This window comes from Podarcis pityusensis (genome assembly GCF_964106645.2).
Source record: "Podarcis pityusensis genome assembly, chromosome: 14".
NCBI classification, from domain to species: Eukaryota; Metazoa; Chordata; class Lepidosauria; order Squamata; family Lacertidae; genus Podarcis; species Podarcis pityusensis.
In genome coordinates, this window is record NC_138039.1 from 12777781 (window position 1) to 12849869 (window position 72089).

Genomic DNA, 72089 nt, shown 5'->3' on the forward strand with positions numbered 1-72089 from the left:
CTAAAAAACAACAACTGTGACTTTCAAACTTCTTCCCCTCAGGAAGGTCTGTTGACCTGTCTTGTTGAGGGAACTCTGGGCATCAGCCACAAAATTCTTGCATGTTGCTGAGGATTCTGGGTACAGTGGACGCTTGGGTTGCAAACGTGATCCGTGTGGGAAGCACGTCCGCAACCCGCAGCGTCCGCATCCCGCAGCGCCGCATCTGCGCATGTGTGGGTCGTGATTTGGTGCTTCTGCGCATGCGCCGAAACCCGGAAGGAACCCGTTCTGGTACTTCCGGGTTCGGCGCTGTGCGCAACCTGAAATCGCGTTACCCGAAGTGTCTGTAACCCAAGGTATGACTGTATATTCTTGGGCATCCTTTGACACACACAAGGGCCAATACTATTGGGCCTTGCCGTTGCCTCATGTTAACGAAAATGCATCCAAGAATCCACCCCACCTCCACCTGATCTCTGCTCTGTGGCCGTACATGGCAGAGGAAAATCAGGAGCACCAAACCTTCCATCATTACAATCCTTTTCGCCGACAAAAAGCAAACAAACCCTGGCAACATTTCTGAAAAGCCACTGTTTTAAATAACGTGTGCGGGAATGGAGGAGGTTGGGGGTGGGGGCGGGGAGGAGAGGGGAAATGGGACATAAACCAAGAAACATTTAGAAAATTATGCATAGGTATACCATTTTTATTTTAATACATCTCATTAGTTTGCATCCCACTAGGAGAAATTCCATACTTGTCTGTGTGTCCCGTTTCGCCATCGCTACAGCAGTCTTCTATATGGGTTATTGGTAAATGTAGTCCAAAAAAGGATAATAAAAAGCTAGGCAAAGAGTAAAAAGAAAGCTTAATAATAACTTTATGGTGTAAAAAACAAAAAAAACCAAAACATCCACTTAAGGCGCCCCAGAAGGATTTTTTTTTTTTTTGTATAGACGTTAAAATACCGTCAAGCAAAATCGCACTGCTTCTATTAAGTGTCTGCTGTGGCATTTGATACATTCCTGCTCTTTTTTTTTCTTTTTCTTTTTTTTGTATGTGTGCCTAAACTCCATCAGTGTCCATCCATCTTCATCAAGAATGCAGGCACATTTCTTGACAGAAACAAACAGAAAAGAAAGCACCATTGACTGCTCTTCTCAGAGGAAATCTGTTCTTCACTTAATTTAGCATTGTCTTTTGTTGTGTTGCCAGGGTACTTTTGGTATTCCTCTACCAATGCCATTTTGTTTTTCTTGAGTTGTCTTCTTGGGTTGTTGTTGTTTTGGACAGGGAAACTTCGTATTGTTTCATAGAGTGCTACAATACTTGCTTTGATGTCGTATTAAACAAATGTACATTGTCTCTTTGTTCTTGTGAAGTCTCTCTCTCTCTCTTTCTCTCTCTTTCTTTAAGACAATTTCCCCCCCAACGTAGGAGAATGAATGAAGTATACAGTCATTAAAGCACCATACACAGTAGGTTCAGGAATGTAACAAACAATGTACATCCATGTCCCAGAGAGAAATGTTTTCTAGCTTATTTTCACCTTACATCTGCAAAAGAGAAAGAGAAAAGGGATGGGGAGCACAAGGCAATTGTACGGTTAGAAGATCAAACTTCCTTCTTAAGATCATTTTGGGGGGGACCCCCTCCTCATTCCTGAGTGAAAAGTTACTTATGTGGCCTTTATATGACATAACAGGGGTATTGGGAGTGGCTTTCTCACACTTTAATTCAGGGGTTGCTAACTTGTGGCCTTACGGAGGTGGTCAGCCTCCAACCGCAAGCCAGAATGGCCAAAAGTCAGGGATGGTATGAGATGGAGGCAAAATGGGGGGAGCAAGGGGCAGGAGGAGGCAGCTTACCACCCTTGCTTTTAAAAAATTAGGCATTAAAGTGCTAGCACCACAGGAGTTTGCCACACTCCATTCCCTGGATGGATATGGGAAGGACCCATGGGATTGGCTCCATCAGAAATGGAGCTGAACCTTTCAACATCTTGGCAGTGCCATGAGATGAATCATATTTATGTAGAATCACAGAGTCCTGTAACCTTGTATCAGCACCACACTTTAACCAACTAAGCTGTCCAGTGGTCACAGAGAAGTGGTGCCCATGCCCCTTCTGGATGATGATGATGATGATGATCATCATCATCATCATCATCAGGTTTATATACTGCCCTTCATCCGAGGATCTCAGGGCTGTTCACAACATAAAAATACAAAATGTGCAGGGTTCCTAACGCCAGCCAAGAAACTACTTGTTGTTGTTATCTTTTGACCGTGTTGCATGCTTAGATTTAACCTGCCCAAACCTTTGCTTATATAATACAGTTCCCACAAGTTCTGGGCTCACCTGGAAGACAGGACTTGCAACAGACCAGAGTACTACCCTTAACAGTTCTCTCTCCCCCCCACCCAGTAGTTCATAAAGACTATCCAGTTGACACAGAATACATTCGGTTCCTTTACACATATCATTTGCACAGTGCGTTAAATAATTCAGCTTTTTCAGTGAAACACCCAGGAACTTTTGCCTTCATCTCTACTACGCTAAGTGAGATTTATTGTATGGGGCATGCCTGGTGATGTAGATCTTCTTACAGCAAAACTCTACACCCTTGGTTCCTAATATATCCCTGAAGACTAGGGCCATGTTCAAATCTGGTACAAGCCTGCTGGAATAAGAATAGGAGTGGCAGGCCATATTTTATTGATGGTGCGTGTTTGAGGGCCAGAATGTCTGAGGGCCAGTTTGGTGTAGTGATTAGAGTGCCAGACTTAAACCTGGGAGACCAGGGTTCAAATCCCCTCTTGGCCACAAAGGGTGACCTTGGGCCATTTGTTGCCTCTCAGCTTAACCTACCTCACAGGGTTGTTGTGGGAATTAAGTGAGGAGAGGGAAAACTGTGTCCCCACCCCCAACAAATATCAAGCAAATAAGGATCCTTCTTCAATAGCATTTCGGTATTATGACAGAACACCTGAACCACCCTTGGAAATCAACGGCAATTCAAAAATAGCAGGGAGCTGCAGATTGCAAGCGTTTAATATTAATCCCTCCAAAATTAAATTATGGAAAGGAAAGGAAAGGAAAGGATGTGAGGTGCTTGCAGCAACAAGCATAGCTGTCAAGGGGAAAGAAACTCGTGAAAAGAATTATCTGAGCCAATCATTTCTGATTTCTTGGCTGCTCCAAAACAGCCACGTGTAAAGATTTTTGAACAGTGATTAGGTGGGAGAGTGAGAATAGCTGATTATATTTTCAGTTGCTTGTGGTATTAAGGGTAGTTTCAGCAGACAGGTCCTACCTGGTCAGCGGCAGTATTTTTTTATGAGGGTTTTAACTTTTTTCTTTTCCGTTTTTTACCTTTCCCCCCAGGCCTTCCTGTTGACACAAGGGCAGGGATGGCGTAAAAAGAAGAAGCAGCAAACACCCAAAGGCAATGCATTTATTGATTTTAAAAAATTCAATCGTTTCCATTATCCCTTCTCCAAAAAAATAAAAGAACGGTAATTTGTTCCACCTGCTTAAAGTGTTTAGTTTTATCTCTCCAAGGTATTATGTGCTGGGTGCAGAAATTGCATTGCATTTGGGACAGGACCATTCAGATATCACATGAAACTGATGTCAAAAGATGAGTGGGATCAAGACCACTCGTATCTCTTGCCCCCATACCATTTATGTACGAACCTGTGCACTCCCAACTCCATCAATCCCAGCCAGCATGTCTGGTTGGGGGAGAAGGCACCATAACTGGACACAACATTGGTTAACCCTGGGTACAGGCTCTGTAACCGCAACTGGGTATCTTGGGGTACGGTTTCTTTCAAGCTCTATGCTTATATTGCACGTGAGAGTAAGGCAAGTACCACAGCCCCACTCCCTCCTGTCTAAGTGTGTTCAGAAAGATAACTGAACAGCCAAAGGAACACTGGAAGCGGTCTTAAATTGTATGAGTCAGGCTACTGGGTCTGTTTAGTTCAATAGTTGTCTACATTGACAGGTAGATGCTCTTCATGTTATCTGGCAGGGGGTGATTCTCAAAACTGCCTGGAGATGCCGGGAATGGAATGAAAAGACTCCATGACTGAACAAATGGCCCTTTCCCAGTAATCCTTACCATTACTCAAATTTGCCAGCAAAACAACAGCAACACGCGTGAGCCAAATCTAAAACAGTGCTTGATTTTTAGAGATTTCTTTCGTAATCTGCCTGTTTGTTGCCCTTTCACCTCTGCTTATGCTACACAGGCATACCTCGGAAGTCCGCTCAACTTCCAAAATGTTCGGAAACCAAGGCGCAGCTTCCGATTGGCTGCAGGAAGCTCCTGCAGCCAATCGGAAGCCCTGTCGGACATTCGGGTTCCAAAGAACGTTCACAAACCGGAACAACCACTTCCGGGTTTGTGGCATTCAGTAGCCAAAACGTTTGTCTCTCAAGGTGTTCGACTTCCAAGGTACGACAGTACTCTGTTTTGCCCTTTATACAACTCACCTAGTGATTGATCCCTTCCCTTAAAAAATATGTATTAAAAATTCTACAAGGGAGCTATTTAAAAATTAGATGGTGGTTGGCCGATGTCAACAAGTTTGTTACCTGTAATAGGGTAGCTTTGCATGTGCTGGCAGTGAGAAATCTACAGATTGCCCTTTTGATCTGAAACAGCACTGAATGCCAAGGGAATTTTTAATTTGTTCAATTGATAAGAGGAAGTTGACAAGGTAAAAAAACAATAACAAAAAAAACCCAACAACCCACATTTCTGAACATTTGTGTGTTACCTTCCTCCGGGTGTTTTGTGAGCTATATTGAAGTGGCCATTAGCTATAATCAATGCAAATCTGACTGACTGCACCTCCTGATATAAAGCCCGCAAGACATGGATTCCTGGACACTACACCTGGCTGAGTTGCCTAGAGGAAGGGGAGGACTTCAAAGTTAACTAAGGAGACTCGCCACACTCCCTCTCTGAAGGCCTTTCGTCACTTTACGAAGAGCTTAGGCATTTGGTCTGCCCAGATGATAATTTTAGCACTCCTAGCATATGAATCCTCAGTTTTAAGTTACGGCGTTGTAGCCAGCTAAGTAACACACACACAGCAGCCAATCAAGATAAATTTAAATCCATTGATTTCAGTGGGTCTACTCTAAGTAAGATTTACTTGGCCACAACCCACGATCTGCCACCTATTGCTGCTTTTCATCGCCAAATTTGTGTTTTATTGTATTGTTTTCCAATACTGCGCTGCCAAGTCGCCTTGAACGTTTTATCAGAAACGAGTGATATAAGAATATTTAAGTAAACGAGTAAAGCACAGTTCCAAATGCTGTGGTTGGAACTTCTGACCACCACCTGTTCTCCTCTCCTGGTTTTAAGTGCTTGAGACCCCGCCCCGCTCCCCAGAGAACTTCAACAGCCACATTGTACCCAGACGTTCCAGCTTAAATTAAAGCCCATCCCCACCCAAATGTCAACATACCCGTTTCTTCTTCTCGAAAATCTGAATTAGAATTTGACGACGTACAGGTGCATTCCATATGCTCTTCTAGCTTCACCAGGACTTCTTTTAATTTTGGCTTTTTTCTAACATATTCCACTTTTGCCACCTGCATTAGAAACATATGGGCGTTAAAGGCTTGTTAATGCATTAGGTCAGCAAAGAACAAAGTTTCAAGTGTCCAGTTACGCAAGACCATCCCAATCCTGCTAGAAGAGGAGGTCATTTGCATGCACACACACACAGAAGCAAGTGTCCTAGATAGGCATCCTTTTAGCTGGATGAGGAACAGCACAAACTTCACCAGCAGTGACTCCTCTGCTCAAGTTGAGAGCTATTGCAGAGCTTCCAGGGTATGGTTTTAAAAAGCAGAGACGAGCAAAATGCGAATCAGGGTATATTGGTTTGCTAGAGGGTTTGTAGAAGACCACTAAGGGTTTCCGGCTGCTAATTTTTAAACAATTATCGGCAATGAAAAGACCTCTCCACACACACACAAAGAAAAATATTGGGCTGTTAGAATCTCTGTTCTGCAGCATCTCAGATGTAGATTTGCACAGGCAAGAAAGTTCTGTGCCTGACACCCGGGGTTGGGAGATGCAACTGGCTCTGTCCCATAAGCCAGCATGTTGGGTCTGGCTCCTTGAACCACTGTTTTGCCGCTGGCTCCTGCTGGTGAGCCTTGGGTGTTCTAGCGCAAACCCATGAAGATCTTGCAAGTCTGACATCTGCCCACACCTGGCTTCAAGGCACATGGCTCAGCAACCTTCCTGAAGCGAAGGAAATCCGGATGCTGTCGTTGCCTGCTAAAGCGACCACCTGGGAACCCTACAAATACTGCCTTGGGCTCAAATTATAGAAGGCAGGCCGGATGTAAATTTAATAAATAAAATTGGCAACGGTACAGGGGAGCTGTTCAGGAACCGGATTTGGGCCTCATCGTCACTCGGCTCTCCCTGCCAAATTGGCACTGCGGCCGATTTTCTGACAGGGTGTGTACGCAGCTGGACTGAGGCTTGTGGGTGTTTTTGTGTATCCCGTTCTGCAGCAGAAAAGCATTGTTACTTCCAAGCGGGGAGAAGTTCGAGGTGTAGTGCTGCCGAATGGGTTTCACTTCCTTTGAAAAGGGGTCAAAAGGGGTCTTTGTAATAGCTGCTCTCTTTACAAATATATACAAGCCAAGCATGAGTACACACAGACAGACTTTCCTACTGCAAGGAGCGTAAGGGCCCCAAGAGGTTACTGGACACCTCTTGCTAACAACTCCAGCTGGAAATCTTACTTTTGTCTCATAAAAGCTATTGTTCCTCAAATCCAAACCTGTGCCATTCCTACAGGTGAACTGTCCATTCAAACAGTCCCAGCATCATCTTCAGGAAGATTGTGGGGTGGCTACAGCGTTTGGGGCAGCAGAGAGAGGTGATGGGTTGGGATGCTGCGTTTTGTGCCATGTGGGACCTATCCTGCACCCTGTGCCCTAGTTTAGTGTCCTCAGGTACAGTGGAGGCTTCTGCCCTGTAGCCAGGCATAAAGTAAGGTTTGACTTCCAGGCCAGTTAACTTCTGTACAGTGATACCTTGGTTCTCCAGCGCCTTGGTACTCAAACAACTTGGAACCCAAACACTGCAAACCCAGAAGTAAGTGTTCCAGTTTGCAAACCCTTTTCGGAAGCCGAACGTGCTCCGTTTTGAGTGTTACGCTTCTGATTTGAGTGCTACACTTCCGTTTTGAGTGTTATGCTGAGGTCTGTTTTTGCTATTTATTTTGTGTTTATGTTTTTGTGGCTCTTTTTGTTTTTGTGACTGTGTGGAAGCCAGTTCAGCTACTGATTGATTGAATGATTGAATGACTGCAGTACATTGTTTATCGCTTTCATTTTATGGATCAATAGTCTCGTTAGGTAGTAAAATTCATGTTAAATTGCTGTTTTAGGGTTTGTTTTTAAAAGTCTGCACCAGATTAATCCATTTTGCATTACTTTCTATGGGAAAGTGCGCCTTGGTTTTGGAACGGACTTCTGGAACGGATTAAGTTTGAGAACCAAGGTACCACTGTACATGGAATTGGGGGTGCCCATCTCTGGCCCCATCTACACTATCAAAACACTATGATACCACTTTTAGCAGACATGGCTTCCCACGAAGAATCTTGGGAAATGGAGTTCGTTAAGGGTGCTGACAGTTGCTAGGAGACCCCCTGTTTCCCTCACAGAGGTACAGTTCCCAGAATTCCATGGGAAGAGGAGTTAATTGTTACACAGCTCTGAAAATTTTGAGGGGAATAGTGGTATCCTAGCAACTCTCAGCATCCTTAACAAACTCCATTTCCCAGGATTCTTTGGGGGAAACCATTGCTCTTTAAAGTGGCACCACAGTGCTTTTAATGCATAGTGCAGATGGGTCCTTTCTCTCAGGCAGCAAAAGGCCTCAAGATGGCTCCGCAGTTAGGAAACATCCACAAATATTGAATAATATTTAAGGAGTGGGTGTCCCCTCCCCAACATCCCACACTTTAGTGTATTCATTCATTGATTAATTTTGCACGTTTAGACCATCTTTCATCCTGAAGGTCTCAGAGCACTGAACAGTTCAGATGAAACCATGGCAATAGTCTCATTCACAGTAATCAGATCGTAAACACCCAACGGTATTTACATTCCTATTTTATTGCTTAAGGTAAAAAGAAAGAAAGAAAGAATTGCTAAAGGTCTTATTCTCTGGGCCTCAGTGGTTTACATTTCTGCTGTCTTTCCAAGAGGTAAGAATAAAATATTGTTGGCTTCCCATCTACCAAGCTTCAAGCGAATCTACATTTTGGGACCTTCCGTTATAAGGACCGGTGGTGCCTTCTTCGTTTGTTTCCAAAAAAAAAGTATAAAACACACTCAAACAGGCACGCCTGCCAAAATACCCCAGATGCAAAAGCAGGACATTTTAAAACAAGCAAGCCCACAAGGGAAGTCATGCTATGCTGGGAACCCAGGTCTGAGTAGTATTTGGCCAGGAGCCACTCATATTATAAATGCTTGTCCAACTATCTTGGATAACTTCCGGCTGATGAAAGATGCTGCCTTTCTTTTCGAGAAGAATTTCACCTACTCCCTTGGCAGGAGGGAAGCTGGAGTCTATTGCTCTCACGCAGGCAGGGGCTCCTCCTCTAGCTATTAGAGCTCGGGAGACCTTCCCCTCTGGCTTGTTCCTCTTCCTTTGCCAACAAAAGCCCTGCTGGTATGCAAACCCCCTTTGATCATTTCTGCCAGCCCGTATTACAAAGCAGCAAAACGTCAACAAACGTCTCCCAAACCCCTGTTTTGGTTTGAAGGATCTCTGTCTCGGGCAGCTATTATTATTACGTTGTCATCATCGACTGCAGCTACTACCACAACTATTAATATTTAACACTGATAAAGCACCTGGTTTATTTTTATTTTTTAAGCATTGTGGTATTAAAAGACAAGACAGCCCACAGGATCACTAAACAGAGGCAATGAAAAAGGAATGAGGGTAGGGGGAGAGGAGAGCCAACATTAGCACAGCTGCTCCTTCATGGCCAAGTTGGTCTCCCCTTTCCCATGATATTTTGCTCTGGGGTGCAGTCTTGGCACCCTGGCTGATGGCAGAGGCCAGTGTGTGTCTCCCTGTAGTCCTGCCACCCTCTGATAACTGGCAGAGAGGGGGTTAATTTTAAAAATGTTGCCTCTACACCTCTGGATCCAAATTCTCTCCACTTAGCAGAAGAAGAAGAATAGTTTGGATTTGATATCCCGCTTTATCACTACCCGAAGGAGTCTCAAAGCAGCTAACATTCTCCTTTTACCTTCCTCCCCCACAACAAACACTCTGTGAGGTGAGTGGGGCTGAGAGACTTCAGAGAAGTGTGACTAGCCCAAGGTCACCCAGCAGCTGCATGTGGAGGAGTGGAGACGCGAACCCGGTTCCCCAGATTACTAATCTACCGCTCCTAACCACTACACCACACTGGCACCAGCACTGAACTATCTAATCCTAGGCTTGCTGTGACATCAGAGCAGGCAAGCCAATGGCACAGAGAGGCATTGCTTTTGCCTGCAAAGCCTCACTGTGGCCTCAGAGTATCCAGCAGCACCCAAAGAAGTGGGGCGAAGAGAAACCAGCAAAGAACATTTTATGAAAGGACAAAAATACAGCCCGTCATGTTAACAGGGCTTCCCCACAAGAGCTGGAAGGATCTTAAAGGCCATCTCGCCCAAACCTCCTACCCAAAAGACGAGACTCACAGATCAACCAATCTGGCATATCCAGGAAGTCCATTTCCAACTGAACTTGGAGAAGGGGTGTATGTGGAGAATGGAAGACAACAAAGTCCCAGGGTGAGTTGTGAGCCTATCAAGCTAATTCCTGGCATCTGTGGACTACAAGGCACTAAAAATAAGAACAGGAGTCCTGCTAGATCAGACCAAAGGTTTATCTAGTCCAACATCCTGTTTCCCACAGTGGATAATCAGATACCTCTGGGAAGCCCAAGACCAGGACTCCTCTGTTGTTGTTCCCCAGAGACTGCTACTCAGAGGCACGCTGCCATCCATTGTAGCCATCAAGATTTGCAATCAGACAAAGTCACAAGACAATTTGTAGGTCTTTCAGGCACTCTCATTTTGCCCCAGGGACTGAGGGGACTGAGGACAATGTCAACCCAAATCTAGTCCTTTGGCTGTCAAGAGACTTCGGTAACATGGATTGACTGTGCAACCTTACAATCAGCAGTTTTTTGAAGTTCATTTGTTCCATATTTTAAAGCGAACAACAGGTAAATAAGCAGGTTGTGGAAGTGATTTATGTCCTGCATATTTTAGATTTTCTGTTTATATTTTTTGCACTGACACGGCAAAAAACTCTTCCAAGGAACAAAAAACAGGACTGTCCTGTAAGAAGAGAGTTGTCAGAGCACCCAGGGGAGCAGGGTCTGACGAAGTATACAGCTGCACACATGCTCAACAGCTAGAACATGCTATTCATCCGAGTTGAGAAGCACATTGCATTATTGCTTTGAGAGCACATGATGAGTCCAGCTTCCTATAGCCCAGTTTTCCATCTAGCCACCACCCCTCGGTATTGTCTGCATTGCCTCGCACCAGATGTCCAAGGTCTCAGGTGAAGTCTTTTCCAGCCTGGCTACCAGAAATCATTTGGTGCTCTCCAACTATTGGTAATGGTGGCTGAGTCTAATTGGTGTTGAAGCCCAACAGCATCTGGAAAGCCATAAATCCCATATCCCTGTTCTACATGCAAGGGATGGGCCCTGCTGAGCCCTTCTACTTCCTGTACCAAAGCATGATATTTCCACTAATCCAAAATCTCTATGGAATTAATTCATAGTACCCAAAATATTTTTTTTTCATTAGTACATAAGAGTTACCATGTCAAGGCATCTGAAGGACAGGGGGGAAAGCTCCCTAAATTTATTTCTTAGAGGTTCAAGCAAGTTGAAATACTTTATTGTCACTTGTACAACTTTGTATACAGTGAGATGACACAATTTATCACAGATAAATAAGATAAATAATTAGAAGTTATCGCAGATGCTTTGGGAGGTGAAGATCTTTCTAGGGTTAGCACTGGCCACCGTTTTTTTGTCCACAGACGTCATGTCTGAAACGTTCGCATTTGCAACATTTTCCAAGGCTGACAGTTTTCCACCAAGATAGATTTACAGCAGGCTACGACTCGTAAGAATGCTTTGCTCGAAAGGTCACCCATGGGTTGAAGCAATACGCTCCGAGCCTCCTCTGGCATGGTCTAAATTCTAACCAAGTGCAAAGTTTGAAGGAAAACGTATGGCAAATCTGAGTCACCCGGCATCAAAGGATGACTAAGCCGGTCGCATTCACAACAACAAAACACAGATTAAGACCTTTGTAATCAAAGATACAGACAAGAACGCCAGCAATAATGGAACAACTTTCATATTGGCTGCACTTATTTCAGACATTGGAATGAATCAGCAATGGGGAAAATTACATGTGTCAGAAATAAACTGTAATCAAAAAAAAAAATTCCCCAGCACAGATAAACTATAAACCAAGAGCACACATACTCCTCAAGCTAAGCATACTATACACGTATGATAACAAAGTGTTTGGGGATTCCGTAATGATAGTACTGAGTCAATTAGCAGGTACAGTCAACTCTATAAATGTTTGACCCAAGTAATGTCTCACAGCAAATGTAACTGATCTGTAGAAAACACAACCTGAAAAAAGAGACAATGAACGTGCTTTTGTAAACTAAGAAAACCTTTAATAAAAATTATTTTAAAAGCAAACAAACAAGGGGCACAGGAACACAGCTGTCTTACATGTAGTCAGTCCATTGTTCCACCTAGCTCAGTACAGTACTGTCTACACTGGCTGGCAGCAGCTTTCCAGGATTTCATGCACAGTATCTCTCCCAGCCCCACCTGGAGATGACAGGGGTTGAACCCGGGGAACTTCTGCATGCAAAGCAAATACTCTGACACTGAGCTACACAGACATGCTCAGCTTTCAGGTATTCCACTTCAGGTGGCTGATCGATGGTCACCTCGGCATCAAATGATTGCCCTGTCCTCCAAAAAAATCAGCATAGTAAACCACCCAACATTGTGCCAATATGGTGGCATCTAGTGTTGATCTCGATTCTTTCATGCTCCAAGACACCAAAAGCCAAAACTTGTCCTCTCTTTGCTCGGCCACTGCCCATCCTAGTTCTTGCCATTGGCTTCTCACAAAGATTGCCTTTTTGTTCTCAAGAATTTTCTTGTATGCTGCTCTGCTCCTTCCCATGTTTTCCTTGTTGATTTCAGAAGGTTTTCCCCGATAGATTCTAATAGCCCTTAGCAGATCTCTCTCTGCATCCTTGCATTGCCCATCAAGTCTGCCTCTTTGATTTCTCTGTGTGCTGTTTGTAGCATTGGGCTTGGCTAAATAAGGTCTGGAGAGCGTGCTGATTTGTAGGAAATCCGAAACTGGGTTTGCTGAGATGTTTATGAGGCAATATGTAGGTGTATATATAAGTATATATAAGTCAGATATATAAGCTAGGTGGCCAAATGGCTCCTTCAACTGGTGTTACAGTCGCCAAAACAAAACACCCAGTAGCCATTTGGGGGCCAAGCAGCTTGAAAGTTGTGTTTTTCAATATGACTTTTTGGTTCCTGAAATTCGTTCTAGTTGCGGAGATAAAAAAAAATCATGGATACATTTCTACAGGGTTCGTTGCTAATGCATAAAAACAGTCAAGATCCACGGATCCCCAGGCACGCACCTCCGGATGGTGGAGACATCAGACGCCATCCTGGCACCTGGGCATATTCCTTTGGTCATAAGCGACCAATAAAAGGTAAAGGGACCCCTGACCATTAGGTCCAGTCGTGACCACCTCTGGGGTTGCGGCGCTCATCTCGCTTTACTGGCTGAGGGAGCCGGCGTACAACTTCCGGGTCATGTGGCCAGCATGACTAAGCCACTTCTGGCGAACCAGAGCAGCACACGAAAACGCCGTTTACCTTCCCGCCGGAGCGGTACCTATTTATCTACTTGCACTTTGACGTGCTTTCGAACTGCTAGGTTGGCAGGAGCAGGGACCGAGCAATGGGAGCTCACCCCGTTGTGGGGATTCGAACCGCCAACCTTCTGATCAGCAAGCCCTAGGCTCTGTGGTTTAACCCACAGCGCCACCCGCGACCAATAGCCAGGTTCATAATGCACCTGGCAAATTTCAAATGCTGCTGATCCCCTATTATTATTTTCTGCACAAAAACCTTTCTCTTTATCTCTAGATAGATTTTTAAAAATATTTCAAATCCGTCAAAAAGAATCCATGTTATATATTGGCAGATCTTGTTTAATAATGTAAAAATTAATTGCGGGGAGAACTTTCTGCATAAACTTTTCACTAGTCATTAAAAAGAAAAAAGAAAAAAATTATTGAAGAGCTCCCGCATGATGGAATGCCTTTTGGAACGGGAGTCACGTTTCTCAAAGGACATTTATTTGCCGCAGCTCTCAAGTGGATTAGCAACAGTGCGATGGAATGACGGCCGATGGAAGTGGTCCATATCCCCAAAGGGCCGCAAGGGTCAGGCTAGAGCGCTGGGATACAGGTCTGGCATTCTGTTGGGGTTTAAATAGACAACACAAAAGCCAGCAGGACAGAAAAGTGACAGCTGAGAGACCAAGAATGTTTGCACAAAGTGGCTCAAGAAGCGATAGCTGGATTATGCTTCAGGGGGAAAGGAATTAATGGATGGGGCTTTTTGGAAGGCAAAGTTGATTTACAACATTCATCTATCCTACTGGAAACGCCAAACAGAAGACAGCATCTTCTTAACTACATGACAAGGGAGAAAGGCTGTCCGGGTGGACAGAGAAGATATGTGGAGATCAAATTACAAAAGGGCAATTTGGTAAATGGAAGGCATTCATTTGTTTAGTCACCAGCAGCCTAATGCCAAGATGGGTTCAATACTACTGCACTTCACACAAGGCACAGCAACGTCTACACCATGCACTTAATTCAGTAGAAGTTAACATTTAAAGGCTACTGGACTCCGTACGAATACGGGAGGGAAGGGGAAGATTGCTGGAATGTGTGAATAAAGGTGCAGATTGATAGTACATGATTTAGATGTTTCAGTTTGGCGATTCTTTGGTGTGGCAGAAGTCCAGGAAGCAAACTGAATGTTGCTGGTGTGTAACCAAATCTCTTTTTTTGTTCAGAGACATGCTCAAACTTACTTATTGTAAGTTTAAGTTAGGTCTGCTGCAACTGGATTTCTTATGGACAGTGCCAATCCTGACTGTATGGGATTTGTGACCATTTGCCTTCAGTAGCAGTAAGGCTCTGCTGGATGAAACACAATTGCCTCTGGTCCATTTTGGGGGAATCCTGCAACGTGTTTAAGTTTTTATTCTGCTAACTATACACTGGAGTTCTCCTCTGGATCAATGTTGAGTAGAATTCCATGACATTGGAATTATTCTGAAATATGGGAAGTCAAGGTGGGAATCAACATGACTGACTTTTTAGGATTAGGCTAAAATCCTTTAAAATATTTCTTTTTAAAAAATGCAACGGCATGAAACCAGATTAATACTCCAGAAAAGGTAACACTCCAGAACAGCAGTCAACCAGGCAGACTATATAAGGAACCAGGAAATCAAGATACGATTTGGCTAAAGCTAATTGCGCTTCCTGATGTGGTGTGATGAACCTTAAGAATAGTTGATTAAAAAAGAAATGTTTAATTATTACCACTCACTCTATCGGCTGTGCTGTGAGAGCATCAGACTGCCTCAGTGGGAGAGATAGGAAGCAGCTTTTACCAGCTTTGCTGGGAGCCCAGCTCCATCAGGCCCCATCTGCCCCTGAATGTGTGCCAGCTGGTCTTTATAGAAGCAACTGTTTAGAAAGCAGAGCCTGAGCTTGATTTTCATCTTCCTCTTCCCTCCCTGTCCCTCTTCCCTTGCGTGCCATGCTTTCCTTTTTCTTCTTCTGAAGACTGTAAGCCTGTAGGCAGTGGGTGTCTTGTGAAAAGCAGGGTACAGTTGCTCTTAAAAAAATAATTTTGTTGGATGCTAACATTGGGAAAGGACTGGAACAGAGCAAGGTATGGAATGGACAGCTGCGATTTTGACTGCTACACAGAAAAGGCCAATCAGAACATCACCACCAGCGGAATGGCGTGACATCAACATGGAGCCACCATGACAGCAATAATAATAATAATAATAATAATAATAATAATAATAATAATAATTTTAAAGCATTCACAAATGGGGCATTAAATAAGGAATGCAAAGAACTATTCTCCCTCCTCCACTAGTTCCAGCTGTGTGACCTGGCCCATTCACCATGCATGTACCATCTGAGATGACTATTATGATACTGGAGCAATACAATCCAGCTTTCTAGGGCAGTTGATCCTGCTCATTTGGCAGCATTCTCCAGCAACCAGCCTACGGAGGAGAGGCTAGCACCATGGCACCATGTCCCTGGCTCAAGACAGGGAGTGCACTTGACTTCCCGATGCTCTCGTCAGTCTCTTGGCCTCTGCTGTCCTTGCATCCTACACAGTGACCTTTCCACTAACTGGATAAACTTGCAGTCAGAGGGGGCTTATTAGGGAAGGCGCGATGATCTCACCATCTTGTCAATAAAGCACGGGTGAGAAATGGAGGTCTTTTTCAGTGTCAACCCCAAAAGGGGGCCTTTTACATAAGCTTGACATCATGGAAGCAGAACAAGGGAGCCTCTCAACTCCGTTCTGGGAATAAGCAAAACAGATCCCATCCTCCAGCCCTCGCCACCTTCCGTGTGACCCCCAAAGAGGATCTTCTGGATTATGATACACTCAAGCCATTCATCTCCGCAACATGGGAATTCCCAAGAGCTTGAGAAACAATTAATTATATCAAAGAGAGAAAGAGAGTACATCTGACGCAGGAGGAAATAAATATGGATTTTCTTGTTTGGAGACTACTGGTGTGGTGTGGTGGGGGTCAGGCAGCCCTCCTCTACAAAGAACACACTGCTCCAAAGTGACTCCTCGTTTTTAATTAACGTTTTGAAGGGGGAGGATTTTCTCAAGACCTCTGGAGCACAACGTTTCAAAAACAGTGGGCATGGGTCACAACGTGATGTCACTTGTTAATCTAAGCGGCTAACACCAGCAGATAAGAATTATCCAGTTTCTCAAGAGCAGCGATGATTCAAATCCAAAGAACTGTACAAATAAAAGGGGGGCTTTAAAAGATTTTACAGGCAACTCCCCGTGCGGTGTGTTCGAGTCATGGGCGACCACGCACATGCGCACTGCCACAAAATAAATCAAACCCCAAAGTGGCCCTCAAACAGTGTGAAAACAGCTTCAAGCAATCCCTTGAGCCTTTTCCATTGCAATCCCACGAGCCTTTGCACCAACCTTTGAGGTCTGTGGAGGGTTGGAGTTTGGAGGAAGTCTAGTAAGTGCTGATGGTTTTTGAAAGGGTTTTTCCAAGGTGTGTTTCCAGAGCTGGACATCAGTGTCCAGACTGAACGATGTGGGTTCCAGACACTCCTTCAGGTACAAAGGGCTGAAGCCATTTAGGGTTTTAAAGGACAGCAACAACACTTTAAATTGTGCTCGGAAACATATCAAGAGCCAATGTAGATCTTTTAGGACCATCTTTTTGCATGTTCCTCTGCCCTTTTTCTACTGTTGGGGAAATTCATGCTGTGCCATCATGACCCAGAGCAAGTTGTGTATTAATGCTGACCCATGCGTCAGGTAACAAATGCTCACCTATGACTAACCGGGAAGATGCTTCGAAGCAAAGCTGCTATTGCTTCCCAGAACCACATGATTACCCAGGAAATTCTTGGCTATAGCACTCGAGTGATCTGGTTCCAAGCGCCTGCGTTTCCGTTCTCAAGCCCAGAGGACACCAACCTTTTTGGCCCAATGGGCCCATTTCAATTTTTGAGAGCGTGCTGCGGGTGCCAGTCAAAAATTAGCTGCAAAATAATTGATGGGTGTGGCAGAACACAAACCTTACCATGGGAAGTGAGCTTTGCCCTGCTGGTCCTGATTGTGGAGACCACACTTTATTGACTACACACACACACACACCAGGGCCGGATTTCGGTTTGATGAGGCCCTAAGCTACTGAAGGTGACAGGGCCCTTTATATGTCCAGCTGTCCTTTGTCAACAACAAATTGTTGCTGTTTTTTGTGTTGAATATATGCTATATGGTAATTTATGGACCTAATTACATCATAGGAGCCTACATAACACAAAATACTGTTGCTGTGTGTAGGTTTTATTTTATTTGTTTTTTATTTTATATTTTGGAAATGTACATCCAATTTTTTTCCTTTAAATGTTTTTGCAGCCCCCAAGAGAGTGGGGCCCTAAGCTACAGCTTGTTTAGCTTTTATGTAAATTTGGCACTGACACACACACACACACACACACAGAGAGAGAGAGAGAGAGAGAGAGAGAGAGAGACATGGATGCTGTTTAATAGCAACAGGGAGCATTCCTCAGTACCTGGAAAAATATACAAGATGGCTGCAACACACTCTCCTTTCACAGAAATTGCTTTGAAGGCACCGGCACAATTCACCCCATAACTTTCTTTCTAGGACAGCTAGAGACTTACTTTTTAGAAAAGAAAGAAAACTCAAGAGTCCAGGGCACCAGTGAAACTTTCCCAAGCATCATGGCACCCACTGGCTCCTAGCTGGCGACCCCTGCTCTAAGCATTTTCGTGGCACACTGCAACTTCAGCAAGCACCTCCTGCCTCCCCCACCCCAAGCAACTGCCCCCAAATGCCTCAAGGAGGCCCAAGTTAAATGATGCTCAGAGCTAACCAGTCAACTCTGGCAAGTCAAAACCGCTTCCAGGCTTATCTGCAGTGCAGAGTTACCTTTGAGGACCCCAATCATCTCTCCGCATCAGAAGGAGCAACGCAATCTCCATCCACCATAAATACTGCAGCAGCAGGCAGCTCGTGTTTGCTAAACAGCTGTGTTTGTTCTTGAGGCTGCAGGTTAATTAGATTTGTCTCCGATCCTCCTTTGCTTTTAAAATTAATGTTTGCCAAGCGTATTGAGGAGCTATATATATGTATTTAAGGACTCACTTGAAAATAGAATTGGTTCCGGGAAGCCTGATGAAGGTTGCGTGCGGCAACAACATCTGAATATCAAAACTGCACTGCGCCCTTTCCCAAAGTGGTTTGTTTTCAATTTAAGATTAACACAAGTGGGTGAGAGAGAATTGCTGAGTTGGAAGATGCATTTGGATCGATGTGGTGCTGTGCTACCTTAGTTGCAAAGTAGCGTTGCTTTCTCCCAGACACACCTGCCCAGGTATTTCGAATCTTCGCCAGAAGCCCTTCTATAGGTTCTTCCACTTACTTAACTTACTTAACAGTTATAGGACAGGACAGGGTCTCCTGAGTACAACCCCACCCCACCCCAGCCTATGGAATTTTGTCCTGCAGGAGATGCATATGGCCTCTTCAGCAAAGGTGAGTAAATACCTATCTTTTCACCTAGACTTTCAGAGAGAAATGAAGATTTAGGACAGGGTTATTAAGAGGACCACTGAAGTATTTATATGACGAATGAACAACAACAAATTTGGATTGTTACTTTTTAATGTTTAACTGATTGCTTGCTTCATCTGGAACTTCAATAATAATAATAATAATATTTTATTTATATCCCGCCCTCCCAAGCCGAAGCCGGGCTCAGAGCGGCTAACAACAGTAAAAGTAACACAGTTTACATATAATCACAATCAATTAATTAAAATACATTTTGATTTGAATGTTATGGTATTAATAGATAGATTTGCTTTGTTTTTGTGTTTTTATCACAAATTGTATTTGGGTGGGGGTTTCTTTTAATGGAAATTGCCCAAAGAACTTATACAAATGTAATAAAGCAAGCAGAAGATAAAAGAAAGTAATCAGATGATAGCAATCTCCAGGCTATTAGGAAAGGAAACCCAAGTATGTGTGGGCAGGTGAGATAGCTATATTTTATGAGCTATTAACCAGGGAAGTTCAATTACAGATGTCTCCAGCTAAAAAAAAACGATCTTGGGGAGCAAGTGCCCAGGACCATGGACAGCTGCTGCTGCTAGCCAGAGGTTTAGATGCTCCTGTAGATGGGCCAGTGGTGTGACTCCGTATAAGGCAGTCCACACTTCTAATGAGAAAACACATCAACCTGGTCTCCTTCCTGACATAATGGCTTTCTATGTACAGGGAACATTATTGTGCGGAGGTGCACTCTATCATATTGAAATCTTGGCACCAATTTTAAATAAAGGAGTTATCAGTGCCAGCTGAAAAGCCTACCTATTTGCACAGCAAAAAAAAGAAAACAACCCAGGCAGGCAATATCTTATCAATTATTACAATAACATTTGCTCCAACGAAATTTTATCTTGATATTTTTACTGGAGCTTTTCGTGTTAAAAAACTTCCTTCCCCACTGATAAAACTCTTTCACAGGAACTTACTATTGTACGAAATTTGCTTCTCTGATATATAATACAGATTACCGGTACTTATCTATTTCACATTATTCACTTCTTCAGCTATACGTCTGCACAAAACATATACATAATAGCTCCCATCAATGACCAGTTTTCCTCATTCATAAACCCAAAGACCCTTGCCTTGTTGCTGACCCAATGAGGTGCACTAACTATACATGTGCTGATACTGGTAAAATGTGCAGATTAAATTAATAAAGTTGATACAAATCTCTTCCTATTCTCTTTCATACAAAACAACACCGGTATTCAAAATATATTTGAATGAATACTTTCTTTTCATAGCTTTTATCTATTTGCCCAGGTCTTGGGAGGAGTCTCCTGAATTTGTTGTTTATGTGTTTTACTTTTCATGGAATCATAGAATTGTGAAGTTGGAAGGGGGGGGGGTGTCGCAATTGCATTGGCAAATGGGTGCTGCTGATTTGAACCCGCATACAGTTAACAGGGGGACCAAGCCCAACCTAACAAACAAATACTACTCCTTTTCCAAAATGTCTGTTTGATAGATTGTGGCAAGCAGAAAAAATGGATTTCGCCTAATGAGTAAATGTGGAATCAAGCCATAAGGAATCTCAAATCCCAGGAGATGAGAATATATGAAACACATTTCCCTCCCACCAGCAGATCAAAAGCACTGTATTTCCACAAATAAAAGCCCAATTTAGCCTACATAATATTTAATTAAGGAAACATGACTGTACAAGGATTTTTACATTCAAAATGTCCCCTGAGTCATTTTATCATTTAAAATCAAGAACAAGGCTGTGGGAGTTTGTGGGAAAGGCATAATCAGGCCTGTTTGCTTGTTAATGCTATTTAGCATTCCTACACATTTGGGGTCATAACTGACCCCAGAGCGGGATAAAACAAAACAAAAAATTATTTTATTTTTTAAACAAAACACCACCCCTTATCTATGCCACTTCATTCTTTACATACTTCCCTGCAAAAGGGGGAGGATTGTTTCGTGTGTTCCAGGCCACACTCGCAGTGTAAGCATGGATGTTTTAATTTTCAGGGTTTCTCTAAAAGGTAGTAACTTCGGGTAGAACACAATGTTTGAATGCAAAATACCTTCAGGAAGAGCTGGGAGAGCCTTGTCTGAAAACCTGGAGAACCACCAAGCCAGAAAGACAAATGGCCTGATGACTAAGGGCTTGTTTACACTGACACTTGTCCTGTGTCTAGAAAATTGGGTCCGAAATGTTTTTTTGTTTCTCCCACTGCTTTCTCTAGGAAAACCCGCTGTTGGCCACTGAATTGGAACCAATGTCCATCAGACAGAAAAACCAATTGATGTCTGCTCTGATTCAGCGGTAAGCAGTGTATTTTCCTGGGGGGAAATGGCAGGACAAACCAAATTGTTGGAAGGGACCACAAGGCCCATCCAGATTAAGATTCTGATGCTCTACTGACTGAGCTATCCTAACTCAAATGTGGATGAGCCCTCAGCATAAAGCAGCATCATAGGTTGTAAACAGCTAAATGGGCCAGTTAGCTCTTGCTTATAATGGGAGAGAAGCAAAAGCACTGCACACCGAAAGTCACTACACTCAGAGCTCGTCCACACTTTGTTTGTCCTAGGAAGCATGGGTTTGAGTGGTTTTCTGCTTGTTCCGTACTTTCTAGGCATGTTTCTAAGTGGTTTTCCATTTGCTCCACCACTTTACCCTGCAAATCCCACTCTTTTAACACTGAATCGGAGCAAATCTCTAGTGGAAGTGTGCAAGCGCCCTCATTCATCACCACAACAGCTAACTTAGCTATTCTTTAAAGTGTTTACCATCAGCACTACTTGCAGACCACTTCCAGAAAAAAAAGTTTAACTAAAAGGCAGCTTTCCCCAATTTAGGCGTCATCCAGTCATTTAGTACCACTACTGGCCATACCAACAAAGGGTGATAAGACTTGCAGTCTGAAATCAGCTGCAAGTACAGTCACACCTTGGTTCTCGAACGCCTTGGTACTCAAACGTTTTGGCTCCCGAACACCGCAAACCCGGAAGTGAGTGTTTCAGTTTGCGAATGTTTTTTGGAAGCTGAACGTCCAACACGGCTTCCCACTGAGTGCAGAAAGCTCCTGCAGCCAATTGGAAGCTATGCCTTGGTTTTCCAACATTTTCGGAAGTTGAACGGACTTCCGGAACGGATTACAGTGGTACCTCGGGTTACATACACTTCAGGTTACAGACTCCGCTAACCCAGAAACAGTGCTTCTGGTTAAGAACTTTGCTTCAGGATGAGAACAGAAATTGTGCTCTAGCGGCGCAGCGGCAGCGGGAGGCCCCATAAGCTAAAATGGTGCTTCAGGTTAAGAACAGTTTCAGGTTAATACGGACCTCCGGAACGAATTAAGTACTTAACCCGAGGTACCACTGTACGTTCAAGAACCAAGGTACAACTGTACCCAGGATAAGAAAGGCTGAGCAAAGGTGTAACCAAGTGAGAGCCAATAGGAATTCACACTGAGGGATGATGATGATGATTTTAAAAAAATATTATTCAATTTGTATACTGCCCTATACAGGCAGGTCTGGGGGGGGGGGGCGGGTTCACGGGATAAAATCACAGAATACATAACCAAAATCAAAACAGAAACCCCCGAATAACCTCCCATGGCTGCCAAGGCGAGAAAAATGAAAACGACAGGATGCGAACAAAATGCTGAACCGCCTCAAAACACCCACCCACCCCGCTGCACCCGAGTTCCATTTCTCCTCACCTTGACGCTTCTGTGGTGTATCCGTGACGGCTGGCATTTCACACTGCTGGTGTTGCAACAGCCCGTGCAACGCTTCACCTCCACGCACGGCGGCCATATCAGAAAGTTAGCAGACGTCGGGTCGATCTGACTCCGAGGTATCTCGTATATAACGGTTCGCGTTTTGCAGACGGCAGGAATGGCTTCCTCTGCAGAGGGGGAAATGGTGTACCCAGATAAGCGATGGCCTCTGCTCTGAAACAAGCCTGCCAGCTGTGTGCCGCACCCCCCGGTCTGCATGTGGCAATGCTAGGGGGAACCCCTCTCCCTGCTCTTGCAATATATAATAAACAAGAACCCTTGCAAGCATATTGGGATGTCCTTGCATTCTTCACCCATAAGGGCATTCAGGACATCATGAATGAAAGGAAATATTGGCACACTGTGCAAATAGCATGCAGGAATATCCTCTAACCAAGGAGATCTCTCCAAAGTCCACCATGGGACTGTAGGGAGTCTATTCTTCTTGTCCTGTGTGAGATATAAATGATTGTCACTGTATTTCTGCCTTCTGATCACGCCTGAAATAACACACCAGCCTAGCTGTGATGCAGCTCTGCGTTTTGGCTTAAAGGGGGGGGGGTATTTCAAATAAATAAATAAGCAAGCAGCACACAGTCCACAATGACTAAGGAACAATAAATGCAAAAATAAAAAGCAAAAGCAGTGCAGCTTTCAGTGGGCAGTCCTAGGTAGCAATCTAGGTCTACCTGATAGCAAAACAGGCTCCAGACAGCAATTCTGCTCTGTTTTAAAAGCAGCCTTCTGTTCTGATATTATATTTGATCTGACAGAGGGTATCTTCGGAGCAAGCAGGTTGCTGAACCAGTTGTAACAATGCACGTTCATAAAACACCGCTGTTTAAGGTCAATTAGTACCCATTTAATTCTAACACCCTTGCTTCTGCCAGAACATTACTATTAACAGTACTGTTTTTATTAGGGTGAAGATTGATGTAATATTTTAAAATAAATTGCAGCGACTTCCTCCTAGCTCCGCAGTTTGTATGATACATTTTGTTAAGTTAAAGGCTGTGTATGATACATTTTGTTAAGTTAAAGGCTGTGTATGATACATTTTGTTAAGTTGAAGGCTGTGTTGGGCATCAGCTTAGCCCTTAGGCTTTCCATTATTTAATTAACTCTTCCCAATGTGATCTCAGGGTTGCACCAGTCTGTGGCTGGCGCCTAATCTGAAAACGACTGAAAGGAACAGACACTGCACTGCATTTCCTAACTCACATTTCCACATGAACATCCTGCAGCAAAAGAAATAATTTTCTGGATGAGCTACCCCACTAGAAGTTGACTGACTTGTGCAAAAGAGCAGAAAATAATAATTAAAAAGTGTATGGGGGGGTGTCCTCCTTGGGTTTATAACAGGCATGGGCAAACTCGGCCCTCCAGATGTTTTGGGACTACAACTCCCATCATCCCTAGCTAACAGGACAAGTGGTCAGGGATGATGGGAATTGTAGTCCCAAAACATCTGGAGGGCCGAGTTTGCCTATGCCTGGTTTATAAGGTCATTTTTCTTTCTGCCCTTAAAAAAAGACTCATTTTTCAGGACCAGTCCTTCCATCCCAACCTCGTGGCATTTTTTTTTTTTAATATAGGTTTGGTTTTCCCATTCCTTACCAACACTTCTTTTCCTGCGAATAGGTCTGGGACGATTTTCTTGCCCGTGTTTGACAGAGTGAATGCTGTGCGGTATCAAGTTTGTCTCTGACGGATCATCATATCCTAAAAACGAGACAACGAAACAGTCAGCCCTGTTTGTTATTATTTATTTGGTTATTATTTATTTATTTAAAAGAACCTACTTCATTTGAATATATATTTTTCCAATTACAAAGGAGCAATACATTAACCAACATTAGATTAAGCCTTCATTAAGTCTCTTACACACATCCACTTTAAAAGAGCCATTCTATGCCAGAAACAAGAACCACTTTTCTAGGAAATCATCCTTGAAATTATTTGTTTTATATACATCATTTATACCTCTCCCTTCCAGCTCTACCGTTCGGGAAGTGGCTTAGCGGCAATAAACGCCATTATGTTAAAAAAAAAAAAAAATCTAACACATACCTTTCCAAGAAATATCAGGAAACCTATTTTATGTCTACAGGCAAGAAACTGATTATTTGCAAAGTACTTGGGAGTCAAATTCCAAACTAAGGGAAGCAAAATTAACTGCTCTAACCACAAAACTTCAGGATGCAATTCAGGCCTGGAGGCCAGAGATTATTTCCATAATGAATAAACTCTCAAGCTCCAATCAGAATCATCTTTTTTTTCTTTCTAGAATGGCTGAATATTGGGCACTGTATCTGTTTTGCTACGAGAAGGATTCATAGAAAACATAGAAGTCAAAAATGACAACATGAAAACATAAACAAGACCACAGGGCAAGCAATTTTGTGCGGGCTCAAGTACCCTATGAAACAGCCATATCTTAACCGGCTACCACTGAAAAGGTGCTACACTGGAAAGAAGCACTTATTATTAATAATAATAATAATTTTTACTATTATTTATTAAATTTGCATACCATCCTTCACCCACAGATCTCAGGGAGGTACGCGGCATAAAAATACAATATAAAAACACAAAATGCAGAATAAAAACAAAGCAATAACCCTCCTTCTCACAACCACATTTTGAATAAAATAAGATATTAATCAGCCAAAGGCCTGGTTGAAGAGGAACCTTTTCACCTGCCATCTAAAGGTTTATAAGGAAGGCACCAGGCAGGCCTCCCTGGGGCGAGCATTCCACTAGCAACGAAAGGAAAGGCCTGGGCCATATGTCACACTAAGACAAACCTTGGCTTGGCGCAAATGCGCCAGCTTCCAGAAATGTGCTTGCAGCTGCTTTGATCCTCCCCAGGTCATCTTTGCTGCCGTGCCTATCTATTTCCTGTTTTTCAGCTTGCGGTTAGTCTGGAGAGACCTAAACCACGAGCCTGGATTCCTACAGCATGCAATGCCAAACCTTAGTCCTAGCAGACCAGTGAGCAGCAAAACATTTGCAAAGGGCTCTCCAGGAACCTATGCACTGGCTCACCGTAGCAGAGCATCACTCCTTTGCTTTCCTTGTCCCATGAGACTAGGGCGCTGCAGGATTTAACCTCCTTCCATCGGGCCTGTAAGACAGAGCTATTCCGCCTGGCCTTTCATTCAGCTTGATCTTTTATTTCCCTTCTCTTCCCTCCTGCTCCCCTTTTATGAAGATCCACTCTGAGACCCCACAGCTAATTCTCCCCTGGCCTCCTCGCTGACCCAAGTAGGACCAATTCAGCCAGCTAGCCCTGGGGATTATCTAATTGATTTTTGAATTTTATTGTTATTCATGTTTTTATACAGTGGTACCTTGGGTTAAGTACTTAATTCGTTCTGGAGGTCTGTTCTTAACCTGAAGCAACACTTTAGCTAATGGGGCCTCCCGCTGCTGCCGCGCCACCGGAGCACAATTTCTGTTCTCATCCTGAAGCAAAGTACTTAACCTGAGGTACTATTTCGGGGTTAGCGGAGTCTGTAACCTGAAGCGTATGTAACCCGAGGTACCACATTTTATGTTGCTTTTATAATTAAGTGTTTTAAAGTGTTTTAAATTTTGTTGTTAGCCGCCCTGAGTCCGGTTTTTGAACCGGGAAGGGTGGGGTATAAATAATTTATTGTTGTTGTTATTGTTGTCAAATACCCCAGCGGTTTTGCACTCATGCGACAAAGCACTGGAAGGTGGGAGTAGGTTTGCTTCTACCTAATAGCTAATTGTGAAGAAGATGCTCTAAACCAGGGGTCAGCATACGTTTCCGCCGGTGGGCTGAATCGCCTGTGCGCGTGAGCATGCACACGCCCGCCGATCTTTCTCCGCTGGCTTTCGGAGCCATGGCGGGGGAGAAGGCAGTGTCCGTGGCTTCCTATTGGCTGCAGGAGCTTCCTGCAGCCAATAGGAAGCTGTGGCTGCGTCCCGGAAGTCAGTCCCTGCGTAGAGCTAAAGCGGTGCACCACGTTGGTTTAGCTCCACGCAGGGACTGACCGAGCGGGCGCCAAGAGCCGGTTTAACAGAGAAATGCACAACAGAGAGAACATTCTATCCCCTGCCCATGTTTTTGCATGGAGGTTGGGGGGGGGGTATGAGATTGTAGCTGTTTGGGGATATTCTGTGCACCTCTATGCAATTGCATAGTAGATAGGGTGCATCTTCTGGCTCTGTCAGTACTCTCATGTACTCTCACAGCCGCCACCCCACCCCCAGGGGGAAAAGTGAAAATCATGGAGTAAGCCTATGAACATGCAACAGGGTCTAATTTATATAGACACTTCCCCGAATATACGGACAAAGAAGGTGAGGCCAGGAACCACAACTTCTTCTCCCTCTCCACACAGTCGCAATCATATGAACAAGAATAAGAATAATTTATTATTTAGACCCCACCCATCTGGCTGGGTTTCCCCAGCCATTCTGGGCAACTCCCAACAGAATATTAAAAACACGGTCAAACATTAAAAACTTCCCTAAACAGGGTGGCCTTCAGATGTCTTCTAAAAGTCAGATAGTTGTTTATTTCCTTGACATTCTACATGGTGGGCGCCACTACTGAAAAGGCCCTCTGAACAAGAGCCAGTTTGATTCCCTGCCCCCTTTCTTTTTTCTTTTTCCTTTCTTCTCCTGTGATGAGGCTGCATTTTATTATTTTAATGTTGTATTTTAATCTTGTTTTTAAGTTGTATTCATTCAACTTGTTTTTATTATTGCTTGTTAGCTGCCCTGAGCCCGGCCTTGGCTGGGGAGGGCGGGGTATAAATAAAAATTATTATTATCTGTTATTGTGTGGCCTTTCGCCTGCACAATTTACTCTACCACCCATACGCACACTCGTGATCACTGATACCAGTCAACTGATCAGAATACTTTACACTCCTGAGGATACCCCATTTATTTATGCCACAATAAATTTAGGTTTAAGGCAACAACCAATGCCCTGCAATTCAGGAATCTCCGCTAAAGCATCAGCTAAAGTAAAAGATGACCATTCAACCTCTGCTTAAAAGCCTATGAAGGAGATGTTTTGGACTACTAGGTCACTGATGTGCCACAGATATGCTAAGACAGGCTGGCTAATAAACATTTTTATGGGCAACTAACTTTTGCAGGCTTATTTGCAAGGCTCTTATGCAACCTGTCCATAATGTAGGAAATGCCAGCTTCCATATGAAAGCACACAGAGACCATGAAAACCTACGGATTAGGCCTTGTTCCTGCTTCCATCAGCAGCATAAGGTAAACTTCACAGAAGAACAGGGTGTTCGTGGCAATCCCTCCCAAGAGATGCCAGCCTGCAAATTTACTTGTTTAAAAATGTACTTGTTTAGACAGGTATTTGCATACAACTCTCCATAAAAGCTGGGTTTTATGGAACTTAGTGGCACGATTACAGCATGTTACGCTGTTTTACATGAGATTCATATTTTTTATTGTTCTGTGAGCGGCACAAAACACTCTGGTCTTCCTTTTGGAAGGGCAAGTCAGAAATACTGCCTTAAACACAAGAGTGTGAATCTTTTTCTTGTCTCTTTAATGTAGATTAGATGGGTAAGACTGTCTTTCTTATAGGGAAGGCTCATCTACATCTAGCCTGACATTCTGTTCTCACAGAGGCTAACCAGATGCCCATGGGAAGCCCATGAAGCAGAACATGACTGCAACAGCACTCTCCTATTGTAGACCCCCAGCGACTGATACCCTGGGGAAATAATACACAAGCCATCGTGTTTAGTAACCATAATGACTAATGGCCATTGGTAAAGGTAAAAAAGGTAAAGGATCCCTGGACGGTTAAGTCCAGTCAAAGGCGACTATGGGATTGTGGCGCTCATCTTGCTTGCAGGCCGAGGGAGCCGGCGTTTGTCCACAGACAGCTTTCCGGGTCATGTGCCCAGCATGACTAAACCGCTTCTGGCACAACAGGACACCGTGACGGAAACCAGAGCCCACGGAAATGCCGTTTACCTTCCCCGCCACAGAAGTACCTATTTATCTACTTGCACTGGCGTGCTTTCATGACTTAAAGGTAAAGGTAAAGGTACCCCTGCCCGTACGGGCCAGTCTTGACAGACTCTAGGGTTGTGCGCTCATCTCACTCTAGAGGCCAGGAGCCAGCGCCGTCCGCAGATACTTCCGGGTCACGTGGCCAGCGTGACGAAGCTGCTCCGGCGAACCGGCACCAGAGCAGCACACGGAACGCCGTTTACCTTCCCGCTAGAAAGCGGTACCTATTTATTTACCTGCACTTAATTGTGCTTTCGAACTGCTAGGTGGGCAGGAGCTGCAACCGAACGACGGGAGCTCACCCCGCCGCGGGGATTCGAACCACCGACCATGCGATCGGCAATTCCTAGGCGCTGAGGTTTTACCCACAGGGCCACCCGCATCCCCGACTTACCCACTTTTAAAGTCATCCAAGGCAGTGACTGGTGGGAGCAAATTCCATAGTTTAACTACGTGTTTGGCAAAGAAATGCTTCCTTTCATCTGCCCTACATCTGTCCCCAAAGCGACTTTAAGTCCTGAGAGTTTCCTCTCATCCGAAAGACAACTTAACCCCACAATGCTACTCCTGGAACTGAGGAAGTGCATAAATATATGAAGATGGGACACTATACCTTTAAAGCACATCCTCCCCCAAGAATTCTGGGCAATGTAGTTTGTTAAGGATATGGTGTGTATGCATTTGAAAGTTCCTGCTTTTCCAGCCAATGAGATTTTAAACTATGGACCTTCTACATGCACAGCATGTGGTTCTACCTCTGAGTTATGGGCCCTCTCCAAAACAAACAGTTAATAGCAGTGCGGAAGTGTGCATTTATCCAATGTACAGTTATCAAGGAGAGTGTTGAACAAACAAACTCTTATCAACACACATCCGGGGTCACTTGAGGCAGATTTCAGAGGCAGCAACACCCTTTGAGAAATGAGTGGGGCCGCTCTTCTTGTTTCAGGAGCTTCAATATTTGTGACCAACTCACTCACTCTACACATCCAGGACTTTTTATATACAATTACCGTATTTTTTGCACCATAACACTCACTTTTTTCCTCCTAGAAAGTAAGGGGAAATGTCTGTGCGTGTTATGGAGCAAATGCCTGCGGGTGGCGGGGGGGATCTGCTGCAGTCGTGAGCAGAGGATCCATGGTTCCCCTTCCTTCCCTCCTCCATGGTTACAAAGCATGGATCCACATGGATCCTCAGGATTTTTGCATTGGGCTACTCCAAACTCACTGTCAGATCACATGTCTGTGGCCACAGCATGAACCACAAAAATCATATATCCACTATTTCATTTAGAATATTTTTTTTCTTGTTTTCCTCCTCTAAAAACTATGTGCGTGTTATGGTCTGGTGCGTGTTATAGAGCGAAAAATACGGTAAATGGGCTCTGAGGTTTGAAACCTAACAACATTTTTATGATGCATGAAACACAATCACCAAAATCCACTGGTGTGTTTCCTTGCAATATAGCCTTGAAAGTGGGCTATATATTTGATCCTCACAAGATGATTACTTTCTCCACTCCCATGAATGAGATCGCACCCACATTTGTCCTACCACCCTCTTGAGTGGTCTTCATTAATTCCAAGATGCACAGAAGTATATTCAGCAATCATAGAGGGCAATTTGGATCCCAGCCAAAGCTTATTGAACCCAGTTCAAACAGATAAAATTCTCAGTAGCCATGCATCTTTCTACTGGTCCATATCACTGAACTGAAATCCAGGCACGCCTCAGTGTTTGATACTGCAATGCTGGTCTTTGACAGGCTGTGCTTAATAAAAATGGTTCTGTAGAACCATCCAGGTTGTTTCACATTTCAGCCTCCAATATTGAGCAAATTGTTAAGCCTTCTAGGCTCAGAAGAATACAATGAAAGACTGGAGGACAGCAGATACTTTTAGAACAATTCAGTTAAGTACAGAAGAGGATATTTGCAATCAATTTGGAATCAACACTGGCTGCCTCTTAGCCATCAATCCCAGTTTTAGGATTCTGCTACTTGCATACAAAGCCTTAAGTAACTCTGGAGTAGGGTACCCGAAAAACAGTCTTCCTCTACTGCAGGGGTCAGCAACCTTTTCCAGCCGTGGGCCAGTCCACCGTCCCTTAGACCATGTGGTGGGCCAGACTATTATTATTTTTTTGGGGGGGGGAATATGCATGAATTCCTATGCCCCACCCACAAATAACCCAGAGATTCATTTTAAATAAAAGCTCACATTCTACTCATGTAAAAACACCAGGCAGGCCCCACAAATAACCCAGAGATGCATTTTAAATAAAAGGACACATTGTACTCATGTAAAAACACAATGGTTCCCGGACCGTCCGCGGGCCGGATTGATAAGGCGATTGGGCCACATCCGGCCCCCGGGCCTTAGGTTGCCTACCCCTGCTCTACACTGCCTGCTAAGGGCAATATGACTGGCTAATGCAACCCAGGTGGTTTTGCCACAGCCTTATTATTATCTGCTTGTAGTTAACACAGAAGCAGGGCTTTCTCACCAGTGGCCCCAGTGTTGTGTAATGCCCTCTCCGCTGAAACAACAGCATCTCTATCAGCGTTGGCATTCCACCAGCTGCTGAAGAAAACTCCTATTTACGCAAGCATCCTATGCCCTCGAACACCCTGAAGCCCAAATCCAGGGCTCCATCTTCCCATTTTTTTATCACAAGAGCACAGAGGCCATTTTGGTTGCTGTGATCTCTTCACACCGCAGTTCCCCCCTCACAAGTACTTTTTCACGCACAGCGCAAAAAAATACGTATTTTGGGGCGCTGTGCAAGATCACAGCCCTGAAAAGCACTTTTTCGGGGGGGGGGGCAAATTGCATACAATCGTGGGTGGAGTGGAGAAGACAGGACCTCAGTTGTCGAACAGGAGGTGGGAACACACTAGAAAGCCAGTATGGTATAATAGTTACAGCATGAACAGTTGAGACCTGGTTTCAAATCCTCATAAAGCTCATTGGAGTACCATGGTCCCACTATGATCTCTCAGCCTAATCCACCTCAGAGAATTCTTGGGAGGATGAAGAACTATTTACATGGCCTTCAGCTCCTTGGAAGAAGAAAAAAATAGGATATAAATGTGAGAAATATATAAGAAGGTGGGCTTTAATTCGGGCAGATTTTCAGAATGAAAGCCTGGAGGGCAGTGCCTTGTGATGTTTAATTATCATTGCACAGCACCTAGCATAAATTTGATGATTGCAGCTCCCCCTCTGCGCAGTAACAATGCTGCCTCTAAACTATAAACTCTTCTGACTTTTTTTATATATAAAAAAACCTCAAATAATTTGAGAACAAGAAGAAACTCGTTGGGTTTTCCTTTTCAGCCTCTCTGTTGCAGAACCAATCTTTTACAGAGGAGCCTTAACCTTTCAAAGTGGCATCTGAAACAACTGCAGACTCTGGGACTGCATCCAGACATGTCCTGTTCCTTAAATAATCCAACCACATGGTTCAAGGGCCATGAGAAAAAGCAAAGATAGAAAACTTGGCATTTTGCTTATCGGAAGACAATGAAGCAGTTGAGGAGACTGGCCAGGCAACCGAAAGCTAAAATGCGGGGAAAGAGATGGGAGTGAAATTAGCAAGATGCCAGCGCATTTAGAGCTCTTATTATCAATGTTGTGGTTTGCAAAAATGCCATTTGCAGCAAAATGGGGAATTTCAACATGACAATGCTCAGGGAATGCAACTGGCTGAGACTGGCTGTGGGCTCAAATCCAATTATCTTGATGCAAAGAAGTTTCATAGGGAAAGTTGAGACAACTTGGTAGCAGTTCATAAGTAAAACGAGAAACTAACAAGAAGCCTGAATGTACGTATCTTGCGGGGGAAACCAAACCCTTGTAATTTCTCAAACGTATCTTGTGATTTTGGGGAGCTGATTCATCATGTTGAACATTTTCAACACCTGATCACCCTCAAGTGGGTGGAAGGCTGACTCATCACGTGATATGTTTATAACATGATAACGGGATCATTTATATCTGGAGCAATAAAGCAGCCAGAATAAGAAGCATGCATGATGCAGCAAATATATATATATATATAGAGAGAGAGAGAGAGAGAGAGAAGTGAAGCAGGAGCCAATGGAGAGAACAAAAAAAATACTATTGTCATTTTATATGCTGGCCATTAACCACACGTATCCTCTGGGAAGTTCACAAAAAAAAAAAAAAAAAAAAGGAAGAGAAATCTATTATGAAACAGAATAATGAAATACGAATAAGGCTGATACAAATATCCACATAAAACAGCATCAACAGCAAAAAAAAAAGCCTTCTAAAAATCATTAAAATGCAGCTAAAAATAGTATGGATTAAAGCACAGTTGCACTGAAGCATAATTTAAAGGGATCAAAGGGTCTGAATCTGGATGGACTACTGAACAATTGAGAAAGCTGGTATGTGGTTAGAGAGAAAGATTAGGGCTGGAATAAGCTTGTGTTCAAATCCCTGCTCAACCATGAAGCTACTAGCTGCATAATTTACTTATATGGTTGCTTTTTTTTTGCCACGGCACCTCAACGCAGCCTGCCATTATTTTAAACAAATAAACACAGACGGACATTAAAACCAGCATTCAAACAAAAAAAACCACCGACCTGATCCTGTGGGATCTGCTAATGTTCTTAAGAGCCTCTGCCAGCCAGTGTAGTCGATACTGAGGAAGATAGACCAGTGTTGTAACTCGGCGTAAGGCAGTTGCCTAAGGTGACTGTGAGAACAGGATGCTATGACTAGATGGGGCCGGTGGTCTGATCCAGGAGGGCTGTTCTTATTATCTTTCTGTTCATTCATTCCCCCACCTTTTTCTCCAAGGAACTCAACGTGGCATGCATCGCTTCCCCTCCCTCCTAATTTAATCTCAACAACAACCCTGTGAGGTAGGTTAGGCTGAGAGGCAGTGACCGGGCCCAAGGTCACTCAGTGAGGACTCGAGCCCTAGTCTCCCAGGTCCTCATCTAACAAGCTAACCGCTATACCCTGCCAGCTCTCAACAAATTAAAGATAAAGGGACTCCTGACCATTAGGTCCAGTCGTGACCGACTCTGGGGTTGCGGCACTCATCTTTCTTTATTGGCCGAGGGAGCCGGCGTACAGCTTCCGGGTCATGTGGCCAGCATGACTAAGCCGCTTCTGGCGAACCACAGCAGCGCACGGAAACACCGTTTACCTTCCTGCCGGAGCGGTACCCATTTATCTACTTGCACTTTGACGTTCTTTCGAACTGCTAGGTTGGCAGGAGCAGGGACCGAGCAACGGGAGCTCACCCCGTAGCGGGGATTCGAACCGCCGACCTTCTGATCGGCAAGTCCTAGGCTCTGTGGTTTAACCCACAGTGCCAAATTACTTGCACGTAATTAGAATTGCAGAGGGCAGAATTGCTTCCTGATACAGTCGGTTTAGGTTTAGTTTATTCTCTAGCTGACAGCAGTTCTCCATGGTCTTTCCCCAAACCAGGTACCTGAACTTTTCCCCATCTGGAGACAGCAGAATTGGGAGTTTTCTGCATGAAAAGCAATATTAAAAGGGTCCCCTTCCAGCTCTACAATTCTACGAAAAGAGACACAATAACTCGAGCAAAAAGACAAAAGAAGCCATGCTGGGTCAAGGATGGGGGTGGGCACGTGTGTGGAGGGGCATCCAAAAATCTATGGGCAGCCAACACCTTTTAGGAGCAACCCAAATGCCACAACAGGTAGCGGGCTTGAAATTTCTCCAGAACTCTTCATCAGGCCGGATGTTGAACAAAAGGAAGGGGAGGAAAAGACAGGCTGGGTGCTGCAGCCACAGAGTCACAGTCTTACATTAAGATGGGAACAGGGTGGGGAGACAAATTTCTTTCTATTAGGTGCTGCTAAGCAGGTTTCGGAGGAGACTCTTGAGAGTCCCATGGACTGCAAGAAGATCAAACCTATCCATTCTTAAGGAAATCAGCCCTGAGTGCTCACTGGAAGGACAGATCGTGAAGCTGAGGCTCCAATACTTTGGCCACCTCATGAGAAGAGAAGACTCCCTGGAAAAGACCCTGATGTTGGGAAAGATGGAGGGCACAAGGAGAAGGGGACGACAGAGGATGAGATGGTTGGACAATGTTCTCGAAGCTACCAGCATGAGTTTGACCAAACTGCGGGAGGCAGTGGAAGACAGGAGTGCCTGGCATGCTCTGGTCCATGGGGTCACGAAGAGTCGGACACGACTAAACAACAACAAAGCAGGTTTCAGACTGCACCTAGGCACCTAAGCCTGTCCCAGGACTGCTGGGACTAATGCAGATAAAGGAGGCAGATCCCCCACTTCTGAAATATAAATCCACCTGTTAGTAACACATATAAGGGACGTGGGTGGCGCTGTGGGTTAAACCACAGAGCCTAGGACTTGCCGATCAGAAGGTCGGCGGTTCGAATCCCCGCAAAGGGGTGAGCTCCTGTTGCTCGGTCCCTGCTCCTGCCAACCTAGCAGTTCGAAAGCACGTCAAAGTGCAAGTAGATAAGTAGGTACCGCTCCAGCGGGAAGGTAAACGGCATTTCCATGCGCTGCTGTGGTTCGCCAGAAGCAGCTTAGTCATGCTGGCCACATGACCCGGAAGTTGTACACCGGCTCCCTAGGCCAATAAAGCAAGATGAGCGCCGCAACCCCAGTGTCAGCCACGACTGGGCCTAATGGTTAGGGGTCCCTTTACCTTTACCTTAAGCAGGTTTCAGACTGCACCTAAGCCTGTCCCAGGAATGCTGGGACTAATGCAGAAAAGGGGGCAGATCCCACACTTCTGAAATATAAATCCACCCGTTAGTAACACACATAGGCTAGGACGGTGCCTTACACCGAGTAAGACCCTTAGGCCCATCTCACTACTGTCTACTCTACACTAACAGGCAGGAGCTCTCCAAAATTTCAGCCAGCAGGTCTTCCCCAGTTTGGAGAGGCTGGGGATTGAGACTCATGAAATGAAAAACAGTTTATCTACCACAGAACTATGACCTCTGACTCAACAGGGGAGATAAGCTTCCCTGAAAGACCCATGACTACTGATCTTTACCTGCGAACCACAGCTGTAGGCCAGCATGCAAAATGCTCTAGGGTGTTATGTTCAAGCTGGATCTCTATGTGCAGCAGAATTTGATGGGAACCAGGTAGCAGAATGTGCTGTGGTACTTCAGAATCATATTATTTGGAACACCGGTTGATATTTGAGACTAAAATTGAAAATCTCTCCTTAGCTGGCTTCTTGAAGGGTGGTTTTGTTTTTTTGTTTTTTGGATAATGTGAAGTAGCATTTTTTAAAAAATTTATTCAGTGTGAATACCTCAGGATTCTACCACCTCATTTCATGACATTTGAAGTTCAGGTTTCCGTTAAAGCAGGGCAACTGTGATGCCCAAAGGGTATTACCGTTATTAGTCATTTAATTTACTGCCCACCCTCAGGCCCCAGGGCAGGTGACAACAATGTAAAACTCAGCACTGAAAACAGATTAAAAGGAACGGGTCACAAAAGTAGGGTGGGTCCTAAAAATATACAATTCAGTTATCAGAGGCCAATATAAACAACATTCGCCGAAAACTGTACTTTGAAGGTGCCAGATGAGCACCCTCTGTACTGAGGGAATTTCATAACTGAGAGGATGCCAGAGAATGGCCTCTTCTGGGCCGCCAATACGCAAATTTCTGAGGGCAGTGGAAATACCAAGAGTCCCCTCTGCTGATCTTAACACCCAAGAGGGTCTGTAGGGAAGGAGGTGTTATTTCCAATAGACTTGGGGCCTAAGTCACTTGGGGCTTTAAACACTAATGTGAGCATTTGAACTGGGCCTTGAAATGGGCCTGGAACAACCAATGCAGCTCTTTTAAAAGAGAGGTAGACTTGCACCACACCTCCTACTGCAGCATCTTTCATTGTTGAACTGCTCTTACAACCCTCAAGTTCCTTCCAGTGTTTAGCTTCCATCCATCTCCCGGTAGACAAAAACCCACATCTTCCTGTCCTGCCCCTCTGAGTAGGTGGATGGACGTTTGCTTGCCTTATTTTTATTCGTGATGAACAGATAGGAGAGTTGGCTGCAGCTACACTACATTCCCACGGCCTATTTTTCTTTCAGAGCTTCTGCAAACACATTAAAGGAGAATGGGTAACACGCATTAAAAATTGCCAAGTGGGTGGCCGTTAAGAAAATGAAGAGAAAAAAGGAAAACAAAATCAATTACACTCTGCTGGTTAAGAGAGCATGTAATGATCTCCCTGTTTCTCCACCTTTTTGCTGTCCTAAAACTTTGCACCTCCAGCCCTTCTTACTTTTAACCCATCCGCATGCAGATTTCACAAGGCCTTTGTATTAGGTCATGCCCTGTTTGGCGTCTGACTTATGTTAACAGCAGAGCTCACACCCAACAGCTCGGTAAACAAACCAACCCCTTTCCTTTTACTTTCTCGAGGAATCACACCCAACCAGAGCCTGCGGTCATGAAATCATTTCATGCCTCAGGTGTACAGTAAGATGAATAGACGCAAGCCAGGTGCCTGCAGTACCTTTAAAACGAACCACGTGACTCTCCTGGGGTGGAATGCATCATTGTGTTGTCGTTCTCGTTTCAAAACAAGTTGTGGTTTTGCTGTCAACATGCAGGCAAAATTAACTGCCCCTCCAGTCCTTAGTAAGCCATGACTTATACGCCTTTTCTGAGCAAGTCTTATTATTTTAAGACTTTACCTAATTGAATGTATGCTTTAGTTGATTGCTCATCTGCATTTAAACTTAAAAAAAAAAAAGCAGCGTGGTAGCACTGACCTCATGTAGCTCCCATAAACCTGATGTGTTTACCATGGTCTCCATTTCTCATGTTTATAAATTCCTCACCTGTAGCCATACAGGTAGATTTCTGGAGCAATTCGATAAACTAATGTGATGCCATCTTTGTTTCTTTTCCTCATTTCTGTAGCAAGAGACCTGTATTTGTTTTGCTGTTATTGTTACTCTATTCTAAGATTTAGACTGTACAAAGCTTGATGAACACATTTTTTTATATTAACTGGGGCTGAGGGAGCTGGACTCTGAACTGGATTCCAACGTAGGTTTTCAAAGATGGAAGGGGAAAAAATATGTGCCATCACACCTGTTTGTTTGGTGTGTACTTGACCAGGAGAGGAGCAAAAAACCCTTGAATTCGTGGTGGTGGTTGCAAGCAATATCAAAACAATAAAAGTTAAAGCACTTCAAAAGCTAGCAGGGTGTGGATTTGAATTTACAATGTCTTACAGGAGCAACTTAAAACAACAGATTTATAAAAAGGGTTACTGGTTTTAAACTAAGTCAACATAAATAAACGCCTTTTTTGAGATGCTAAAGGAAACATGACTTAAACATACAGCTTAATAATAAACACCTTCTCAGAGGGTCATTTTTAACATTTCACGGAATCATAAAATTGTAGATCATCTAGTCCAACTCCCTGCAATGCAAGAATCTCAACTAGATTGTACATGACAGATGTCCATCCAACCTCTGCTTTAAAAACCTCCAAGGAAGGAGAGTCTACCACCTTCCGAGGGAGACCATTCCATGGTCAAACAGCACTTACTGGGAGAAAGTTCTTCCTGATGTTTAGCCACAATCTCCTGTCTTTTAACTTGAATCCATTGGTTTAGGTCCTATTCTCTAGAGCAGGTGAAAACAAGCTTGTTCCCTCTTCCATGTGACAGCCCTTTAGATATTTGAAGATAGCTATCGTATCTCCTCTCCATCCTCTTTTCTTCGGGCTAAACATCCCCAATTCCCTCAACCGTTTGGTTTCCAGACTCTTGATCATCTTGGTCGCCCTCCTCTGCACACGTTCCTGCTTGCCAATCTCCTTCTTAAATTGTGGTGCCCAGAACTGGACGCAGTATTCCAGCTGTGGTATTCCAGCTGTGGTATTACTACACAGTAACTTCAATAGGCATGGCACAATGGAGAAGAACAGCCAAAACAAAACCAAAAAACCAGGCGCTGCCCCAATGAGCTTACAATCCATATCAAGCCAGCCTCAAAAAGAATCAAATGCTCTTATCTTCAGCCCCACCAATTACAATTGGGTCCTATCAGTTAACTAACTAGAACGTCCATGAACTTGTCTAGTGATTAACACTCACAGCCCTAATTAATAGTTATCCACACACTGTTAATTATATCATCTGCATGTGTTTCATATGCAGAATTAAATTTTTGAGTTTCAAAAGTAATACATGATGCAATCCTCACTTGGCCTTCACTCTTACTTTCTCCCCAAACCCCAGAACAAGATGGGCCTTTGGGCCTGATCCAGCGACTAATGTTCAGTTGGGAATCTAGCCCAGTGGTTTTTAAATTACAGTTCTGGAGTCTCCTTTGAAGTAAATGGGACTAGAAAGTGGTTTTGATCTTAAATAGCCTTTAATGATCCACTGTAACATGGGGTTTTTTCTCTCCTCCGGACTTGTGGCTACTTTCTTTGCCTCAGCATACTCAATCATTCTAAAAAGAAAGATGCATTGATTTTTCTCACATAAGATCCTAGCTCAGCATATGAACCTTTCTTACTTAGGGTTTTAAAAATAAACTTTAAAACAGTCTGTTAAAAAAAACAACCCCACATGAACAACCTGATTCTTGAATCTCATTGTATTTTAACAACCTCCGTATTTTAAACTGGAACAAATAAAGGTCAAAATGCATATCATCCATAGGTTCTAAATGTTTCCTACATACAATATCCCAATCCTAAAATCCCAGCTCAATCCCCAAGATTATGTAGATTGAGTCCTACAAGTTGTCCCCCATGATACAAGAGGTCCAGCCAACCTCCACCAGAAGTCAGGCATCTAGCATCACTAACTCCATGCTGTCGAATGCTTTTCCTGCAGAGATGCAGCAGGCACCCTCACTTTCCAAGAATCTCTTGGAAGAACGTTTTTGCTAACTAGCCAGCGATCTTAATGACGATCTTGTGCTGTTTTTAGCGGTGCTTTATGTTTAAATGCATACATATTGTGGTACATCGCCCAGATATTTTATGAGATGGAGGCTTTGGACTGGACTGGTTTTGCTTTACATCTTATAAGGCAGGATGTTCCAACAGCAGCACCATCAACCCACAGTTCTTTATGACAAGACTTTGCTGGGTTAAAAACTGTAGACTCCATGGTGCACGTATCTAAAATTGGAAGGTACCACTGCTAACACCTGCTTTGTTTGTTATCTGTATTTTGCTTTATTCATTATTTGCGGTTTTTGAACATCTGAATTAAGGTATTTGGAGAGAGGGGAAACTCTTATTCAGGTTGGATAGTAAACAAAGAACGGGGCAGGATTGGATTCAAATCTGGTCTTACTTAAAGTCCCATTTATGTCAATGGGTGTACTCTTTAAGGTAGAACTCGGGAGATATTAACATAGACTTGTGGTGTAATAAAGGTAAAAGGTAAAGGACCCCTGGATGGTTAAGTCCAGTCAAAGGCGACTATGAGGTTGTGGTGCTCATATCGCTTTCAGGCAGAGGGAGCCGGCATTTGTCCACAGACAGTTTTCCGGGTCATGCGGCCAGCAGGACTAAACCGCTTCTGGCGCAATGGAACACCGTGATGGAAACAAAAACACATGGAAACACTGTTTACCTTCCCACTGCAGTAGTACCTATTTATCTACTTGCACTGGCATGCTTTCGAACTGCTAGGTTGGCAGGAGCTGGGACAGAGCGACGGGAGCTCACACGGTCGTGGGGATTCGAACCGCCAACCTTCTGATCGGCAAGCCCAAGAAGCTCAGTGGTTTAGACCACAGCATTTGGGTTACTCCAATGTAACTCATGCTGTCTTCAATGGGCTTATACTCTAAGAAGTGTATATAGTACTTTATCACTCCAACATCAACTGATGACATGAACAAAATGGGACATCATAGACTTAAGACCGAAGACCAGAGGTCCACCTAGATCAGCATCCTGTTCCCCCACAATGGCCAGTAAGATGCCTCCAAGGAAGCCCATGGGCAAGGCACCGTTGCTACTCCACAGCAAGAAGCTATGCCCTGCGGATGTTGTTGCACAACAACTCCCATCACCCTGACCACTGGCCATGTTGGCTGCAGCTAATGAAGTACAACACCGGGGGGGGGGGGGGTCACAGAGACGCCTGCCCATTGCACTAGAGAAAGATCCCAACTACTGCCACCTTGACAAAAGAAACATTTGACTCAGCAGTAGACCAGGGTGTCTCCAACTTTGCCGCAGCAAACGAAATTCCACCGAAATTCCAATATGCTCTCAATCTTTTGTTGATGCTGTTCGTAAGAAAAATGAAAACAGAGATGTCATTTATATGAGCAGAAACACATGGATGCAGACAGCAAGCGCCTTTGACAGTCGTTTTATTCCTTTCAGCAGCTGAAGCCTGGAGTGAGCCTGGCTAAAATCAATAAAGGTTTATAGTGTGCTCCTGAGATTACAACCATAAAATCATGAATAATCATTTTGGAGTCAGGTCTGCAAACATGAGAGCTGTGTTGCGCCACCCAGTTTGCAACCAACTTTACATTCCGGAATAAACACTAAAAGATTTTCATTTTTGCCCTTTTACAGTTCAAACAAATATGGCATTTGAAGGGCTCTCACAGATTCAGCAGATTTGCTTTCTGTGGGACCCAAACAAATGAGTTCAAACTACAATAGGGAGGATTTTGATCTAATATTAGGAAGACCTTCTCAACAGCAACAGCTGTTCAACAGTAGGAAAGACTGCGCTGAAAGCTGGTGGACTCTCCCACAATAGAGGATTTAACCTGAGGCTGAGTTGCTACCTCTCCAGGATGCTATAGTACAGGATTTCCTACACTGTCAGAAGGTTGACAAAATGAACTTTTAAGAGTTCAACTCTGGCCCCATCGGCACCACACATTTAAAGCAGTATCCTGCAACTTTCAACAGCCAAGAAATTGCTTGCCCTAATGAAAGGGGAGTTTTGAACACTGGCTGAAAGCTAGAGGGACCAAGGGTCTGTATCATTATAAAGCAACTTTCTATGTCCCTATGATCACTTGACTATCCACCTGCATTAAATAAACATGTTTGTGGATTAGCTACATGTCAACTTATTTGCTGGGCTGCTGAACCTCTTCATTCCCACACTAAAACAAAATCTCTCTCACACACAGGTCAGACTTGTGGGGAGGGTTCAGGCTCACACTCCTCATAACTTCAGATCCCTGCCCCCAGTAGAGTCATGTCAGCTTCCAAACCCCCTTTTTTATGTTACTCACACAGCAGTCCTTTCTGATGTAGTGGTTAAGAGCGGTAGTCTCGTAATCTGGTGAACCAGGTTCAATTCCCTGCTCCTCCCTGCTCCTCCACATGCAGCTGCTGGGTGACCTTGGGCTAGTCACACTTCTCTGAAGTCTCTCAGCCCCACTCACCTCACAGAGTGTTTGTTGTGGGGGAGGAAGGGAAAGGAGAATGTTAGCCGCTTTGAGACTCCTGAAGGGGAGTGAAAGGTGGGATATCAAATCCAAACTCTTCTTCTTCTTCTTCTTCTTCTTGCAGCATCTAAGCTAAATCATCTCTGCATCATCGCGCCCAAACAACCAACGAATAGCCCATGCATGCACTGTTCTTATCAAAGCTTTGAAAGGGACAGGGGGTGGGGTGGAGAATTTCAGTTTTGGGAGGAATAAGCAGGAAAGATGTCTAGCGAGTTAGCTTTCAGTCAGGCGAATCCAAGCAGGGAACGTTAATATAGTAGGAACTGGGTTTAGAATGAGAGAAATACTTCAAATTCTTGCAAGAGGGAATTCGGGTTCTTAGAAGCGTGTATCAAATACAGGCAACTCCTCATTTGCACACATTCTGGGCATGTGCAACTGCGAACGGACATGTCGCCGCAAACCCGGAAGTGGCATAAGAAGGGGCAAAAACAGCCCTAAAAGAACTTGAAAACGGCAAAAATGGCACAGAAACAGCATCTAGCAATTTCACAAGCTTTTGCAAGTGCAATCCCAGGAGCCCTTGCACCAACCTTTGAGGCTTGTAGAGAGTTGGAGTTTGAGCGAGGAAGTTTGGAGGGAGTTATTGAGGCGTTTGAAGGTTTGTTCCAATGGTGTTCCCAATATACGCGATTTCACTTAAATGTGCATTGCCTCAGAACGTACTTGAAGGCTAGCCCTCTGCAGATGAGTAGCAAACACCTTAAAGGAGAAATTCTGTCTTAAAAGTAAATGCATCTTCCAATATGATGCTTCCCATCTGCCATTTTTTATAAATATTTGCATTTTTAAAAATTATGAGTCTTTTCTAATCCGCTGCTACCTGATGAAGCACGTGACTTTACTATTTTTTCTAAAGTAAATCAACCATTTTTTAACAGCTGCAATCCTAAACACACTTATCAGGGAGGTGAAGCCTATTGAACTTACTTGTGAGTAGAACACATATAGGAGAACTGAGGCCACTCAGTGTAGACAATACTGTGCCAGAATCTTCCTAGAGTGGATCTCCTGGTACATCTTGGGAGAAAGCAGAGAAGTGGGACCTCCTGGCTATGGGATGCTTTTCTTAGAGAAGCCCACCTGGTACCCAAACTGCTGCCTTTTGGGCACCAGATTGAGACTTTTAAGTTCTCCATGGCCTTTTAAGGTGGTTTTAAAGCTTGTATTTTATGACTGTTTTAGTTCTGGGCTACAAATAATATTTTCAATTTGATGGTTTTGTATTTGGAGTATTATGTTGGTAGCATGTTAATCTTATTGTTGCTTCATTATACAGTGGTACCTCGGGTTACATACGCTTCAGGTTACATACGCTTCAGGGTACAGACTCTGCTAACCCCGAAATAGTACCTTGGGTTAAGAACTTTGCTTCAGGATGAGAACAGAAATCGTGCTCCGGCGGCGCGGCAGCAGCGGGAGGCCCCATTAGCTAAAGTTTTGCTTCAGGTTAAGAACAATTTCAGGTTAAGAACGGACCTCCGGAACGAATTAAGTACGTAACCAGAGGTACCACTGTAATGTGGTTTTATACTATACACACACACACATATATATATACATATATATAATATAATTAATATATATATAGTACAGCACCTAGAGAATTTATTTTATGAGGTGGCTCACAGATATAATATATAAATAATCAATTGCCTTTCTTTTCTTTTTTTAATGGATTTTCCCCAGCAGCTAGCTAACAAAACAAGTTTTCTTTTTCATCTCTCATTCTTTGCTTTACTGACATTTTTGTTAGGAAAGATCTCACATCTCAAGCAATTTGTCCTACTTTGTCCATTAATGTAGCTAAATTTGTTTTTCGTTTTGCTTTCTTCTTCTGCCAGGCTGGGGTTGTTGTTGTTTTTGTTGCTCCTCCATCATGTCATTGACTCGCTAATACATAAATAGATGAAGAGGCTTTCTCGGATACAGTGCCAATGAGAAATTGCTCCTCAGTCTAATGGAAAGGGCCCAGAGAGCAGGCCTCCCGTTGAATAAACAGGTCAATTTGCGAAGTGCGCCATCATTGCCTCTCTATTTCTCTCTGCGGCAATTTGACACAGGAAAATGAGACAGACTGGCTGTATGACAAGTCAACAAGAGGCATTCGAATTATGACAATGCACAGGGCTAAGGGCCACAAAAGGCAGACAAAAGACCCACTGTTAACCCCAACCAGGAAAAACAGGACCCATTGTTTTGTACCAACCTTCTCCTTCTCTCTCTAGGGTGGCCAGATAGCAAGGATGACAGGGGCCATCTAACAAATGCAAGGATGGGGAACCTGTGGCTCTACAAACACTGTTGGACTACAATTCCCATCGCCCCTGACTGCTGGCCTTGCTAGCTAGGGCTAATAGGAGTTTGAGAGTCAAATAATCTACGGAGGGCCACAGTTCCCCCACTTACTGCTTTCATCATCTGCCAGGTCCAGACACAACACAGCTAAACCACAGTTCCACAAACGGGGAGCAACTGTAGAACAGGTTATTCTTCTATTGATTCCCAAAATCTTTCACTAGCAGCTTCATGGACAGATTCTATTCAATGAGTTTTGTATTATAACCTCCTGCAGGATCTCCTATAAACAGGAGAGCTAAGGGGGAAAATCTCTGCCTGCAATTTTTTTTTTTAACAGAACAAGTCAAACGCATCATCTTGCACTTTTGCAACTTCAGAGTGAACTGTATTGGACCACACAGACCAATAGTTTGGCTCAGGGAGGGCAAGAGAGGGTGGGAAATCTCAGGTTTGAGCCCCAGAATCTCTAGGTAGGGCTGGGAAAGGCAGCTGCCCAAAATCCTGGCAAGCTTGTGCGACCCCTGAGCCAAGGAGATAAGTAACTATACAACCTTTAGAAGACATATAAAGTGGTTTTTTTTATTAAAAATGTTTTATTATGAAACTGCTCAGAGTGACTTGGGCAATCAAGTCAGATGGGTGGGGTATTATTATTATTATTATTATTATTATTATTATTATTAATTATTATTATTGAATAGGGTAGGGCATCCCTATTTTCACTGGAGAAATGTTGGAGGGTATGCTACTGCCAGTTTTACTGAGCTGGGCAGATCAAAGGCTTTCAATATACCCCAGATTCCTACATCTCACTACAAGACAACTCCTTCATATTCTCCAAAGCTAACCAGGTCATCCACATCCGCGAAGGCTGATGACTAATCCAAAAAACGTTTTAAGTGCAGCGTTCAAAACAGACACTAAATAAACGTTTACACTCAATATGTCACGAGTGTGTATATTTTCATGGGCAACGAAACTGTATCTTCACTCCTCAGATACAAAAGTGGTTCAGAGAAACTCCCATTAGGAAGATGCCATAACGAAGTGCTGCTGTGGGGGATTATAATGGCAGCTAGACCTAGTCTCCTGTCATTCATTTAAAAAAAAAAGTTTAGGAGGGGCTGCAGGGCTGCATTAGTGGTAGGCCTGCCAGGCAGCTAGGGTCTTAACACGTGGCAAAATATTGCCAAGTGATACCCACAGCCTTGATCTGAGCCCCTCACACGCACCTAATTCTCTTGATTTTGCATCTGGCATCTTCACCATACAAATTTTGGCGAATACTGAAAACACACCTCTTTACCCTGGTTCTTTGACATATGACATGTGTGTTTTGAGAACCCAGCCTATTCCTGTGCCTGTAATCCGTTTTAACTTTTTGAATACAGTGGTACCTCGGGTTACATACGCTTCAGGTTACAGACTCTGCTAACCCAGAAATATTACCTCGGGTTAAGAACTTTACCTCAGGATGAGAACAGAAATTGTGCGGCAGCAGCAGGAGGCCCCATTAGCTAAAGTGGTATCTCAGGTTAAGAACAGTTTCAGGTTAAGAACGGACCTCAGGAACGAATTAAGTACTTAACCTGAGGTACCACTGTACTGGACTTTAAACTGTTGTAAACCACCCCGGGACCTGCTGGTGAAAGGCAGGCAATAAATTTATTACTAAGAGTAATAGCAATACTTGAGGCCTGTATTTAGGCCCAGCCTTTATAACTAGGCCTCCAGGCTTACAACAGGGGCAGTGGGCATAGCCCCAAACACAAATGGTCAGAAACAACCCAACTAGTTCAGTCCCTCATCATTTTCTTGGTCAACAAATGCATGCTGTTGTTTTAGGGAGCTGAGGGTTGTTAGAAGATGCCTATTCCCCGCCCAGAACTACAGTTTCCAAACAATCCCTCTTCACAGGAACTCTGGGAATTGTAGTTCTGTGGAACTGGGGTCTCCTAACAAACTTAACACTTAAATTACAGCTCCCAGAATCCTTTGGAGGAAGCCAGGTCATGTGTATTTAAAGCAGTATCATGATGCTTTAAAGATGTGGGACAAATGCAGGTTGTGTATCCCCTTAGTAAATCCATTAGGCAGACATATTGCTGCTTGCTTTGGACTGAATCCCCCTTGATACCAGAATCTCCCTCGAAGCTGAGTATGGTTCATAACAGGAACCTTGGTCCGAAAAAGAAAATTGTGCCCGGGAAAAGCGGGCTCTCATACAGTGTCAGTTGGATTCCAGAGCTCTGGAAGCAGTTGCCATTCTGCTTGAAGCCAAACAGCAATACTGTAAGGAGCCTTTCTCAACCTGTGGATCCCCAGATGTTGTTGGACTGCAACTCCCATCATCCCTAACTAGCAAGGCCAGAGCTCAGGGGTGATGGGAGTTGTAGTCCAACAACATCTGGGGATCCACAGGTTGAGAACCGCTGCAGTGTAAGGGGTACTGCTAACATCTGGAAGCAACCCAGCTGCCAAGGAAGCTTCATTATTAAGGCAGAAATTCAGCAGACAAGAGACAATAGCTGCTGTACCTAGTCAAAGCAAACAATTGGAAGGCTTGCAAGGTGGAGGATTTGTGTGCAAAAGCAAAGCCTCGAGGGTCCTTTGATGCCATGCTCATGTTATGAAATTCTTGACTTTTGCCTTCAAAGAATTCAGCCAAACAGAGCCCAGTGGATTTCCCACAAATACCCTCAACAAAGCCTTGGGTAAGAGCAGTCTGTTTTATACGAATGTCGCTCTGAGTTGGCGTTGTAGATTTTTAAAGAAATGCACCCAACTCGCCCCTAACTCAGTGATCCATTACATTGAACCTATAATCTAATAATAATAATATCACAATAGCAAAAGTATGCTGCATCTATCTAGCGTTATTCAGTCAATGACTTAACCAGAAAGAATACCATGATAGCATGTAAGCATTCCTGACTATGCCTGGAGGCAGGGAGTAAAAATACAGAGGTTTGCTCTAAAAACTGACAGTTTCCAGGTGGCTCACGAGAAGATGCTATCATACCATTCTTACACATTACCTCTTTGAGGAATTACCTGCTCTGCTACCCCTCTACTCAGGTTTAAATCAGCAAAGGATTGCAATGGATTAGATTTCCAAAATACTAGGCACACTCTTTGATTTTTGTGGGTGAGCAAGATGCCCAAGAGTAGCAATGAAGAATGAACAAGCTTAAGTCAGAGGGCAGAACAGAAAATGCTTCAAACTTCTCGGGGGGGGGGGGGCTCCCTCTATCAACACGCACACACATGCTGCACATGCAAATCTCTTGTGAGAGCAAGAATCATGCAGCTGGGCTCCAGGAAAGCCAGGTTCCAAATTAGAATTACAAACTTTGTTTCCAAAAGCCTATTATTATTATTTCCACAAGCCATGTACAGAGTGCCCCCTAGGAAAGCAGCCAATATTGGGTTGGGTTTCTGTTTTCGTTGGAGAGGGTTAAGCCTCCACCATCAGAGCACAATCAAGTTGTCATTATTTTTAAAACAACTGTTTCTTTTTCCAGAAAATAGTGAACTACTGAGAATGCCAAGCAAACCGATTAATTGTGTTTTTACATCTCCGGTGGCGGCAAACAGCCAGGAGGATGGAATTCTGGACTGCCTCCATAAGTCACCTTGAAGAATCTTTTTTCTTCCCTTTCTTTTAATTAAATAAATAAACAACGTTAGCAGAAACAGCAGAAACTACTCTACCAAAGGGGAGGGTGCTGCTGTAGCTTCAGGGTCAGATCAGGATTGTGCCCGACTGAGGGAAGCTTGGGAATACTGTCCGCTAACCTCTGAACAGTAGGCACACTTTTTGAAGATTAAAAGAGGTCATAGTAATAGCATGCGATCTTTGTTTTTGTGGGCGAGAGGTGTGTTTTTTACTAACAGCCCACATGAAAAGTAGACCATACAGAACCACCACACATGCCTGCAAGTACCCATGGAACATTTGCAGTGCAATAGCTCTTCCTTTATCTTGCAAATATCCCTTCACACAAGGCTGGTGGCCTTCAGGTGACAACAGAGAAATATCTGAGGGAAGGGACCCTGACAAGCCATCTAGTCCAACTCTCTGCAATGCAGGAAATGCAAAAGGAGCTAGTGAAAAACAAGGAGGCGGCAAGAAAGACGGCCCAATTCATGGCATTTTCATATTCTTCTTTTGAAGTCATTCTCAATTATTTCTTTGAAGAATTGGCCCACACAATGGACGTAAACAAGTCCATAATCTGTACATCACTTTGTGCACCGCATTGATCAATAAAGTAGGTCCTCTGGTTGCTGTCTGGCAACAAGAGTCCCAGATGTGTACAAGAAGAAGACGACTTTGGATTTGATATCCTGCTTTATCACTACCCTAAGGAGTCTCAAAGCGGCTAACAATCTCCTTTCCCTTCCTCCCCCACGACAAACACTCTGTGAGGTGAGTGAGGCTGAGAGACTTCAGAGAAGTGTGACTAGCCCAAGGTCACCCAGCAGCTGCATGTGGAGGAGCGGGGAATTGAACCCGGTTCACCAGATTACGAGTCCACCGCTCTTAACCACTACACCACACTGGTAGAGCCATTACATTAATTTCTTGCTACTTATTTGATTCTACTTGCTATCCTGCAAGGAAGCTGTAATGTAATTTCTGTGCGCAGCCTTGCAATGGTCACACACGAAAGGCAGTATAGTTTGAATGAGTAATGAGAGTTGGCAAGGATTCATAGTGGCCATCAGAGCTGAAGAGTTTGCCTGCTCCTGAAATGCAGATGAATCCTGCGCAACAAGTTGTTCTTATCTATCAGCACTCTGGAAAGTTATAACGCATCAAGAAGTGATTCTGTAATGCTACTTTCTGCACAACTTTCTTGCCTTCTCTTCCTCTGTCCATTGCTATTGTGAATGCCCAGGTTGCAGTCACCATATGCGACAGCTTACTGTAAGGAGATATATTTACTTTCTCCAGCTGCCCCCTCCGCACCTCCACTTCTCACCTCTTCACTCTGCCAAATTCCTCCTTGACCTCTTAGTTCTCTTATCGCCCTGCCTCTCTTGATGATGTGATTGGCTAATCAGCTCTTATGACACAGTGAGCCTGGGCAGCTGCCATTGGCTTAGCTGCTCTTATGTCACAGAAAGGAGGTGGTAAAGAGCAATCCACCATTAGGCAGCAACATGCTCAGAAGTTGGGAGGAACACTTGTTGAATTTGAACTCTTAATTCCCTAGACATGATGGGATTTCAGATGGTAAGAAAAAAACCTCTGCTGAATCAGACTAAATGCCCAAGAAATCCAGCATCCTGTTTCACACAGTGGTTAACCAGAAGCTACAGTGAGGAACAGAACCCTGAAAAAATGGTAAACAATAATCATTCTAAGCAAACGGAACACTACCCACATAATGCTCTGCTGGATCAGACAGTAGCTAACTCACCACCCGGGTCTGCCCAAAACCCAAATCTTCCTGTTAAAACTCCAACGAGAGTTTCCATTGTTTTACAAGACCAGACCGTAAAAGAACAATCTGGCCTTTTTGCAATAAAAAAAGTCAGAAAGATTGATTAAAGCGCTGTGTTGCTGAATGCTGATTATTCTTAACATGATGGCAGATGATCTGGGGGTGTGGTTTCTAATTTTATGAGAAGGCATTATCAGCCGTTCATCCTCTAAAATGCAGCATCAGAATCTGTTGCAAAGCAAGAGAAAGCTCTTTCACCCAACAAAACTCAAAAGAGAAAGGGGCTGTTTTTAATCACAGTTCTCCTTCCTGAATTCCATAAAGCGAGACACTCTGAAGAACAGGAGACTCCTTGGGACAGTCAGGGAATGAGAGGGCACCAACAAATCAATAATAATAATGATAATGATAATAATTTTATTATTTATACCCCGCCTATCTGGCTGGGTTTCCCCAGCCACTCTGGGCGGCTCCCAACAGAGGACTAAAAACAGAATAAAATTTCAAACATTAAAAACTTCCCTGTACAGGGCTGCCTTCAGATGTCTTCAAAAAGTCAGATAGTTGTTTATTTCCTTGACATCTGATGGGAGGGCGTTCCACAGGGCGGGCACCACTACCGAGAACGCCCTTTGCCTGGTTCCCTGTAGCTTCACTTCTCGCTGTGAGGGAACCATCCCAAGGCCCTCAGAGCTGGACCTCGGTGTCTGGGCTGACCGATGAGGGTGGAGATGCTCCTTTGGTTATACTGGGCCAAGGCCGTTTAGAGATTTAAAGGTCAGCACTAACACTTTGAATTGTGTTTGGAAATGTACTGGGAGCCAGTGTAGGTCTTTCAGGACCGGTGTTATGTGGTCTCAGCAGCCACTACCAGTCACCAATCTAGCTGCCACATTCTGGATTAGTTGCAGTATCCAGGTCACCTTCAAAGGTAGCCCCACGTAGAGCACATTGCAGTAGTCCAAGCAGGCAATAACTAGAGCATGCACCACTCTGGCAAGATAATCAGTGGGCAGGTAGGGTCTCAGCCTGCCTACCAGATGGAGCTGGTAGACAGCTGCCCTGGACACAGAAATGACCTGCGTTTTGGACAGCTGTGAGTCCAAAATGACTCCCAGGCTGCGCACCTGGTCTTTCAGGGGCACAATTACCCCATTCAGGATCACCACCACCACCACCATTTATTACCCATCCTTTATGCAATGGTCCCAGGGGCAGGTAACAACAATTAAAATACAATATTAAATCCTTCCTTAAGAAACCAGTGTTTCCTTGCATGAGTACCTCCAATAAATGAAAGGGACCATTCAGTTGACAAGAGTCCAGTCGTGCTGAAAATTTAATGAAGAAATTTGTGGTGGGGATGGGCATTCAACCTGGCTGGCACATCAAGGTCTATAGAATCTGAGACTAGGTTCAGAAGCCCAAACCCACCAGAACACAACGTAATTGACAGACTAGGTTCTTTGCCATTTAGGTGGGGTTTTTTATTTTTTTAAAAAATTGTACATACACTTGTGTCTGCGTAGATACTTTGTGATATGCAGTTTTAAAAGGGAGATGTAAAATACCTAAACTCTCTGGACATTCCCAAGCTTCTGAGCTTGCTCCTCAGATCGCAAGCAAAAACTACAGAAATGTCACAGGGGGCAGAAACAGATCTTGGCAACTCAAGACGACACCGGGGCCTTCTTGTGCTGATCTACAGCTGCACAATAAAATACTCCTGGCTTCTCACAAATTATGAATCAAAGCTGTCCGCTTGCATAGCATCCTTTGTTCCAAAATACCATCCCAGTCCAAGGAATGCCTTATGCCTTCCATAAACATGCAGAACCTACACAAGAATTCCTTCAAAGCAGCCCACACAATATTTTCAGCGCCAATTCCTACCAACCCTGACAGTAGGATGGTGCCACAGGATAGCACTGTCAGGCTAAGGCCCCACAAGCATGAAGCTATCACAGCCCTGTCAGATCAGGAAGGCTTGACAAAGACGTGAACAACTCAACTTCAGTACTTCTGGAAACAGGTAAAAGAAAATACAGTGGTACCTTGGGTTAAGAACTTAATTCATTCCAGAGGTCCGTTCTTAACCTGAAACTGTTCTTAACCTGAGGTACCACTTTAGCTAATGGGGCCTCCCGCTGCCGCCAGGCGATTTCTGTTTTCATCCTGAAGCAAAGTTCTTAACCTAAGGTCCTATTTCTGGGTTAGCGGAGTCTGTAACCTGAAGCGTCTGTAACCCGAGGTACCACTGTACTTCCTTCGCACAGAGCAAGGTTAACTATGGAACTTGCTCCCATGGGAAACAGTGATGGCCACCAACTTGGATGGCTTAAAATAGATTGGGCAAATTCATGGAGAAGAATATCAATGTCTACTAGTCACAAAGGCTATGTTCTGCTTCCAGCTGCAGGCAGCAATGCTCCCACATGCCATTGCCGAAAACTACAGGAGGGGAGACTGCTCTTGCCCTCAGGATCTGCTTGTGGGTTTCCCACGGGCATCTAGAACAGGATGCTGGACTCAATGGGCCACTGGCCGGATCCAGCAAGTTCCCTTTATGTTCTTATGCATGCAAAAGTTGAGGGCTGTTACCTTCACACCCCGCTTGTAGACTTCCGGAAATATTTTGTCAGACGCAGTGGTCAAGTGGCTGAGGCCAGCCTCCGCATAAGGAAAGTTTGCAACATTTGGGGCTTCTTGGTTAACAACAAAATAAAAGAGGCAAATAGGAGAGGACACAGAACATGGAATCGTAGAGCTGGAAGGGACCCTGAGGGTCATCCAGTCCAACCCCCTGCAATGCAGGAACATGCAGCTGTTGTGAGCCTGCAACCTTGGTCTTATCAGCACCATGCTCTAACCAACGGAGCTATTTGGGACATGATGGGGACAGGTAAAAATATGAATGAAGCGAGTGGAGATCACTCAGTTTGTTTCATGACTGAGTGGAGATTTGAATCCTAGCCTCTAACCACAAAGGTAAAAGTTAAAGGACCCCTGGAAGGTGTCCAGTCAAAGGTGATAATGGGGTTTCGGCGCTTTCAGGCAGAGGGAACCGGCGTTCGTCCACAGACAGCTTTTCCAGGTCATGTGGCCAGCATGACTAAAGCGCTTCTGGCACAAGGGAACACCGTGACGGAAACCAGAGCACACTGAAACACCGTTCACCTTCCCGCCGCAGTGGTACCTATTTATCTACTCGCACTGGTGTGCTTTCGAACTGCTGGGTTGGCAGGAGCTGGGATGAAGCAATGGGAGCTCACGCCGCATTTTGTTCTTACATCCTACATACAAGGAACCCAAAGCAGCGTACATGTAGTTCCTAGGCGGTCACCCATTCAGACACTGACCAGACCAAGACCTTCAGTATCAGGGACAGTAAGTCCCTAATATCGGATGCTGGGGAACATGAGCAGGAAAGGGCAAGGACATTGTGCTCATGTCCTGCTTTTGGGCTTCCCATATGCCTCTGACTGATCGCTGGGAGAGCTGGGTACTGGACTGAACGGCCCTTTGGTCCTGTTCCAGCTGGGTTCTTCTTTTGCGCTTCAGGAGACCCTGCTAAGGACACTCAGTGAGTTCAAGGACAAGGTGAGATGTGCAATCTAAGCACACTTTCCATTATGAGACTTACTTCCACACCAACATACATAACACTGTAGTGTTAAAGCAGAGATGCTCTCGGCTCAGTTCCTTCAGCCACTATGTTACACCTGCTCCTTAATCCTAACTGAAGTGAGGAAATGCTGCGTTACTTAGGGGTGTGGGGAGGGAACTTTGCATATTGGCTTAGCAGCAGCTTCACCTACTCCAGGTCTCAGCTCCTGGTATTAAAAGCTGATAGCACTACCTTCACTACTGGGTAGAACATGTCTCTCAAAACCATAGAATCCTTGGGAACCTGAGTGGGAACAGTGTTCATGCCTTGCTTGTAGACTGCCCATCAGCGTCTGACTGGTCACTTTAAGAACAGATCACTGGACAAGAATGACCTCTGGACTGAGCCAGCAAGACTCTTCTTGCATTCTTATGACAATTCTGAGAAGAAGGTTGGTGGACTAGATGGATCTCTGAGGGTCTTAACATAGGATTCTAAAGGCCCACCTAATCCTGCTTCCTAACCAGACACGTCTAAGAAATCCAGAGGAGGCTATGAAGGCAATGAAGACTGTTGCCCATCTCTCACCTCCCGGTGGTATACTGCCCTTGAACATGGAGGTTCTATGTAGCTATTAGAATTCCTTGGATTAGATCCAACGTTAATCATGCTCCAAGCAGACCCACTAAAATTAATGACCTTAACTTGCTTGGGCCCATTCATTTCAATGGGTCTACTCTTGAGTATGACTCACATTGGAATACAACCCTATATAGCAAGTCTGGGAGACTTCTAGCCCTTCCAAGTGCCGTGAAACTACAACTCCCATCATCCTCGGCCAACAAAACAACCACGCTTGCCGGGGTTGATGGGAATTGTAGTTCAGCAACATCGAGAGACCCCAAAGTTCCCTACATCTGCTATGCAGTTATCATGGCTAGCAGCCAGTCACAGACCCCTTTCCCCCAAAATTTGTCTGATCTCCTGTTAAAGACCTGAAGACGGTGGTTTTGATACATTCGTTAGATGTTGGGTGAAGACTTGCTTTGTTTTACCCAAACTTTCTAACATTCAGATTCATTAAGTTTTCCATTTCACAACCATTGTGGAGCAGGTTGACTACATCTCCCATCACCCATGACAACTGGCCATGTTGACTTTGGCTGACGGGCGCTGCAATCCAACAACATGCTGAGGACCACAGGTGGGCCACTCCTGCTCTATCATACTCTTCGCTGGGCTTCACACCTAGCTGGGACCAACTCCCATTGAACCCAGCAGGGCTGACCTCAGAGCAGATATTACAACAGGACTGTGCTGTTAGTGGTCTTCCTCCTGCCCAACTCCCCCAAATGCCCTCAACTGCCCTTGCAGGGAAAGACACGGTCATTTTGGTTGCAACTTCTGCAGCTCTATGGAAGTAAGACTTGCCAAGGAAAACTGTTCTCAGTGGATCCTGCCTTTTGGATGCAAACTTGATGCTATGTTCCCTAGAGTAGGCCCACTGAAATTAGAGTGCTCCTCCTGGGGGGGGGGGATGTATCTGTGAAGTAACTCAGGAGGAACTTTCAAAGGGCCCCTGCAATTTTATTTTATTTTTTGGAAGGAAAAAAAGCATAGCAACTATGCAGTCTTTGTTTAAATGGAGCAGCTCCACTATTAACAACACAAGCAGCGACATGCCAGATTCCTGACTCAGGATACAAGATTGGTAGAGACTTCCCTTGCCTTTAAAAGAATAAATAAATAAATAGCATTTCCCCCCCTCCCCTTTCATATTTTTTTGCAAAATAAACAAAGCAATCACTCCCGGCATAGTACATAATCGTGAAATCTGCTTGGACTCAACAATGACAACTGTGAGAGATCAGATTTAATAGCAGGATGGGTCTGTTGCAGTACAGAAATATTAGCAAATTGCACGTTTGCCCTTCGAAGCATTTGTAGATCTAATGATGCAGAAAATAACCTTGGGCTATTTAATAAAAAATAAAAAATGTGAATGCCGATTGTTTGGAAGCTCAATGGAGCAGGCTTTCTGTTTAAAGTCAAAAGGAAGGAGTTTATTTTTCCTTTCACTGGAGGAGAAGAAGAAGAAAGCAGCCACCACCATCTTGTAGAGACATGACTTCATTCATAAACACGACTTGGAATATTTTTTTACAAATGAACCCAAGGCAATAGATCTTGAAGATAACAACACAGTGGCATGAATTAGAGGCAATGTGATGGGAGTTCTTCCTGGCTGGAGAAATTATCCTGAACCTATAAAAGTCACAGCCACCTACAACACTTCTGGGTTGTGGGGAGGTTTAAATTATGAGGCTATATTGAGGCTGCATTGCTGATCATGCAAAGCGTAGAGTTCTGACACACAGGTATAATATCTTGCAAGAGCAGGCCAGTTAGGAACTCTACACACAAATAAATACCCCATTTTTACATTAGGAAAGAACCACCACGTGCACAGGATCCTCTATCGAAGTTTGCCTGTGGCAGCTGAAATTCCATGGTTCACCCAGACACATTCATCACTTGATGACTGCAACATCAGCTAACACTGCAGACAGAATTTCCGTATTGACTCAATCCAAACACAATACTTTTGGGTGGAACTTCACACATTAAGGCAGCAGCCCTCAGGTAATCTTCTGCATGCCTACTCACAGGTAGGCCTCCTCGAGTACAATGGGGCTTATTCCCAGGAAAGGATTGCCTGCTGAATGGAGGAAAATCACGTGATGGTAAAAGCATGGGTGAACCAACCCTAAATCTGTCCAATCAAAAGTAGGGGAACATTTTGATTTTATAGATGGGCAGAATGTGTGCATCCAACTAAGTCCTACTCTGAGTTGCACCACTGAAATCAGTGGGCCAACGAGAACTGTGTTGATTAATTTTAACAGGTCTATTCTGAGTGGGACAAACATTGGGTGCAACCCTGTGAGTTCAAAGTCCAACTTAGTTAGGCCTTAGCTGTCACCCTCAGTTCCCTGCTGCAAAAATGGAATATTAACAAACAAACAAAAAAAAACCCCGCACAACACAAACTAAGATTACTGCACATGTGAACCCAATGAAGAATTTAAGTACATTTTCCACATTTTGTGCCACATAAATGAAAAGTCATAGTAGAATTTCACAATTCTTGCTTTGAAGAAAGGCAAGGCACAAATGCCAAAAAATAAAAAATAAAAACAGCAGCAGAAGAAGAAGTTCCCTGCTCGTGTAGACCACCAAAAGCAGGAGTTCCGTCACTGGATGTCAAACACAATCACAGCCACACAACCAACAGTTCAAAAGCATGAGCACAACTGATCTGGTCAGACACACAAGCGCTGCTAGCCATAATGGCAAAACAGGGGGCCAAGCTCCAAAGGCTCTGTACTGCAGAATTCAGGTTGCCTGGGGGTCAACCTTCCAGGGAAGGCGATTGCTTCAAACCCTGCTTGTAGAAGCACCCAGGAAAAGACAATAAACCAAGCCAGACCACTCCTTCCTTCAATCCAGCAAGGTTGCCGTGTTTTTTAAGATGCATCCCCTATACACACAGACGTGCAAGAACTCAAAATACAACGCTGGGCCGGGCTGGAAGCAGTGACTCTCTGTCCTGAGGCCGAAATGTTCCCGCGGCTTGGGAAAAATGCCTGACTCAGCCTGCATCCCTGAAAGCTGACCTTTGGGTTCCATCTGCCTGCCCAAAGCAGGAGCGAATTTAAGAGTGGACAGAAGACATTTGGAAAGCATCGGTCCCATGTGCAGAGCCGCCGGTGACTCCCCACAGAGGTTTTTTTAAGGAAAACGCATCACTCCCCAAAGCAGTATCTCTCTCTTTTTCTCTTTGACAGTTTCGTAAGATGACATGGATTTAACTGGCAATTCGTTTATCATCTCAAAAAAGCAGAAAGTAAGGGGGAAAAGCATGGAAATAATTTACCTACGGAGTCAATCTCCAGGAGGCGCTGCAGGTCACGGATGCTGTGGATCTCGCTGTGAGCCAGCCTTTCAATCACCTCTTGAGGGATCTCAGCTTCCTTAAAAAAAGAAAACACAGACAGACACAGGCTGATCGCTCTCTTCTCACTCCAAAAACACTTTCTGAGTACAGCCTGTAGGGTTGCATCTTGTGGCCACTGAAGCCTCTTCGCCTGCTCTCTAATCTACTCTCCCCCCTTCCTCCAACTGCTAAAGGGCAATTTAAATCATCATCATCATCATTTTGAAGCCGCATCCAGCATTGCACCAAGCAACACAAATCCTTGCCATGAAACTCTGCTGCTATCTGGCAGGTGCCTACATTTTGCCTGCGTTCGCCAGGAGGTTGGAAACTGTTTGGGGCCCCACCTGATTGTGAGGAGGGGGTCAGAAAGACTGTGTTTCTCACCCAGGGAATTTCGCTTCCTTGATTTCGGAGGAAGTCCAGCAAGTTTGAAAGGCAAAAAAAAAAAGGGGGGGGGACACTGGTTGGTTGGTTTTTGACTCACATCCCAAGCACACTTCATTGGAAGTAAATCCTATTGAATTCTGCAGGAATTAGTAACCGTATACAGGTACAGGCTGCTCAGCTGCCATTTCACGCACACTTACTTGGGAGTAAGTCCTGTGCAAAATGAACAGAACTGATTCCTGAGTAACCCTGTTTAGGATTGGGCCGTTGGGGCAGGAAGAAGGGTGTCCCTGGGCACCATCGTTAAAAAAAACCCCACGGCATGAGATAGATCAAGTTTAAAGGCAGCACAGCTCAGTAACCCAGCCAACTCCTGGGAGACTTTCCAAGAAAGCAATCCTATGAGCTCTCCCTGGGGAGCAAGTCCTCTTGAACTCAGACAGGGCTTTGCAAACATGCATTGGATCAGACCAGGAAGGACTTTCCTCCTCCTCCTCCTACGTATGTACTTGAAAATCACCTCTCTTTCTTAATTACACACACTCGGTTTGCAGCGTAAGAGATATTTATCCCTGCATTTCTTTTCAGCAGCAGGAAAGTTAGCACAGTAATAAAGTTTTAGGTTGGCATTGGTGTCAGCTTAGTACTTAACTCCCCCTCACTTAAAAAAAAAATCTGTCTGGTTGGGAATGCGAAGGAAGGGGGAGACAGAGAGAGACAGAGGGAGGGGGAGATTATAGATCCAGAACTAATACAATCCTACAGGTTTCCCACGTCGGAAGACTGCAAAAAAGCTGCTTTGGGAGCTATAATTTTACACATCACAGTGTTTACAAGCAAGGTCAATCCAGTGTTCCTTTTAAAAGAGATGTCCTTCCTTATAAGTCATTTAATTCCCACATCTCTTTCCCCCAGAAATGGCCACCTGTAATAATCCTCAAAATTGGAAGAGGAGAGGAGAGGGAGAGATTTTATCAAATCCAAAACTATGCCCGTGAAAATCCAAAATATGCCCATAAAGAGCAATAAGCAGGCTTAGAGGGAACTCGTCCTTTTCCCCCAAATAAAGCCGGAATCCTAAACAGTGCACCTACTTTGGTCAGGGCAGGTGGACCCACTGAACTCAGTGGGATACGCTTCCAAGTAAACACGCTATGATTTTATCTCTTCTGACCTTATAAAGTGAATTCCTAAGGTGGATGGAGGTAACGCGCCGCTCCCTCTGGAATGCCAAAGCAAGGCTCTGCTACATCAATTAGAAACCCACTAGCCTAATTGCTTCATTATTATTCTATTTTAGCAGATTCATGCTAGCTTCTCATTAACAGGAAACCGCGCTATTAAAATCCCTCTTCCCAACTCGCCTCCCCACCCCGCTCGCCAGGCGGCACTCGCGCCGACCCAGGGCGCCGTTTGCAAACCGTTCTAGGGGACTTGCAACGAGCGTTCGAACGCTCGCACGTTTTACACGCGTGTAAGGGCACACACAGCAAGCAGTGCAACCCCCGCCTCCATGCCAGCCCCGGGGAAACCAGCGCGCTGCACGATCTTAATTCGGATCGCAGCCATGCATCTTAACGTGACGAGCGGCTCTCCACCACCACCACTCCCTCACTACAGTACTTGATCTTTTGCAAGATTTTAGAAGCGAGTCTCTCTCTCTCTCCCTTTCCCCTCCCTCCTTCATCCAGGGCGAAGCTAAAGCCATCCATGGTATTGCAAACATAGTAGGTCTTCCGACTTGGGCTTGGGGAGGGGGGAGGTTGGAGAGATCAGCCTCTCATCCAAAACATTAAGAAGGAAAGGGGAAGGAGGAAGAATTACACTTGTCATGCAAAACTATAGAAATAGTTCAGGCTTAAGAAAAATAAAATAAAGACAGGGATGTTGAGCCTGCTACTGCCGCCGCCGCCCGGATCTCTCCCCCCCCCCACCTCCAAACCCCCGATTTCCAACGGCGAAGCACCTACCTCCGCCAGCACGATGGCCAGGTAGCACAACCCTATGAGCCAAAATCCTGCCCAGGTCCTCATCGCGGTCTCATGCACTGTAGCCAGGAATACAATTCAACGGGGCTGCGAAGGAGGAGCACCAGCCCGCCTCCCTGGGCTGGGAAAATAACAACCATCCCTCAGAGGGATCGCCACACCGGTGTGGAGTTCTCTCCGGCTTGGGCGCTGATCGGGGTGGCGGCGGGGAGGCTTGGGGGGGGCGGCTCTCTTTGGATTTATTGATTTCACAGAGGATCGATCGGGGTCTCCTTTTGCGCGCGGGGTTTCTCTCCTCGGGTAGAGGCGCCACGGGGAGAAGGAAGGAAGACGAGGCTTACAAGGGGGTGGCGGTTCTTGGTTTCCCCCCACCACCCCACCCCACCCCGCTTCGCTCTCCAAAAAATAAAAAAATAAAAAACGCGGGTGGTGGGGGGGGAAAGGGGGCTTTGCAGCTGATCGCTGTCGCTCCTCTCGCTCGCTCGCTTCTCCTGCGCGTTGCCTCCCTTGGCTTTCGCAGGACTAAACCAGCCGGTACTTCTGCATATTTGCTTAGATCGCAGCGAAGTGAAACCCTAGCAGGCCGCCGAAACGCCCATCACCTGTGTCTGGAGACAGCTCGCCCCCTTCCAGACATGCGGAGAGTTACCAGTCCCTCCTTCTCAATCGCTCTTCCTCTCTCTCCACCCGCCCGCCCCCCCCCCCACCGCTCACCCCAACCCGCTTTCTAAATACCCACCCACCCCGCAGCGAGATGGGAAAAGGAGAGAGGGGAAAGATCGCTAGCTGATCTTTTGCGAATGCACCCTTCTCTGCAAGGCGCATCCACGCCCCTTTGATAATATTAGATTCGCATGTATATACTGTACTTCTGTTGGGAGCGGGAGGAGGGGTGGGGGGAAAGAAATAATAAAGGATCAACGTCCTTTCTGCAAGTGTGCACCCTTCTTCCGCGAGGGAAACAGGAATCTTCTTGCTCGTTTGCTTTTTCGGGGGGAGAGGAAGGGGAAAAGACCAAAATATTAAAAGGACCGGAAGATTTGCTAGAGGAAACGGAGCCACTTTGGGCACGGATTCTTTGCAAAAAATATATATAAAATAGTCACTGTGGTTTTTAATTTAAAAAGCAAAAAATCCAGCAAGGTTGATCAGGCGGAGACATGAGGGCGCACGGACTCCGAGGGAAGGGACGGCTCTTTGCAGCCGGCGTCCCTTTTCGGAGTCTCCAAAATGTTCCCCAGGCGGCGCGGTGCGGGGTCCCCTCCCTGTGTCCCTGCCCAGGCACCAGCTCCTCCTCCCCCCCCCCCAAACCTCCGCCCTACACCGTGGTCGGCTCCCGGCAGGCGGCCCTAGACTCGTGTAGGTCTGCCGCTTCCGAGCCGAGAGGGAGAGTCTAGGGCGCCCGGCGTACCGCACTACCAGCGCCGAGCTGCACCACGCCGCACCGGCGTCCGCGCCACCTCGCGCCCCCCACCCCCAAATATATATAAAAATAAAAGAGGCGGAAGTGGAAGGAGCAAAGGGATTGGAGATCGGAGCCCGAGGGCTGGGCGGGAAGAGGGCGATCTTCTGGCAAGCGCCCCGCAACTCTCCGGCATTGCTTTATATCAATGGTCTGGGAGGGGGGGAGTCCCTTTTTCGCCTCCTTGCCGCCGCCGCCGCCTCCAGCCCTGCCTTGTCACCTCGCCCCGGGTTTCTCTGCGGCACTGGGGAGGGAGGAGGGAGGGAAGGAGAGAGGGGGAAGGAGGGATCAACAGCCGACGAGGCTTCTGCGCAGATCCCCCGTTGTAACCTTAAGGAATCCACCTTGTACTTTATTTATAAGGCGAAAGGGAATCGCCATGATTAAGCAAAAGCACGCCCTCTTCCTCCCAGCAGCCGGGTTCAGGGGCGAGGATTGTATGGGAGCATGCATAGAAATAGATACAGAGATCTAGATACACACACACACTTACATTACATATAATTATGTACTCAAACGTACTTGAATTGCTTTTAGCTGCAAAGGAGAGGAAAGGGTTGCTCTCCTCATTTTAGTCTTGACTGCAAAACAGCCCAGACCTTACACGTGTCTGTGCCAAAGGGGATCCCACTGAGCTCAATGGGACTTACTGCCAGATAAACAGGGAGGAGGCGTTCAGCCTTTAAAGATCGCATTTCCACGTTGGTCTCACCAAGTCAGAAGTTTACATCATTATCATTATTATTATTATTATGACACATTCGTAGCCTGCCTTTCTCCCAAGGCGCTCAATGTGGCAAACATGGCTCTCTCCCCACCCACGCTGTTTTTATCCTCACAACAACCTTGTGAGGTAGGGCAGGCTGAGAGTCTGCGGCTGGCCCAAGTTCACCCAGCGAGCTTGGGTGAGGATTTGAGCTCTGGTGTCCCCAGGCCTAGCTAAAAATCGTAGAACTGTATAAAGGGACCCTGAGGGTCATCCAGTCCAACCCTCCTGCAATGCAGGGATCTTTTGCCCAACACGCAGCTTGAACCCACGGCCCTGAGATTAGGAATCTCATGCTTTACCGATAGCTATCCAGCTATGCCTAGGATGGGGTGACTTGTTTTGCTTACCTGCAGCGTTCGCCAGCTTGGTGGCTTCCAGGTGTTGCTGGACTACAACTCGAAGTGACTTAACAGAAACAATCCTGTCTTCTTAGCAAAATCAAAAAATAAATATATTTAAAGCATTTCTATCTCTCACCTTTACCTCCAGGAAGTGTGGATAGCTCCTCTTATTTCAGTGACAGTCTTACAAATGGCTCCCATTTTGCTGCCTGAGGGGAAGGAAAAGATGGTGGCTCTCCCCCTTGGCCTGGCAGCTGGAGTTTTTGCCTCAGGGACCAAAAAGTCATCCGATTCACAGAATTGTCCTGGTTCCAATGTACATCCTGTCCATTGAAAGCCCATTCTTCCCACCCCGTTGTCAGAATCCCGGGAACTGTAGTTTGCGAAGGGTGCTGGGAACTTTGGCTCTGTGAGGGATAAACTACAGTTCCCAAGTTATTGGGAGTGGGTGCTTTAATTGTATGGTTGTGTACATAACCACTTTTTTATAAACCCTTCTTGGTATTAAGGACACGGTTTGGGGTTAAGGCCTGTTATGTCCTGCTCTCCAGTGGCAAAGTATGGGCCAAGCCCATTGTTTTGATAATATGATAACACTTGCAACCTACGAACAGACTGCTTACAAACGTAGACTCTGCTCGGATAAATACGACAATATTAGGAACGAATCTATACAAAACGTAGTAGACTATTAATATTCCTATTAGTATTAGGATTCCTATTAGTATTAGTATAATGATATCAAATTTACAAAAGAATGTACGGGTTAGGGTATTTTTTGTATATATTCATATAATGTTTCCTTCCCCTCTCCCCGGCTTTACACAGTTCTGTGTTTTGTTCTTTCCCCCTTTTTCTTCCTTTTGTGTCACTTTACTGCTTTACATTTGATTTCCCCCCCAATAAAATATCAATTAATAAATGGGGGAGAAAAATATGGGTCTAGCCATGCATAGACCTGGCTTAGTTGTATCTATTGATCTCCTCCTGTAGGGCCTGTAAGAGAGCTATTCTGCCTGGCCTTCAATCTGAACTAGCCTGATCGTCTATTCCCTTTTCCCCTTTCCTCTTCTATGAAGAAACCCTTCCCCCCCCAATGCCCCCTGAATTTTTGAATTTTATTGATATTGATGCTGCATTTTATATTGTATTTTATGCTGCTTATGCTGTTTTTAAGTCGCATTCAAATCAATGTTTTATATTTGCTGTTAGCCGCCCTGAGACCGGGGTTTTTAAACCAGGAAGGGCAGGGTATAAATAAAAATTTATTATTATTATTACTAACTTGGAGATATATATATATGTGTATTTCTGTATGTGGTTTACATATTTCAACAACAAAAAAAAAAGATGTAAAAATACAGATTCCACACCCAGTGCAGCTACTGCTGAGAGCCAGAGTGTCAGATTAGGTAGGACTTGGGAAACCAAGATTCACATCCCTGCTTGATGACCTTCAGCAAGTCATCATCTTGGCCTAGCCTCCCTGGAGGAAAAAGTGGTATATAAATGCAACAAATAAATAACACAATCATAATTTTAAAAAACCTCATTTTATGTAACATAATTAAACAATCCACCTCTCAAAACAATGTACATAAAATAAAGGAAAAAACTAAAGCGAATCATATTTTAAAAATGCATGAAGATACAACATCAGAATACAACACCATGAAAATATGTACAGTGGTACCTCCGGTTACATACACTTCAGGTTACACACTCCGCTAACCCAGAAATAGTGCTTCAGGTTAAGAACTTTGCTTCAGGATGAGAACAGAAATCGTGCTCCGGCGGCGCAGCAGCAGCAGCGAGAGGCCCCATTAGCTAAAGTGGTGCTTCAGGTTAAGAACAGTTTCAGGTTAAGTACGGACCTCTGGAACGAATTAAGTACTTAACCTGAGGTACCACTGTATCTTTAAAAAGAAGAAAAAGAAGAGCCTCACATGTAATAATGCAAATCAGGAATTCAGGAACCGTGGTGCTCTTATAACCCCTCACTCTCCTTATAGCCTCCTGATCACTCCATCCAGTCCAACCTCACTTCCATAAAACAGTCAAATGGTCCCCAACCAACAAACAGGCCAACAACAGGTGAAAAGCCAAATGAAAGCAGCCATTTCCATCCTATGGATGAGACTTAATGACTACTATTGAATTACTCCTCAGAGTAATTGGTTAGAAAGTTTATAGTCAATGCTTGGATTAAGCAAGCAGATGATTCCCCTCTCCTATTATTATTATTATTATTATTATTATTATTTTATATACTGCTCAGCACCAAAATAGATTCCTGCTTTGCATTTTTAACACAAGTGTTTATGCAAACAGGAGATCGCAAGTGCCATTTTATGGCTGCATTCAGACCTGGGGGTTTATTGCGTTAGTTTTCCTGGTTATAATCCTCGCGCTTCTGTCCCAATTTCAAACATTCCCTTTTGCACTGCAGCAGCAGCAACAACACCTGTTGCATTATGGAACCGTGGCTTTTTAAACAGTGGGAAAGAACTGCGTGCCAGGATACTGCCCCAAATTTCTCCCATGAAAACACAGTGCAACATTCCTGCGATTTTCTAAATTAACAAGATTGCAAATAGTTTTGTGGGGTTTTTTTGTTTTTTTAAATCAGATGCAAATGACACCTCTTAAAGTTGTGTGAAAGATCCCATTAAAAGGCAGAAATTATCAGGTCAGGAAATGTCGGGAGAATGGAATAAAACCGGCATATCCAAAGTCCGTTTGGGGGGTGCAATCCGGCCCGCCAGTCAGTTTAACTTTGGGCTAAAATCATTAAAAAACAACTTCAACCCACAGCTGTCAACTTTTCCCTGTTCTTGCAAGGAATCCTATTCGGAATAAGGGAATTTCACTTAACAAAAGGGAAAAGTTGACAGCTATGCTTCAATCCTTTTTTTAAAAAAGTCAGCAACTTTGGTCGGCCCCCACAGCCCTTCACTTCATCAAATCTGGCCCTCCTTGAAAAAAGTTTGGACACCACTGGTCTAAAAGAAGTGTTTGCCCTTACCATGTGCCCTACTCTATGCATACACACCTGGCAAATTTTGTACAAATCTCTGCCCTCTTGCCCTCTCTTTTGGGGATGCGTTTTCTCTTTTTTCCAGGGTCCCTTCAGCTTCCACCCTGCCTCTCATACACAGGGCAAACGCGTCTTTCAAGTTAGTGCCTGCCTCAAGACCTGTGTGCACCTTCTAGAAACAAAGGAAATGTCGCTTCCCAATTCAGAAGCATTACATTTACACAGCTGAGATAAAGTCAGGTGATTAAATTGTTTGACATTTCTTGACTTAAGTTGCGGCCATGGAAGTAGGGTGGAGTTTTGCGGACAGGGAGACTTTGCTAGGCACTGCTAGAGCTGCCTGGGTTTCCGTCTTCCAGGGTATATTTGAGGCAGGGCCAGGAGAAGTTCAAAGTCAACATCACAGCCTTTGAGTTACACATTAAACCCATCTCCTATTGATTCAGCCCCTCCTTGGCCTTCTGGAAGCCAAGAACCCAGTCGGAGTTTACGCAACCGAACTGGTACAGCTGTCCAATTGACTTCCATGCAACCCTGTTAAAGATTAACGTTTACTCACTTTCTCTAGAAGCAAGAGGTGCTTTCCATGCTCTGCTTCCTCCCAGGGATGAGATATACATTTCCGATTCCTCCGTCTCATGCACAAGCGCTAACTCACACATTGGCGTTACTGATGAATAACCGCAGGAATAAATACCGTATTTTTTGCTCTATAAGACTCACTTTTTCCCTCCTAAAAAGTAAGGGGAAATGTGTGTTTGTCTTATGGAGCGAATGCAGGTTGCGTAGCTATCCCAGAAGCCAGACAGCAAGAGGGATTGCTGCTTTCACTGCGCAGCGATCCCTCTTGTTGTTCTGGCTTCTGAGATTCAGAATATTTTTTTTCTTGTTTTCCTCCTCCAAAAACTAGGTGTGTCTTGTGGTCTGGTGCGTCTTATAGAGCGAAAAATACGGTATATCATGTTGCGAAATGAAAATTGGTACAGATCAGAAATTGTTCTTATATGCAACAACGTTGGTGAGGTTATTATTAGCCCAGGTTTGGAAACAACAGCAATTGCCAACAGTAGAAGAATGGCGACAGAAGGTAATGGAATATGCTGAAATAGCTAAATTAACGGGGGAAATTCGACAACAGGGCGATGAAACATTTCAAAAAGAATGGGAAAATTTTATGTCGTACATAGGAAAGATAAGGTGAAATAGTGAAACCAGTAGAACAGAAACAAACCTCATAATGTGAAATATAAAGAAATTTACTGGATAATAAAAACAAAAGTATAATGTGACTAATGTAACTGATAGTACCTGTAAATGAATATAGACAGACAACAAGAATTGTATATATATATAGAAGGATTTATTTGTTTATAGATATTCTATGGACAAATATGGAAGAAGAAGAACGATATACAAAATGGATGGAGACAATGCGAAAAATTTAGATGCAATATAAAAAAGCCAGAAGAAGGAAGGAGGGAAGCCAGCTCTTAGGAGCAAATATAAATGTAAAATGCAATACAATATGTGTATGTGGAATATGTAACTGAAAAACCAATAAAGATTATTAAAAAAAGAAAATTGGTACGTGTTTTATTGTTAGTAATGCTATATTACCTGGTTTTTTTAAAAAAAATAATTGGCTGATTAATAAAATCCAATGAGTTTTAATCAGTTTAAATCTGACTAAATGATTTATTCGCTGAATATAGTGGGTCTTGGGTTGGTATCCAACTAGCATAGTCCATCACTACAAAGATTTCCACTTTCATGGGGGAATTCTCGCTTGTACACACATTGCACCCTCCCCTATTCTCTGGAGGGTTGGGGAAATATTTGGGGGCACGCGGGGGGTTCCATTGCACAAGCAGAAATCCTTGCAATGATGGAATGCGTTGTTTGGGCATCGCCCTGTGTTCCAATTAAACATGTATAGGAGTGGGCTGTAAATCTGCATAATATATGATGAGGTGTTTTGGAAGGGGGTGCCTGCTTAAAGAAAATATGTTCCAAATACATGTTGGAGCAGAAGGCACCATCTTAGAATATTACCTCCTGCGTGGGGGACATGGGAAGCTTTCTTACCCTGCCTGAGTCAAAACACTGGTCCATCTAGCTTCACAATGTCTAAACCAGGGGTCAGCAAAGGAGTAATTTTACCGCAATAGCCACATTAGAAATTATTACATTTACTCAAGTACTCAAAGTGTTCAGAGTGAGGGCAAGGCAAGGAGGAAGGGCAAAAAATATAATTGCACACTTTTGCACTACAGTGTGAGAAGGATCGGAAGCTTCTCCTGCATTTCTTTGTGTGTCTCCATCCCTATCGTTCAGCTTGGACACTAAGATCCAGCTCCGAAGGCCTTCTGGTGGTTCCCTCACTGCGGGACGTGAAGCTACAAGGAACCAGGCAGAGGGCCTTCTCAGTAGTGGTACCCACCCTGTGGAATGCCCTCCCATCAGATGTCAAGGAGATAAACAAGTATTTGACTTTTAGAAGACATTTGAAGGCCAGTTTTTAATGTGTGAGGTTTTATTGTGTTTTTATATTTTGCTGGAAGACAACCAGAGTGGTTGGGTGATTATTATTATTATTATTATTATTATTATTATTATTATTATTACACTTAGTTGCCAGCATAGCATTCTTGGTCTCCTATGGCAACCAGCCCAGCACTGAAAACCTTAAAATACAACCCTGACCTAACAGATTAATCAGTGCAGATTTGCAACCCTGATCTTTAATGGTATGCTGTTGTCATCTGGTATTTTGCTCTGCTTTTCCACCGAGGCAGCACACATATTCCCCCCCCCCCCGCCTCTGGATTCCCCAAAAGTCCGTGCATTTTTCAATATGTGGTATTCGCCTGGATTTCAGATCACGAAATGTCAAATGTGAATGCACAGGCAAAGTCTTTAGGTCCAGAGCAAAGATTGCATAGGGTGATATAAATAGCTTGACGGTAACGTATACGTTTGGCATGTGTCAATCTCGGGTGTCGGGGTGGGGTAAGATCTCTGCACAACATGACCCTGCAGAGCAGCTGAGAAAAGCTGGATTCTGCAGTCGGCATCAATTATGCAACGCAAGCCAGGCAGCGTCTCATACATTTGCTTGATTGAACATCCTTTCTCCTGCTGCATCTGCTAAATCCATGGACAGCAAGATAGTCTGAATCAGTGATAATCCTGCTCTCTGCTTCCCACTCCCTTCCTGATCTCCTGAGATTTTGCTGTTTATTGTGGGAATGTTCAGGGAGGCAGGAGAGGATATATTGTTTATTAATATCCTTCCTAACTTGCGCTAGCAAGTTCCTATACTTAGCAGAGTTTCACATTCCCCTTTTAAACACACGGTGGGTAGCTGGTTGCTTGTGTAAGCCTCTCACTAGTAGGTTCCTGGTAGGTTCCCTTATATCCCTCTTAAAAGACTCAACACGCCACAATCTTGTGTAAAGTATATAAAAGCAGTTTACTCACATTCAGTTCACAGTTGGATCCCTGAAGGCAGACTTAGTTACAAAGTATATACATGTGGAGCTATCCCATATGTGGATAATCCCAGTTTCTAAAAGCTGCTCCAACAACGGAGGAAGTCCTGGACCGTAGTCACATGCAAAAGGAAGGATGCTCCAGCCCAGCAGGAAACAGGAAGTGTTCGACTGGCTGGACCAAACATCCCCTTGCATGTCCCCTCTAGGAAAACATGGAATGTTGTATTTGACTGCTCCCAGTGGATTACATCCCACATTTATCACACACGTTTCAGCCAGTTTCTCCACAGGCTTGAGGACTAGAGACTTGTTGGGGAGTGTTTAATGAAAACCAGTTTGCAAGGGGATGGTGGTTTCTAAGGAGCAGCTGCACCAAAATAGTTAAAAGAACTGTGCTGGGAGCATCTCTGGTTAATAGTACAGTGCATTACACATGTTCATTTGGAAGTTATTTCCATTAAGTTCAACGGAAAGTGCACATGAGATGGCATTGTACATCTCACCTCAGAAGTGAACTCAGTTTGCGTCCTTAGCAAGCTCCTTTCTCAGTCCTCACTGCCCAACTGCAATATACTATAAAGGTTAAGGGACCCCTGACCATTAGGTCCAGTCGTGGCTGACTCTGGGGTTGCGGCGCTCATCTTGCTTTCTTGGCTGAGGGAGCCGGCGTACAGCTTCCGGGTCATGTGTCCAGCATGACTAAGCCGCTTCTGGCGAACCAGAGCAGCGCACGGAAATGCCGTTTACCTTCCCGCCGGAGCGGTACCTATTTATCTGCTTGCACTTTGATGTGCTTTCGAACTGCTAGGTTGGCAGGAGCAGGGACCGAGCAACGGAAGCTCACCCCGTCGCGGGGATTTGAACCACCGACCTTCTGATCGGCAAGTCCTAGGCTCTGTGGTTTAACCTACGTGGAAGTGACTTCGAGCCTTTAAGCACCGCATGAATACATACAGAACGTAATCCTGGGGAGGCCAAAGAGTATCTCAGGCCAGGCGGACATAAGCCTCCGGCACCTCTCTTTTACTGTAGAAATTAAGCACCGCAGCTATGTACCCTCCCCACCCACGCCGCCGTCTCGCTGAGCTCCCAGTGGGTTTTTTAAACAACAGGCCTTTTCTCTTTCTAAACAAAGCATGTTAATAGAAGGAGCAAGGAATTCAGCTGCGGGTCTGACAATCCCAAAGGCATTTAACTGGATTAACTGCAATAACACAACCGGGGAGTGATAACTAGCCTTTGGGCGAGACAATTGACTGTAAAATGCACAACCCAGAGCTTTCATCTACAGCAGCTTTGCACCAGTATGTTAGGAAAAGGGGGGGTGAGAGAGTTCTCAAATGGGGCTCGCCAGTTTGAAAGCTTGCAATGCTTAGACATGTTCTCCCTTGCTCTCCCTCCCTCCCCCTTTAAAAAAAAAAGTGTGCTTTTAATGGGCCACTTTGCAAATTCCCACCAAAACACAAGTGGTCTTTTCAAGTGCCCCATGATGTCATCCAGCCTTACAGGGTGGTCTTGGAGGATGCTGAAGCAAGGAGGATGCTGAAGCCTCGGGTCTTAAAAGGACAAGTCGCCAGCCTCCAAGCGTTTCCAAGCGGGGTTTTACGTTTGGGGTGGGAGAAGGCCTTGCAGAGAGCTGTTGCCTCTTGCAATTTTGACAGCGAAATCCTTGAGGTTCCGGGCCACGACCTGACACCTGATGAAGTTCAAGCAGGGCTGCATTCACACAACGCATTCCATACCCTCCGACATTTCTCTCATGGAAATACAGGCGTCCCATCCCATAAAGATAAGTTTACTATTTACACACATACTGGGTTGCTCCAGTCACTCTGGGCAGCTTCCAACATATATAAAAACATAATGAAACATTAAACTTTAAAAAAAAAATCCTTCCTTATGCAGTGGTACCTTGGGTTACGTATGCTTCAGGTTACATACGCTTCAGGTTACAGACTCTGCTAACACAGAAATATTACCTTGGGTTAAGAACTTTGCTTCAGGATGAGAACAGAAATCACACGCCAGCAGCGCGGCAGCAGCGGAAGGCCCCATTAGCTAAAGTGGTGCTTCAGGTTAAGAACAGTTTCATGTTAAGAACGGACCTCCGAAACAAATTAAGTACTTAACCCGAGGTATCACTTTAGTAGAATTGTAAATATATGGTGTGAATGTGGCCAAGGTCTGGGCTGGTCAGTGCCTCAGTGTGTGGCCCTCTGAATATACCACAGCCGCTGGCCTTGAGCTACCTGGCAAAACTGTGATATCATCATCATCCTCATCCTCAATTTATTTATTTATTTATCACTTTATTAATTAAATTTGTATGCCCCCCTATACCTGTAGATCACAGAACATAAAATCACAATATAAAAAGTAGTAAATGAGCAGAAAGCATATGGGGAGGGCTGTACCTTGCTGAAAAATAGAATAAGAATGCAGCTTAGCTCAGTTGGTTAGAGCATGGTGTTGACGACCCCAAGGTCACAGGTTCAATCCCCATACGGGACAGCTGCACATTCCTGCATTGCAGGGGGTTGGACTAGATGACCCTCAGGGTATCTTCCAACTCTACAATTCTGTGACTCCAAGAGCAAAAATATGCGCCCTGCATAAATTGAGGAAATGGGCTTTTTAACTAGCTACGGGGGAGAGAGAGGGGTGGAAAGAGGAGCATCAGGGCACTGAAGCTTTGGCCTCTGGCACTTAATGAGAAGCATTTTTAGTAAATATGGTATTGTGTGTGGGGAAGGGTCCTGGGTCAGTGGCGGAGTATCTGGTTTGTATGCAGAGGGTCCCAATTTCAATCCGTGGCTGGCATCTGACCACTGAAACTGATGAACATGACTAAGTTCAGCCAGTTGATTTCAGCAGGTCTACTCTGAGTATAACTTAATTTGACCCAGTACCAAGGCTGCTCCCTGCATTCCCATATGAAATTTTGCCGTCCGTATCAATTAAGTTTGATAACTCTTGCTGGCGGAAGAGGAACACTTTGATGGAACATTGCCAGACAGACGGGCAGTTATCACCTTTCTCTCCCACCAAAAGGAAACAGATGACATCACCCAGCCAGCAAAAAATGATTAATGTTTAAGATGTCTGACCAACTGCAATAGTTCTCCAGGGTTAAACGGTCCCGTCCCCCCCCCCAAAAAATTATGATTAGGGTTGTCATAGCAATAACAACAACAGGCACTCCTTCAAACAAGACCTTGACCATTTTCATAATAGGAATCTCATGGAACAATGATTCTTCCCCCACACTAGTTCATTGGCAGGGGCTTATCTATAAATGAAGTTTGCTGGAAACCAAACAAGAAGGTGGTAGTTGCAGGGGGAAAGTGATGGTTTCTATTAAAATAACATGT

The 72089-nt window shown here is 44.5% G+C and overlaps 1 protein-coding gene across 2 annotated transcripts; it reads right to left on the reverse strand.

The window, feature by feature from the left end:
- Nucleotides 1–667: 667 nt before the first annotated feature.
- Nucleotides 668–60315, reverse strand: PDGFA (platelet derived growth factor subunit A). 2 transcript variants are annotated; one of them, XM_080981293.1, is made up of 7 exons: nt 59598–60315; nt 57178–57274; nt 23961–24065; nt 22284–22471; nt 5472–5598; nt 3299–3375; nt 668–1538 (listed from the first exon to the last, which is right to left on the reverse strand). In XM_080981293.1, exons 1-6 carry the CDS (start codon nt 59658–59660, stop codon nt 3320–3322), a joined length of 636 nt encoding a protein of 211 aa, XP_080837419.1. In that variant the 5' UTR covers nt 59661–60315; the 3' UTR covers nt 668–1538; nt 3299–3319. The 2 variants fall into 2 exon arrangements, with proteins under 2 accessions (XP_080837419.1, XP_080837420.1); XM_080981294.1 differs by lacking the exon at nt 3299–3375 and having other exon boundaries at nt 59598–60310.
- Nucleotides 60316–72089: the final 11774 nt, after the last annotated feature.

What these genes read in the sequence shown, in the direction of transcription:
- PDGFA (XM_080981293.1), bottom strand. Translation starts at nt 59,660, where the DNA reads ATGAGGACCTGGGCAGGATTTTGGCTCATAGGGTTGTGCTACCTGGCC. An exon ending in CCTGGAGATTGACTCCGTAG is followed by an intron (nt 24,066 to 57,177) that starts GTAAATTATTTC and finishes TCTCGTTTTTAG; the next exon opens with GATATGATGATCCGTCAGAG. An exon ending in TCGCAGGAAAAGAAGTGTTG is followed by an intron (nt 22,472 to 23,960) that starts GTAAGGAATGGG and finishes CCCCCTCTGCAG; the next exon opens with AGGAAGCCATTCCTGCCGTC.